This window comes from Coregonus lavaretus (genome assembly GCF_964263955.1).
Source record: "Coregonus lavaretus genome assembly, contig: HAP1_SCAFFOLD_251, whole genome shotgun sequence".
NCBI classification, from domain to species: Eukaryota; Metazoa; Chordata; class Actinopteri; order Salmoniformes; family Salmonidae; genus Coregonus; species Coregonus lavaretus.
The window spans coordinates 468999-541087 of NW_028166533.1; the positions used below are offsets into that span (position 1 = coordinate 468999).

A 72089-nucleotide genomic window follows, 5' to 3' on the forward strand; every position below is an offset into this window, starting at 1 on the left:
CCAAATTTCTCGAGGCTTAAAAACCCTTGAAGTGGATTTAACAAGTGACATAAATAAGGAATCATAGCTTTCACCTGGATTCACCTGGTCAGTCTATGTCATGGAAAGAGCAGGTGTTCTTAATGTTTTGTACACTCAGCGTATAGTAAAATACATTATACTGCCCAGCCCTAATACTTCTCAAAGGGTAGGAGACCCATCCTCGCAGGGATAACATTAGCTCCATGCTAGGTTATATGATTATGCGGTGCAGCATCCAATAGGATGTTTATGGTAATCAGACCCCCCAGGTGTCAGTGACTCACCCAGGTTGAGGCGTAGGACTCCCAGGATCCCATAGGCATCCATCATCTTGGTATATGTGTTCTTAATGGCCTCCTTCTCTGCTGCCGCTGGGGGAGGACAAGAGACAGGACTATCATTATCATGAAGGACAATATAATATAATAATAATATGCCATTTAGCAGACGCTTTTATCCAAAGCGCACTTACAGTCATGCGTGCATACATTTTTTTTGTGTATGGGTGGTCCCGGGGATCAAACCCACTACCTTGGCGTTACAAGCGCCGTGCTCTACCAGCTGAGCTACAGAGGACCACACACTCATAATGTATCGTAACATAGTTACTTTACAAGAACTGGGAAGCACTTACAGTGTCTTCAGAAAGTATTCCCACCCCTTGACTTTTTCCACATTTTGTTGTGTTACAAAGTGGGATTAAAATGGATTTAATTGACATTTTTGTCAACGATCTACACAAAATACTCTAATGTCAAACTGGAAGAAAGATTCTAACATTTGCTTAAAAGATTATGAAAAATAAAACACTACTATATCTTGATTAGATAAGTATTCAACTCCCTGAGTAAATACATTTTAGAAGCACCTTTTGGTAGCAATTACAGCTGTGAGTCTTTCTGGGTAAGTCTCTAAGAGCTTTCCACACCTGGATTGTGCAACATTTTCAAAATTATTCAAGCTCTGTCAAATTGGTTGTTGGTCATTGCTAGACAACCATTGTCAAGTCTTGCCATAGATTTTCAAGTAGATTTAAGTCAAAACTGTAACTCGGCAACAACATTTAATCTCTTCTTGGTGAGCAACTCCAGTGTAGATTTGGCCTTGTGTTTTACATTATTGTTCTGCTGAAAGGTGAATTCATCTCCCAGCGTCTGGTGGAAGGCAGACTGAACCAGGTTTTCTAGAATTTTGCCTGTGCTTAGCTCCATTCCGTTTCTTATTTATCCTGAAAAACTCCCCAGTCCTTAACGACTACAAGCATACCCATAACATGATGCAGCCACCACTATGCTTGAAAACATGGAGAGTGGTACCACAAGGGTGTGTCCTCAGTCCCCTCGTGTACTCCCTGTATACCCACGACTGCGTCGCCTCAAACAGTTCCAACTCCATCATGAAGTCCGCTGACGACACGACAGTAGTAGGCCTGATCACCAACAACGACGAGACGGCCTACAGAGAGGAGGTAGGCACTCTGACGGCGTGGTAAACAACCTCTCCCTCAACGTCAGCAAAACAAAGGAGCTATTGAGGACTTCAGGAGGAACCAGGCTGGGCACGCACCAATCCTAATCAACGGGGCCGCCGTGGAGATGTTTAAAAAAAAACACGTCCAAGTTCCTCGGCATACACATCTCCGAGGAGCTGAAATGGTCAAAACCACACGGAGTGTGAAGAAATGCGGCCTGTCGCCGAGGACCCTCACAGTGTTCTACAGGAGCACCATCGAGAGCATACTGTCGGGCTGCATCACAGCCTGGTACGGCAACTCCACCGCCTCGGACAGCAAGGCACTACAGAGGGTGGTACGTGGTACGCTCAGCTGAACGCACCATCGGGTGCACACTGCCTGCCCTACAGGACACCTACAACACCAGGTGTCGCAGGAAGGCCAAGAAGATCATCGGGGACCGCCGCCACCCGAGCCACGGCCTGTTCTCCTTTCATCACTCAGACGTGGGCAGTACAGGGTCATCATGGCTAAAAATAAGACCGGCCAATAGCGTGTACCCCCAGACCATCAGGCTGCTGAACAGCCACCAATAGTCAGCAACCTGCTCATGTCCTGTACATTTATTACAATATTACTTTAGTGCCTTGTTGCAAACAGGATGCATGTTTTGGAATATTTGTATTCTCTAAAGGCTTCCCTCATTTCACTCTGTCAATCAGGTTAGTATGGTGGAGTAACTACAATGTTGTTGATCCATCCTCCATTTTCTCCTATCACAGCCATTAAACTCTGTAACTGTTTTAATGTCACCATTGGCCTCATGGTGAAATCCCTGAAGGGTTTCCTTACTCTTCAGAAACTGAGTTAGGAAGGACGGCTGCATCTTTGTAGTGACTGGGTGTATTGATACACCATCCAAAGTGTAATTGATAACTTCACCTTGCTCAAAGGGTTATTCAATGTCTGCTTCATCTACCAATATATGCCTTTCTTTGCGAGGCATTGGAAAAACCTCCCAGGTCTTTGTGGTTGAATCTGTGTTTGAAATTCACTGCTCGACTGAGGGACCTTACTGATAATTGTATGTGTGGGGTGCAGAGATGAGGTAGTCATTCAAAAATCAGGTTAAACACTATTATTGTACACAGAGTGAGTCCATGCAACTTATTATGTGACTTGTTAAGCAAATCTTTACTCTTGAACTTATTTAGGCTTGCCATAACAAAGGGGTTGAATACCTATTGACTAAATACATTTTAGCTTTTCATTTTTAATTAATTTGTAAACATTTAGAAAAACATAATTCCACTTTGACATTATGGGGTATTGTCTGTAAGCCAATAACAAAACAAACAAAAAAAACAATTTTAAATTCAGGCTGTAACAACAAAATGTGGTAAAAAATCTAAGGGTGTGAATGTGAATCCTTTCTGTATAATGTAATATGACGTCACCTAAAACAGATACTAAGTAAGTATTTTCCAAGCCACAGGCCAATAGGGGCAGAGAGGGAACTCCATGTGTGGCGATGGATTGATACAGTATAAAGGATTGGATCTCCTGTTTATATGGCGTGAGGTACGAGTACACCCCCTGGACAGATACTGTACAAGAACAACGGTAACATGGTTCATATTAAAGCTGGGTGATACAGACAAAAATCCATATCACGATAAATAGACTGAATTATCAACATTTTCTGAAATACTTTATTAAAATATGCCAATTAGGCAATCTCATTAAATATGTGCATATCGCACAAATCAATGTTTCTGGACACTGGATGAAATCAGCCTAAATATGTTGATTTAATTTTGTTAAGTCACTGCAGGACCGGACTTGTTCAGAGCAGATTGTGGATAAATACTTTTTTTCCGTCTTCCTATTTGTAAAATATTAAAGACGTGTACGTAAAAATGCATTTTTTTTCCAAAGAAAATGTTATCTAGAATAGAAAATGTACAACATATCAACAATTCCCTCTGGCAAAGTCTGGAGAAACACACCAAATGTGGTGAAATGCAGATATTTCTGAAGCTTAGAAAAATGTGTTGGTGTGTGGGAAGAGTGTGACTTTCAGGAAATGGCAGTTCAAGACAAGTACACTGAAATATGAAAACAAAACGCCTATATGGACCCAATCACCATCTCTTCAAAGTAAGTTACTAAATATAGTCCAGTTTGTAACGTTCTCTATGAAATGTGCTTTTAAATTACGTGAAATGATTGGTGTCCATTTTAAAGTTGCCAAAGTTCAAATTACAATGTTGATGACGGTAGTGTGATACACTAAAGCAAATATACATTCATCAAGTTAACATTTTTATTTTTTTAATAAGAATATTAAATTGACCAAAATACCAACAAATCTCAAAATTGATATGTAAAAATGTCATTTCAGCCTTTGGTGCCTGGCCTTAAGATGCATAGATGTCTTTTCAGCACCACCCAGAAATGGACATTATTAATCCTAGTCAGGTGCATTGATAGTAAACAAAACTGGTTGAAGAGACATTTCAACCAGATTTCCTCACTGGGTTTTCCACTGCACTGCAGCAGGACTGTCTCTAGTGTATCTTATGATCTGCATGTTGATGAAATCTCCCTTATGATCAATAAATCAATCAACAAGTCAGTCTATCCAACACAGCACGGTTTAAGGTGGGGAACGTAACTTAAGCATTTTATTAATCTGTGATTGTTTTAAATGAAAGTATCTGTGATAACCAAATTAACCAATCAGGATGCGTCTTACATAGCACGGCGACAGCCCCCGACTCGAACATGAGGCATTCATCTCTGTTCCTGGTTTCCACGATGACGCTGTAAGGGGGCGGGTCCAACTTGTGGTAAATGCGATATCCTTTGCTGAAGGCCATGCTAGATCCAAGATGAGGCTGCCAATGATGTTAAACCTGGAACAAAGGACACAGGAGGAAAGTGTTGACTTGCACTGAATGTGGTTGTTTTATTTACCTTTGTTGAATGCACCGACTGAGTCGCTCTGGATAAGAGCGTCTGCTAAAACGACCAACATTTAAAACGCTAAACGTGTGACGGCTAGCCTATGGACGTGAGAGATACTGTACGTGTGAGCGAAGGAGTCAAGATTTGGACAAAAACGACATCTGCAAAACGCATATCTGCACGGTCTACACTCCTGAGTGTTCGTACTGCTTCGGCTCGGGGACTAACGGTCAGGAAGTCTCCAAGTGTTATAGATCTGAAAGACTTCACCTACAGTTCTGATCTGTGATCATCTCCTCTCAGCGTTACAGCCGGTGGAAAGGCCAAGGGACCACTATACTCTCTGCTGACAGATCCCCACCATCATCATCACCACCATCATCATCATAAAAATAAATAAATGTGTATTTCCAGAGAGGGAACTTCATGTGTAGAGATGGATTGATACAATACACATAACATGTGCAGTATAAAGGATTGGAAGCATTCTATGCATTCACAGGCTATATATATATATATATATATATATATATATATATATATATATATATATATATATATATATATATATATATATATATATATATATATATATATACACACACACATACACTACCGTTCAAAAGTTTGGGGTCACTTAGAAATGTCCTTGTTTTCGAAAGAAAAGCAAAAAAAATTGTCCATTAAAATAACATCAAATTGATCAGAAATACAGTGTAGACATTGTTAATGTTCTAAATGGCTATTGTAGCTGGAAATGGCTGATTTTTAATGGAATATCTACATAGGCATACAGAGGCCCATTATCAGCAACCATCAGTCCTGTGTTCCAATGGCACGTTGTGTTTGCTAATCCAAGTTTATCATTTTAAAAGGCTAATTGATCATTAGAAAACCCGTTTGCAATTATATTAGCACAGTTGAAATTGCCAAGAAACTGAAGATCTCGTACAACGCTGTGTACTACTCCCTTCACAGAACAGCGCAAACTGGCTCTAACCAGAATAGAAAGAGGAGTGGGAGGCCCCGGTGCACAACTGAGCAAGAGGACAAATACATTAGAGTAGTTTGAGAAACAGATGCCTCACAGGTCCTCAACTGGCAGCTTCATTAAATAGTACCCGCAAAACACCAGTCTCAACGTCAACTGTGAAGAGGCGACTCCGAGATGCTGACCTTCTAGGCAGAGTTGCAAAGAAAAAAGCCATATCTCAGACTGGCCAATAAAAAGAAAAGATTAAGATGGGCAAAAGAACACAGACACTGGACTTTTTCTTTGCAACTCTGCCTAGATACAGTGTAGAAAATCTTTAAATTTACCATCTGTAGAAACGATGAGAATAAAAAGGTTCAGAACTTTTGTGAAGCATCACAGCACAGTTGAAAAATATATGACAAATATAAATCAAAACTGGATGTGTTTCAGAGATAGATGGGACGGGTTGAGTGGAGCTGAAGGATGGGACTAAAAATAACAAGATAACTCATGTAAAATATACTGTGTCCGTAAAATGTATATAGTATGTATAAACTGGAAGTAGAAGCCTAAGTGTTGTTGTCCATTAGTTTACTCCAATTAGGGGAGGGGAGGTAGGGTTAGGGGAAAATAAAATGATATTTATTTTATTTTTTTAATTTAAAAATGATGCAGACAATTATATTGATGGATGCCACAATCTGCAATATTAAAGCTGATCTACCCCCTAAAAATTGTCTTGCCTACACTGCATTACACACTGCAATGGATAGGCCCTACACTGCATTACACACTGCAATGGATAGGCTATGCGCTGCTGGGATGGTGTATATTACCTAGGCTACACTGCAATGGATAGGCGTTCCCAATCATAAGCCCCGCCCGGCTCTTGCTGATGTAAACCCTTTTGTGCTGCCTAACCAATGGCTGTATGTGGCACTTCAAAGGCTTCTTCCAAAAATAATGTTTTATTTGACAAACAAATGCAATATCTGTGGGCGCGGATTAGACCTACTGATGTCCTGTTCAGTTAGAGGGAGAGCTTGAAGATGAGGAGGACTGCAGGTAAGCTTGCTACTGCTATAATGGATTTGAATAAAAACAATATGTTTAGTTGCCCATAATGAAGCTATTTATCAGCATTATTGACCTCACAATAAGCCATATTCGAGTAATTTACATAATTTACATGACTATGAAGCAGCAGCCGTGGAGATGGACAGCCCATTGGTGCTGAAAGTAGGCTAATTCGAAAAGGCCTAATTCATTTTAAACAGTCTTCATTTTAATTTGACTTTAGGTTACTAACAACAAGAGGGCTTTGTGTTTGAGCCTATTTCTTCCTATTCAAGATTCAAGAGGTAGGCCTACCTGTTCGACAGACTAAATTATAGTCTACTATCCATAGATTTTGTCCTTCAGTCACCATGCACCCCTTAAATAGCTCAGTGTCAGTGAAGGGCTTGGTGTGTTAAGTGAAAACCAGGGCTCAAATTGAGAGGGTATGCGAGGGTATGCGAGGGTATGCGAGGGTATGCGTTATGCGAGGGTATGCGAGGGTATGCGAGGGTATGCGAGGGTATGCGAGGGTATGCGAGGGTATGCGAGGGTATGCGAGGGTAAATGGCTAAAAGCATAGGCATACCCCTTGTTAGCTTAATATTTTGAAAATAATTAAAATGGACCTGATTATACAAAGTGATCTATAACGGTGCTTTATGCTAGAAACAAGCTGTAAAACGCCAGGAAAAGACGTGACTCGGATGCATATGGGATATCTTTGGTTTGTGTCCTATGACATTGAGGCTGCGCTACAACCTTCTATAGCCAAGGAGACAAAACATTTACTTTTTAGTCATTTAGCAGATGCTCTTATCCAGAGCGACTTACAGTTTAGTTTGTGAGTGCATACATTTTCATACTGGCTCCCCGTGGGAATCGAACCCACAACCCTGGCGTTGCAAACGCCATGCTCTACCCACTGAGCTACAGAGGGCCTATTGACATTGAACATTTCAACTGGCTATTAAACATTAACTCTAAAATCAGTCAGGAGCGAGCCAGGTAGCCTAAGAAGGGAGGAAGATGAATTATTTAGGCTATATTTTTATTAATATTTCAAGGTTATAAATAATAATAATAATATGCCATTTAGCAGACGCTTTTATCCAAAGCGACTTACAGTCATGCGTGCATAATTTTTTTTTGTGTATGGGTGGTCCCGGGGATCGAACCCACTACCTTGGCGTTACAAGCGCCGTGCTCTACCAGCTGAGCTACAGAGGACCACAATCAGACCTCTCTGAAATGTAATTATATATATATAGCCTGCCATTTAAGAAATAGATTGTGAAGCATGTGACAGCTACCGGCTTGTATTTCAACAACACATCAACGACAGCACTTCACCGAAATGCGTATACATTTTCCATTTAGGCTGTATAAAATTAAAATGTCAAAAAATATATATTTATTAGAATTAGATAATTAAAAGAAAAAAGCCTTATTAGGCTATACAATGCCTTTGAATTAACTTCTATAAGCCCAAGTTTGGCCAGTCTTTGCATTCCTAGTTAGTTAATTTAGCCTTGCAGATGCTCTTGTATTGCCAATCACAGTCAACACACATCTATTTTGTAACAACAAATTCATGGCATAAAAATGATAGTTTTCCAAATGAAGTTGCAAGGCGTAACTGATGATATGCGGCTGCTGTGTTTAAAAATAAAAAAATACAAAATAAAAAAGGCTTTTCCTCTAATTCATTTATGATCAGATACTTCTGGAGATGATTGTGGAGATGATTGTGGACTACAGGAAAAAAAAGAGGACTGAGCACGCCCCCATTCTCATCGACGGGGCTGTAGTGGAACAGGTTGAGAGCTTCAAGTTCCTTGGTGTCCACATCACCAACGAACTATCATGGTCCAAACACACCAAGACAGTCGTGAAGAGGGCACGACAAAGCCTATTCCCCCTCAGGAGACTAAAAAGATTTGGCATGGGTCCTCAGATCCTCAAAAAATTCTACAGCTGCACCATCGAGAGCATCCTGACTGGTTGCATCACCGCCTGGTATGGCAACTGCTTGGCCTCTGACCGCAAGGCACTACAGAGGGTAGTGCGTACGGCCCAGTACATCACTGGGGCAAAGCTCCCTGCCATCCAGGACCTCTATACCAGGCGGTGTCAGAGGAAGGCCCTCAAAATTGTCAAAGACTCCAGCCACCCTAGTCATAGACTGTTCTCTCTGCTACCGCACGGCAAGCGGTACCGGAGTGCCAAGTCTAGGTCCAAAAGACTTCTCAACAGCTTCTACCCCCAAGCCATAAGACTCCTGAACAGCTAATCATGGCTACCCGGACTATTTGCACTGCCCCCCCACCCCATCCTTTTTACGCTGCTGCTACTCTGTTAAGTATTTATGCATAGTCACTTTAACTCTACCCACATGTACATATTACCTCAACTACCTCAACTAGCCGGTGCCCCCGCACATTGACTATACTGTATATATAGCCTCCCTACTGTCACTTTATTTTACTGTATATATAGCCTCCCTACTGTCACTTTATTTTACTTCTGCTCTTTTTTTCTCAACACTTTTTTGTTGTTGTTTTATTCTTACTTTTTTGTTTAAAATAAATGCACTGTTGGTTAAGGGCTGTAAGTAAGCATTTCACTGTAATGTCTGCACCGGTTGTATTCGGCGCATGTGACCAATAAAATTTGATTTGATTTGATTTGATTCAGTTGTAACTGGTTCTGTTGCGCTCAATTTTTTTTTACGTTGTTAAGACAACTTTAGCACTGTTCCAAACTGTTCCCCTTTTCTTTTTTTTTAAACAACAGCCTGTATAGAAATCAAAACGTCTCTGGTGCTGCAGTATGCGCTCATTCCTTGTCATGCTCTGATGTGGAATTTTAAAAAAAAGTTTCTGCTATGTCTCTAGTCATGTAAAACAACGTAGAATTGCATGAAATGCGTATATAAAAAGCAATTTTTTTCTCGGACCGCAGATAAGAGGATAGATTGATGCAGTGCTAAGTGCACAATTTGCATACCGCCCCAACAGATCCACAGATGATGCAATCTCTATCGCACTCCACACTGCCCTTTCCCACCTGGACAAGAGGAACACCTACGTGAGAATGCTATTCATTGACTACAGCTCAGCATTCAACACCATAGTGCCCTCTAAGCTCATCACTAAGCTAAGGATCCTGGGACTAAACACCTCCCTCTGCAACTGGATCCTGGACTTCCTGACGGGCCGCCCCCAGGTGGTAAGGGTAGGTAACAACACATCTGCCACACTGATCCTCAACACGGGGGCCCCTCAGGGGTGCGTGCTCAGTCCCCTTCTGTACTCTCTGTTCACCCATGACTGCATGGCCAGGCACGACTCCAACACCATCATTAAGTTTGCCGACGACACAACAGTGGTAGGCCTGATCACCGACAACGATGAGACAGCCTATAGGGAGGAGGTCAGAGATCTGGCCGTGTGGTGCCAGGACAACAACCTCTCCCTCAACGTGACCAAGACAAAGGAGATGATTGTGGACTACAGGAAAAAAAAGAGGACTGAGCACGCCCCCATTCTCATCGACGGGGCTGTAGTGGAACAGGTTGAGAGCTTCAAGTTCCTTGGTGTCCACATCACCAACGAACTATCATGGTCCAAACACACCAAGACAGTCGTGAAGAGGGCACGACAAAGCCTATTCCCCCTCAGGAGACTAAAAAGATTTGGCATGGGTCCTCAGATCCTCAAAAAATTCTACAGCTGCACCATCGAGAGCATCCTGACTGGTTGCATCACCGCCTGGTATGGCAACTGCTTGGCCTCCGACCACAAGGCACTACAGAGGGTAGTGCGTACGGCCCAGTACATCACTGGAGCAAAGCTTCCTGCCATCCAGGACCTCTATACCAGGCGGTGTCAGAGGAAGGCCCTCAAAATTGTCAAAGACTCCAGCCACACTAGTCATAGACTGTTCTCTCTGCTACCGCACGGCAAGCGGTACCGGAGTGCCAAGTCTAGGTCCAAAAGACTTCTCAACAGCTTCTACCCCCAAGCCATAAGACTCCTGAACAGCTAATCATGGCTACCCGGACTATTTGCACTGCCCCCCCACCCCATCCTTTTTACGCTGCTGCTACTCTGTTAAGTATTTATGCATAGTCACTTTAACTCTACCCACATGTACATATTACCTCAACTACCTCAACTAGCCGGTGCCCCCGCACATTGACTCTGCAACGGTACCCCCCTGTATATATAGCCTCCCTACTGTCACTTTATTTTACTTCTGCTCTTTTTTTCTCAACACTTTTTTTGTTGTTGTTTTATTCTTACTTTTTTTGTTTAAAATAAATGCACTGTTGGTTAAGGGCTGTAAGTAAGCATTTCACTGTAATGTCTGCACCTGTTGTATTCGGCGCATGTGACCAATAAAATTTGATTTGATATCTAAGTCTCTGGTCTGTACTAGGAGTGAGGGTAAATGGTAGGCATGTTCTCTGCTGTGCACTTTGTTTTAATTATTGTTTTGGGTATAGGGGAGGGTTGCTTTTTTTTTTCAAACATTCAGGGAGGGTCAGGTAAAAATATTTCACTGAAGGGAGGGCCATCCATTTACATTTCAGAGAGGTCTGATTTTCTCCAGGTATCCCTAACTATAAATAACATAGTCCCTAAACATTCTGATCTGTTGCATCAGATTCATAGCTTTCATAAGTCATGAAAAGTAAATGTGGACAGTTTATTCTAACATCTTCAAAGTGTGCGGTAAGGACACACGTCGTTGCATCCTCGACTTGCATGTTCTGTTAAGATGAATTACCATAATCTAAATGTGATTTCTGTGGTTGGACGCCCCTAATCAGGTTACGCCCCCGATGCATACGGGGTCCGGTCAAATGTCCGGCGCCACATATTCATAATGGAAACCCTGATATATACACATATTTACAATACAAATAAAGACAAAAACTTCAAGAGTTGAGCAGTTTGATAGATGTTGGCACAAAACTAGAAGCTGCTCTCAGATTTGTATGGGAGTGCTCTGAACCTACGCCCAGAGGTCGTTCAGTGTGTGTGTTAAAAAAATAAAATAAAAAATAAATTAAGTCAAAGGTTATATCTTCTCCCTCCCTCCCTCACTCTTTTTTTTTTTTTTGTAGATGTCATTTATCCTCATCACCACACCTTGCTGTAAATACATTGACAGTGTGTGCATCTGCGATATATCCTGGTGGCGCAGGGACATACAGTGCGGCTGTCAGACATCACACAGCGATGCTGCCGCCTCGGACAGGTATCACAGCCCTACTAATAATAATAATAATAATAATAATATGCCATTTAGCAGACGCTTTTATCCAAAGCGACTTACAGTCGTGCGTGCATACATTTGTATGGGTGGTCCCGGGGATCGAACCCACTACCTTGGCGTTACAAGCGCCGTGCTCTACCAGCTGAGCTACAGAGGACCACAATAAACATGAGCTAACTGGCCATCGCTAGGTTGACTCCCAAAGTATAATACCAACATAAACAACCATTAGCTACACACCGGTAGTACAACATCTTATTACCAATGACTTCCATAACACTATCTGCAATAGCTGAGTGACACATTGCTACATACAGTGTAGGCCTGTTTAGCAGCAAGGTAGATTGATTGCCAAGGCTGCAGTCCGCAAGATACCTGGACGTTACCAGCGACTAGGCCGGGCAGTCCGCAAGATACCTGGACGTTACCAGCGACTAGGCCGGGAAGGAAAGACCAACAAAAAAAAAGAAAAACACAAAAAAAATGTCAGTCACGACTTGTGTCTCGCCTCACCAACTGTATGCCCAAGATGCGCAGCTTTTTGCTATTCCATTGCCCACCACAGATCGGTTTTTAGATCGATGCCTAGTGCTGCATTACGAAGATGACAGCCTCACCCCTAGATTTCAGTAGCTAACACCTCTTGTCACGAAAAAAATTTACGACTTGGCTTGGGGATGATTAGGTGAGCAGCTAGCTAACGTTAGCTAGACTAGCTAGTTAGCTAATGTTAGGCGCGGTGGGAATTCACGCCAGATGGATTTAGTTAGCTAGTAATCACATCAGCAGCTCACATTAATTGATTGAATTTAACAAATTGCTGCAAATAATATTCCAACGTTGTTCTTGCGCATGACAGCTTATGTAGCTAGCCAACATCACCAGCTAAGGAAGGCTAACGTTAGCTATTTCCTCGTATTCATCCCATCGCTTTGAATGGTCGGTGTCGTCGATTTCCTTGAGCAAAGGTTTAGCAACCTGACACGCTCCGAGCAACCAAACTGCAGACTGAATATTGTTGTTCACACCTCTTTTGAAATAATAACCGTTGTTTCATACACCGTAGGAAAATGCAATTTGCTAAACCTCTTACCGTATCTCCCCCCGCCGGGTTTTTCGTCTTACGGTCGCTTCTTCTTCTTAAAATGTGGTATTTGGCGGATCGCATCCAACTGAAAGGTGAAAACACCACCACCTACTGTACTGGAGTGTGAGGCCGGCGTTAATCTACTTCTCTTATCTAGCCTTGTGTTTCCGCCTACTGTTCTGGTGTGTGAATTCATTACACGTTGTGACAGAAAAGGGAAGAAAACTAGCCCTACCAACATTAAAACCTTACCACTATTCCACTACTTGGCCCTATCCAGGCTGCTGAGGGGAGGATGGCTAATAAATGGCTGGAACGGCGCTAACGGAATGGCATCAACACATGGAAACCATGTGTTACATATATTTGATACCATGCCACCGTCTCCGCTCCAGCTATTACCAGAAGCCCGTCCTCCCCAATTAAGGTGCCCCCAACCTACTGTGGCACCTATCTGATCTGACACCAGGTCAGCAGCCTGGGAGGAATGGGCCACCATCATTCAACAAAAACCTCGTAACTCCGCAGGAAAAATCTCGTACGCCTAAGTACTTCTCTGCAGCTGCCACCACAACGTATATTTTCTGTGATTTATGTTCAATTTCTGCGGAACGGTTGATCGCCGTGGCTATGAACGCTAAGAAACCAACTTTACTGAAGCACGTGATATTCCTGTCACTTTATAGGCCTGTAGCTCAGTCGGTAGAGCACAGCGCTTGCAACGCCAGGGTTGTGGGTTCGATTCGCACGGGGGGGGGGGCCAGTATGGAGAAAAAAATGTATGCACTCACTAACTGTAAGTCGCTCTGGATGAGAGTGTCTGCTAAATGACTTAAAATGTAATTGGCCTCGGCCTACTCACAAGTTGCCTCTTAATGGAAGGAACACGGTTACCGGGATTTACAGCCCGAAACCACTCCCTTTTCCAGGGATAAGTAACTACGAGAAACCGGTAAATTATTTATATGAACAGCATGACGTGAAATGGAACTGTTAAATTATGTGATGTCTAAATCTAAATCTTCTCTACGGCCTCTGCATCATGAGTCATCAACGCTCAGGGTGGAGACAGAGCCCATCTCAGTATGGAGCGCAGTTCACAATGCATATAGACCTATCATCTCACCATGGTAACAATGCATGTAGACCTATCATCTCATCATGGTAACAATGCATGTAGACCTATCATCTCAACATGGTAACAATGCATGTAGACCTATCATCTCATCATGGTAACAATACATGTAGACCTATCATCTCATCATGGTAACAATACATGTAGACCTATCATCTCATCATGGTAACAATACATGCAGACCTATCATCTCATCATGGTAACAATGCATGTAGACCTATCATCTCATCATGGTAACAATGCATGCAGACCTATCATCTCATCATGGTAACAATACATGTAGACCTATCATCTCATCATGGTAACAATACATGTAGACCTATCATCTCATCATGGTAACAATACATGTAGACCTATCATCTCATCATGGTAACAATACATGCAGACCTATCATCTCATCATGGTAACAATACATGCAGACCTATCATCTCATCATGGTAACAATGCATGTAGACCTATCATCTCATCATGGTAACAATACATGCAGACCTATCATCTCATCATGGTAACAATACATGCAGACCTATCATCTCATCATGGTAACAATGCATGTAGACCTATCATCTTATCATGGTAACAATACATGCAGACCTATCATCTCATCATGGTAACAATACATGCAGACCTATCATCTCATCATGGTAACAATGCATGTAGACCTATCATCTCGTCATGGTAACAATACATGCAGACCTATCATCTCGTCATGGTAACAATACATGCAGACCTATCATCTCGTCATGGTAACAATACATGTAGCCCTATCATCTCATCATGGTAACAATACATGTAGACCTATCATCTCATCATGGTAACAATGCATGTAGACCTATCATCTCATCATGGTAACAATACATGCAGACCTATCATCTCGTCATGGTAACAATACATGTAGCCCTATCATCTCATCATGGTAACAATACATGTAGACCTATCATCTCATCATGGTAACAATGCATGTAGACCTATCATCTCATCATGGTAACAATACATGTAGACCTATCATCTCATCATGGTAACAATACATGTAGACCTATCATCTCATCATGGTAACAATGCATGCAGACCTATCATCTCATCATGGTAACAATACATGCAGACCTATCATCTCATCATGGTAACAATACATGTAGACCTATCATCTCATCATGGTAACAATACATGTAGACCTATCATCTCATCATGGTAACAATGCATGCAGACCTATCATCTCATCATGGTAACAATACATGTAGACCTATCATCTCATCATGGTAACAATACATGTAGACCTATCATCTCATCATGGTAACAATACATGTAGACCTATCATCTCATCATGGTAACAATACATGCAGACCTATCATCTCATCATGGTAACAATACATGCAGACCTATCATCTCATCATGGTAACAATGCATGTAGACCTATCATCTCATCATGGTAACAATACATGCAGACCTATCATCTCATCATGGTAACAATACATGCAGACCTATCATCTCATCATGGTAACAATGCATGTAGACCTATCTTCTCATCATGGTAACAATACATGCAGACCTATCATCTCATCATGGTAACAATACATGCAGACCTATCATCTCATCATGGTAACAATGCATGCAGACCTATCATCTCGTCATGGTAACAATACATGCAGACCTATCATCTCGTCATGGTAACAATACATGCAGACCTATCATCTCATCATGGTAACAATACATGTAGACCTATCATCTCATCATGGTAACAATACATGTAGACCTATCATCTCATCATGGTAACAATGCATGTAGACCTATCATCTCATCATGGTAACAATACATGTAGACCTATCATCTCATCATGGTAACAATACATGTAGACCTATCATCTCATCATGGTAACAATGCATGTAGACCTATCATCTCGTCATGGTAACAATACATGCAGACCTATCATCTCGTCATGGTAACAATACATGCAGACCTATCATCTCATCATGGTAACAATACATGTAGACCTATCATCTCATCATGGTAACAATACATGTAGACCTATCATCTCATCATGGTAACAATACATGTAGACCTATCATCTCATCATGGTAACAATACATGTAGACCTATCATCTCATCATGGTAACAATACATGCAGACCTATCATCTCATCATGGTAACAATACATGTAGACCTATCATCTCATCATGGTAACAATACATGTAGACCTATCATCTCATCATGGTAACAATGCATGTAGACCTATCATCTCATCATGGTAACAATACATGTAGACCTATCATCTCATCATGGTAACAATACATGTAGACCTATCATCTCATCATGGTAACAATACATGCAGACCTATCATCTCATCATGGTCACTTTTTTTCTTGTGACAGGTAGGCCTACATTGGCTGCTGCATAGCCTATATTACAGTAATATAAATATATTACAGTCTAATTTACCCATCTCCATCTGGCTTTCGGGGGTCACCTTGTTTTTTAATTGTAAAGATTATAATTTTTAATTGCAGCTGCATAGTTTAAAAACAGTCTATCACTCGAATCTCGTTGTTTTAAAATCAGTGCAGGTGCAAGCACTCTCTCGCAGTCTTTCTCTCTCTCCATCAACTCCATTGAAATTGCATCCAAAATAGATCATCCTGTTCTAGATTGATATCTAGCCTTATATATATAGATGTCCTAACCTACCTCTTTCAGGTAATACATTGGATGCAGTATTCGCCTTATATTTAGCTCAATGATGGGTTATGCATAATGAGCATGATGGGAAATATTATGAAAGGTCAGCCTACTAATTATACAAATAGGCCCGATTTATATTTCAAAATCAAATTCGCTAGCCTATACTTGTAACTTTGTAGGTTACATGTGCTGCACCAGAATCACATGTTCTCTTCTGCTTTATCATGGTTTGAACTATGTGAGTAATTACAGCCCATATAATACAGTATAATACAGTACAGTACAGTAAAACTCTGTGGTCTAAGTGGTCTAAGGCACTGCATCGCAGTGCTAACTGAGCCACTAGAGATCCTGGTTCGAATCCAGGCTCTGTCGCAGCCGGCCGTGACCGGGAGACTCATGGGTGGCGCACAATTGGCCCAGGGTAGGGGAGGGAATGGCCGGCAGGGATGTAGCTCAGTTGATAGAGCATGGCGTTTGCAAATGCCAGGGTTGTGGGTTTGATTCCCACGGGGGGCCAGTATAAAAAAATATGTATTCACTAACTGTAAGTTGCTCTGGATAAGAGCGTCTGCTAAAATGTAAATGTAAAACAGTTCACACTCTAAAAGATTAGACTACTGGAGCTGGTTTCATTTATTTACCCAAAAGCGCATCTAGCTAGCTACATCTATGGCCTTTATATAGCTAGCTACATCTATGGGCTTTATATAGCTAGCTACATCTATGGGCTTTTATATAGCTAGCTACATCTATGGCCTTTATATAGCTAGCTACATCTATGGGCTTTATATAGCTAGCTACATATATGGGCTTTATATAGCTAGCTACATCTATGGGCTTTATATAGCTAGCTACATCTATGGGCTTTATATAGCTAGCTACATCTATGGGCTTTATATAGCTAGCTACATCTATGGGCTTTATATAGCTAGCTACATCTATGGGCTTTATATAGCTAGCTACATCTATGGGCTTTATATAGCTAGCTACATCTATGGGCTTTATATAGCTAGCTACATCTATAGCCTTTATATAGCTAGCTACATCTATGGCCTTTATATAGCTAGCTACATCTATGGGCTTTATATAGCTAGCTACATCTATGGGCTTTTATATAGCTAGCTACATCTATGGGCTTTATATAGCTAGCTACATATATGGGCTTTCTATAGCTAGCTACATATATGGGCTTTCTATAGCTAGCTACATCTATGGGCTTTATATAGCTAGCTACATCTATGGGCTTTATATAGCTAGCTACATCTGTGGGCTTTATATAGCTAGCTACATCTATGGGCTTTATATAGCTAGCTACATCTATGGGCTTTATATAGCTAGCTACATCTATGGGCTTTATATAGCTAGCTACATCTATGGGCTTTATATAGATAGCTACATCTATGGGCTTTCTATAGCTAGCTACATATATGGGCTTTTATATAGCTAGCTACATCTATGGGCTTTATATAGCTAGCTACATCTATGGGCTTTATATAGCTAGCTACATCTATGGGCTTTTATATAGCTAGCTACATCTATGGGCTTTATATAGCTAGCTACATCTATGGGCTTTTATATAGCTAGCTACATCTATGGGCTTTATATAGCTAGCTACATCTATGGCCTTTATATAGCTAGCTACATCTATGGGCTTTATATAGCTAGCTACATCTATGGGCTTTATATAGCTAGCTACATCTATGGGCTTTATATAGCTAGCTACATCTATGGGCTTTTATATAGCTAGCTACATCTATGGGCTTTTCTGTTTTTCTGTTGCGTGTAATGTGCAGTAGCCTATTTCATATATTTATTGGATAAAGGCACAGTCATTTGGGCTTTTTTGGGCTTGGGCTCATTAAATGTCGTTAATATATGGCTCATCAGGCTCAGGTAGTATCATGTTTGAATTTTCATGCTGATCAAATCCAGACATATGTATATGCTTTATGATGCTTTTGAATGACACTTCCGTTTTTGGCGGGAAATACCGGGTTACCCGGGAGAAAAGTGATTTATTCTCAAGATGGAAAATGTGTAAAATGGCGAGAAAATATTCAACCCTAGTGTGTAGATGGGTGAGATTTTTTATTTTATTTTTAAATCAATTTGGAATTCAAACTGTAACACAATAAACTGTTGAATAAGTCAAGGGGTATGAATACTTTCTGAAGGCACTGTATTGGGGGCTTCCTGGGATGTTATGGCTGTAAAAGCAAGTTAGCTAGAATGCTCTAATTGTAATGGTCGCATTAGCTCTCTGCTAATTCACAGTTATTTCCATGCTAACAGACGAATCATGAATCTACAGCCATCAACATACTGTTGTCCTGCACATCTAATGTGCTTCCTTGTGCCTATCGTCAGAATAAACACCAATCAACTGGGATCGCTGGCTAGACAGTCATTTCTTTAAAAACACAACCAAGAGTGTTACGAAGTACGATCACATCTGTTACACTGGTGTCGAGACCAGTCTTCTTGTCTTCGTGGGCCATCTGTTACACTGGTGTCGAGACCAGTCTTCTTGTCTTTGTGGGCCATCTGTTACACTGGTGTCGAGACCAGTCTTTCTTGTCTTCGTGGGACATCTGTTACACTGGTGTCGAGACCAGTCTTTCTTGTCTTCGTGGGACATCTTTTACACTGGTGTCGAGACCAGTCTTTCTTGTCTTCGTGGGACATCTGTTACACCTACAGTACATGTCATCAGCATGAACTTGACATAAATCATGTGATCAAAAGGTCATGACGTTTTGACTGCAGTCGACTGTACGTTTCTGCAGTTGGTCTTCACTAACTCCATCCCGGTCATGACGTTTTGACTGCAGTCGACTGTACGTTTCTGCAGTTGGTCTTCACTGACGTCATCCCGCAGCCATCGCTCCGCATTGTGGGAGGAGCTATTATCCTGTGAGAACCCTTACTTTGATTACCTTCTTCCACATTGATTCACTCCAACTAGTGCTACTCAGTGACAGCCACAGAACACAGCTGGGAAGAGTTCACACAAATATTAGCGTTGTAGCTCTTAATGCAGGATTTGGACTATTGGAAATCAACTCACCAGTCGGTCTATTGTGCGTATTGGAAATGTATATTTGTATTTTATTAGGGATCCCCATTAGCTGCTGTACTCTTCCAGGTGTCCAAACACATTAAGGCACTTACATCACAAAAAAAAAAAAAAAATAATAATTAAACAGTACATCATATAACATCATTACAATACAAAATGTATAATACCACCATACAACAATATTACAATGTACGTGTGTGTAGAGTGCATGTGCTAGTGTGTGTGCCTGTGTGTGTGTGTGTGTCTTCACATGCCGCTTTGTTCCATAAGGTGTAGTTTTATCTGTTTTAAAAAAAATCTGATTTAACTGCTTGCATGAGTTACTTCATGTGGAATAGAATTCCATGTAGTCATGGCTCTGTGTAGTACTGTGCGTTTCCCGGAGTGTGTTCTTGACTTGGGGACTGTGAAGAGACCCCTGGTGGCATGTCTTGTGGGGTATGCATGGGTGTCTGAGCTGTGTGCTAGTCGTTTGAACAGACAGCTCGGCGCTTTCAACATGTCAATACCGTTCACAAAGACAAGTAGTGATGCAGTCAATCTCTCTTCTACTTTGAGCCAGGAGAGATTGGCATGCATGTCATTGATGTTAGCTCTCCATGTCCATTTAAGGGCCAGACGTGCTGCTCTGTTCTGGGCCAACTGTAATTTGCCTATGTCTCTCTTTGTGGTACTAGACCATATGACTGGGCAGTAGTCCAGGTGCAACCAAACTAGGACTTAAGTTGATAGCGTTGTTAAGAAGGCAGAGCAGCGCTTTATTACGGACAGACCTCTCCCCATCTTAGCTACTGTTGCATCAATAAGTTTTGACCATGACAGTTTACAAGAATAATTTCCACATTATTCATTACAAGATTTAGATGAGGTTCAGGGTTTAGTAAATGATTTGTCCCAAATACAATGCTTTTAGTTTTTGAAATATTTAGGACTAGCTTATTAATTGCCACCCATTCTAAAACTGACTGCAGCTCTTTGCTAAGTGTTGCAGTGCTTTAACTTGCTGTGGTTAGCTGACGTGTATAATGTTGAGTCATCAGCATACATAGACACACAGGCTTTACTCAGCGCCAGTGGCAGGTCAATAGCAATGTTCCCTCAAAAATGTTTAGCCACTGAGCAAATTTCAGGTCTGCTGAGCCACACACTTGAAATGTTCTGTGCAACTTCTGGCGCACGTTTACTGTGAACACTGAGGCTGTACCCGCTTTAACTTACAGTTATAACAGCGGCCAAGTAGGCTACTGTGGCTATTTGATCATAATGTAGGCCTTTCAGAGTGGCCTACCATAAAAATCAATGGAGAAAATGCACCCCATAACATTTTAACATGGAAATAGCTGTTCTATTATCCAGCCTACAGTAGCAGCCAATGTGTGGTGTTCAATGTAAACCTACATTCCATGAGACTTTCGAAAAAAATAACATGTAGGGTACCAGAGTGCCAAGTCTAGGTCCAAAAGACTTCTCAACAGCTTCTACCCCCAAGCCATAAGACTCCTAAACAGCTAATCATGGCTACCTGGACTATTTGCACTGCCCCCCCCCACCCCATCCTTTTACGCTGCTGCTACTCTGTTAATTATTTATGCATAGTCACTTTAACTCTACCCACATGTACATATTACTTAAACTACCTCAACTAGCCGGTGCCCCCGCACATTGACTCTGCACCGGTACCCCCCTGTATATAAAGCCTCCCTACTGTTATTTTATTTTACTTCTGCTCTTTTTTTCTCAACACTTTTTTGTTTTATTCTACTTTTTTATTAAAAATAAATGCACTGTTAGTTAAGGGCTGTAAGTAAGCATTTCACTGTAATGTCTGCACCTGTTGTATTCGGCGCATGTGGCCAATAAAATTTGATTTGCTTTGATTTGATTTATCCACTTGTCCTTCAGACAAGGAGGTGCTGAAAATGTTGTGTTGTTTGATGCAAGAAACCACTTTACAAATGAAATTCATTATTATTCCCATACCATTATTACAGAGAATCAGACAAAATATGCTACCCTCTGCCTATTGGCTACTTATCTTATTCAAGCCTGTCTCAAAATACAACACTGCCCCTTTAAGACAGAAAATAAAGCTATTTCGCTGACTTGCTTTTCAATGACGGCTAGAAATGCACATGTTTTGTGCTCTTACAGGAAGCAACCACTCCCCGATTGCTGACTAGAAATTATATAGCTACAACTGGGCTAATAACTCACTTACTAGCAAACAATATGAAAAAATATGCACACTTGGCTACATGCCAAGTGCACTTTGATCTCAAAACAAGCACATCTACTCACGACCACTCATGCTGTAAACACAGTCCAGTTCAAAGTGAATGATACAACTCCAAATATGGCAATGGTCTATTTTCATATAAGGAAACTACAGCTCTGATTGGTTATGGTGCACCGGTCTGTGTAGAGAACGGGCCTGAGTCATGCCTGTCAATGCAATAGAATCCTACTCCAATGCGTACAAGAAAATCTCTTGCATAGTTCGTTTTGTTTTCGTTATTGTCAAGTATACTCCCTCTCCGGCGCTCGAGGTCGCCAGTCTGCTGATTATTACGCACACCTGTCACCATCGTTACGCACACCTGCGCCTCATCAGACTCACCTGGACTCCATCACCTTCCTGATTACCTCCCCTATATATGTCACTCCCTTTGGTTCCTTCCCCAGGCGTTATTGATTCTGTTCCTGTGCTTCATGTCTGGACGCTACTCTTGTTTTGTTCCATGTTTTATTTATCGTTAATATGCACTCCCTGTACTTGCTTCCCGACTCCCAGTGTACACGTTACAGCTATGTTGCATTGAAAGTGGCTAATATTGCATTGATTCGATCACAATTCCCATAGTAGAGGGAAACATTGATAGTGTTAACTAAAGGAGAAAACTAGAAGGTTGCGTGAAGTTCAATCTTGTGCTTCTCTGCGCGGGCTGATATTTCTTCTGCGTGGCAGTCCCAGGGGGAGCTACGCACCTGCGCGCAGCATAGAGGGAACATTAGTAAAAATTGAAAAAAGTAAGGGGCCAAGACAACTGCCCTGGGGAATGCCCGACTCTACCTAGATAATGTTGGAGAGGCTTCCATTAAAGAACACCCTCTGTATTATGTTACATTTTACATATTTAGCAGACGCTCTTATCCAGAGCGACTTACAGTTAGTGAGTGCATACATTTTCATACTGGCCCCCCGTGGGAAATGAACCCACAACCCTAGCGTTGCAAGCACCATGCTCTACCAACTGAGCTACAGGGGACTGTCAGACAGGTAACTCTCGATCCACGATATAACAGAAGTATTCCCGGCAGCAGATTGGGATCGATAATGTCAAAAGCTGCACTGAAGTCTAACGAAACAGCTCCCACAAGCTTCTTATTATGAATTTATTTCAGCCAATCATCAGTCATTTGTGTTAGTGCCGTACATGTTGGGTGCCCTTCCCTATAAGCGTGCTGAAAATCAGTTGGTAATTGGTTTACTTTGAAATAGCATTGTATCTGGTCAAACACAATTTTTCAGAAAAGTTTATTAAGGTTTGGTAGCAGGCTGATTGGTCGGCTGTTTGAGCCAGTAAAGGGTGCTTTGCTATTCTTGGGTAGCGGAATGACTTTTGCTTCCCTCCAGGCCTGAGGGCTTTCCTGTAGGCTTGAAGAGATGGCATATTACAGCCTTATGAATGGATCTTAGGTCCTTGAAATAGGCTATCAGCCTACTCAGTCACATGACACCCACAGAACACAGCTGTGAAGAGTTCACACAAATATTAGCATTGTAGCTCTTATTGCAGGATTTTGACACCAATGTGAAATGAGCCACATTAGCTCACCAGTCAACTTCACTCAGTACATCACTGGGGCAATGTTTACATTTAATTTAAAACAAAAAATTTAGTCCCTATTTCCAACCGGTTAAGAACTTTATTATGCAGGTCGGAACAGTGAAACGGAACAATAATTTTGGTTCCAGCCCCCGAAAAAAATTGTCAGACTTGTGACTAATAGGCCCTTTTCACGTGACGTCAGACAACTTCCGTTCTGCCGCGATGCAGGTTATGTTTACATCCGGTGTCGCTTAGGAACGCTTAGCTAGTAGCACATCATTATGGAGTTCACCCAGTCCCTTTCACATCTGCCACCAATACGACTTAACGACGTAGAACGACTTGCTGACAAGTGGTCCCTTACTTCAAGATCGAAGCTTGATAAAGGCTACAAGTTCTTCGTTGAAGGTTACCTGTTTGATTATGAAGGTACGTGTTTACGTGTTTGGATTACAGTAGTATTACGTTTAACGCTGTCTACCTATCCTTACCCCAATCATTCCAGTGGAATCTAGACGGCACTGATCCCTGTTTAATACGGATCCGTCCACTGGCCGATGTGTATCTATCCTCAGGGGGAAAGTGCTGACTGCAAACAAAGGTGCTCCCACGAAGAATCTTAAAACTTGGTCCCTCATCTCTCCTGATCGCCCTCACCCAACGGGCACGTATTTCTCCATCAACAGGGAAATCGTGAAAACTCAGATACGGGAATTTCTGTTTGTTGTTTGAACAAAATGGTACACTGCAATAGCATCTTCTCGAAGATTGTGCCATGCTTCGGTGTTGGATGGGATACTGTTGCGATACAGACACCGGGAGAAAATAAACAGCTAAATTAACATTCAGCTTTGACCAGGAATCAATATTTATCTAGCTATCATGCACAACAGTATTTGAATAGGTGAGTTACTATACATTCATGAATAAACTAACTGCCTAACAAAGGGTTAGATAGCTAGCTAAGTAAACTTGTTACATTACAGCCAGGCAGCAATGTAACGCTACCTTTTAACGTTATCGGTATCTGGTACTAAGTTGTTGTTAGCTAACGTTAGCCCACTTTTAAGTAACTAAGGCAGTGAACAATTATGAATTAACAATAACGTTAGCAAGTTACAAACCATTGCATATACGTAAACATTATTACTCTTAACTTTACTAATTTAACTTAAACGTACCTTTTGGAATTTCTTCAAGTAGCTAGCTTGCTAGTTAGTGGTCAACAGTTGTATTTTCGTTGAGAAGTCTCAGGTTACGGCGAACGGAAGTGAAGTTAACCTGCTACGCGGAAAGGCGGAAGTTAGATGACGTCATCGTGAAAAGGGCCTATTGTTTACTGCATGAACATGACAAAAAACACGTGATCAAAGGTCATGCAGTTTTTTGATTCCTTCAAGTGGCTGCAGTTGCTTTTCACCGCCATAGTGGGAGGCACTATTTGTAAACCAATCGTTAGGGCGTTTTTGTTTGACCCACACAAATGTGGCCAAAGACATGACTGAAACAGACCAACTTTTCCACGATTCTAAAGCTACAGGGGATACAAATTAAAGTGATATTTGAGAACTCTCTCTAACCAATTAGGCTAATTTTCACGTTATGTTTTCAGTTAGTGAATGTGTGATATTGGGGTATATAATTTCAATTCAGCATTTTTACAGAAATAGTTAAAAGAACAGTAGCAACTATGTTGACACTGGCATGTTGATCTGAGCCTTGCTGTAGGAAAACCACTACTGTGTCGGACTTTCGGTTATCGATAGATGCATCTACCACGAATTCACTCGCCGACTTTCGTCTACAGTCGGCTTCATTGATCGACACCATCAGTGGTATCCTTGGGAAATCCATACCCTAAACCCTAACCTTAACCCATACCCTAACCATTACCCTTTCCTAACCCTAACCGTAACCTTTTAAACGTCAACTTCAATGGAGTAGGGACGTCCCAAGGATCCCGGATAGCACGAACCCTGTTTGTTGATTCCATTGAGTAGGGTACGTTCAAACGTAATGTCGCAAAGACACGCTCTCTCTTACCGTACCGTAAATTGCTTACAAATGGGATATTTAAAATTGCAATTACATAAAGTTATGGATATGTTTTGATAAATGCAAATTAAATTAACTGAAGGAGAAAAATGTAATACAGCAACACCAAGAGACACGGAAGAGGTGATTTCACACAGGTGAATTCGTTCCCTTTTAAAGTGATATTTTTGTTAAATAATTACGATTTAATACTAATACAACAACACATGCCTGAGGGAACCTATGTAGAGGCAAATAGAAAAGCGAAAAAGACAGACTGTCACAAAATGTTTTGCTATATTCAAAACAACCCTCATACTGTACCTTTTATATGTAGGCCGTCATTGTAAATAAGAATTTGTTCTTAACTGACTTGCCTAGTTAAATAAAGGTTAAATAAAATAAAAAATATGACTGACAGAAGCTCTGGCCATAGCGAAGGATGCTCTACTGAGAACCATCCAATCATAGGACAAGAGGGGCGGAACAAGCTTTCATAAGCGGTTGGATTTGGGTTGTACCACAGCCACAAAGTCAAAATGGTCTATATCGTAAAAATTCATGAAAACAAAAATGTTATTTTGGTCTTAATTTAAGGTTAGGGTTAGGCATAAGGTTATCGGTGTGGTTAAGTTTAGTGTTAGGTTCAAAATCGGATTTTAAGAAGATAAATTGTAGAAATAGGCGGGGTTTAGCCATGATTATGACTTTGTCCCTGTGGTAACTAGTGACGACCGTGGATCCGGCATTACAGCGCCATAAACACTGAACAGATGTCCGCAGAAATGGTCTAAACATCCAGGAAGAGCGAACTGGTATTTTTGTGAGTTCACCATATGACGAACTAAAAGGTGAGAAATTGTTTCTCTTTTAGACACTGATGTTATGCATTTTCCTTGTCCTATGAACTTGGTCAGTCAGGTGAAGTGTATTGTCTGTGTGTCAGATAATACAGACACGATCATCATCATGTAACTTGAACCAGGATCTGAGCAGAAGGACAAATGCATAGTCTCCCCATCTGCCCAGATACTGGTTCACATGTAACTGAACTAGCTATAGACAGGGAAGGGAAGTCTTGTTTGACATATTTGTATTTTAATTTTATTTTTTACATTGTTTACAATAAGTCATTGTTTTCATTCTACACTTGTTGGCCAGAATGCTCTATCTATTATAGCTGATATTCCAATCTCTAAACACATCCCAATGTATTAATTCAGACAGTAGCCTACAGTATTTATTTTTAATTTTTTATTTTTTTTATTTCACCTTTATTTAACCAGGTAAACCAGTTGAGAACAAGTTCTCATTTACAACTGCGACCTGGCCAAGATAAAGCATAGCAGTGCGATAAAAACAAACACAGAGTTACATATGGGGTAAAACAAAACAAAGTCAAAAATACAACAGAAATACATATAATATACAGTGTGCAAATTTAGCAAGTTATGGAGGTAGGCAATAAAATAGGCTATAGTGCAAAATAATTACAATTAGTATTAGTATGCTAGGAACTTCTTAATAATATAATAATAATATGCCATTTAGCAGACGCTTTTATCCAAAGCGACTTACAGTCATGCGTGCATACATTTTTGTGTACAGGCGTTCTCTTAATTGCATATGCAGTGTATATACAGGCTGGGTCTACCCATGTACATCCTCCTTCGATAGCGAGCCATAACCTCATTAGACTGGGTCTGACTTCTTGAAGAGGAGTGTAGGTTTCTACATATCCCAGCTGGTGTGACTTGACATTCTTTGTCAGTCTGTCTGTCCCATTCCCCAGGCCTACTGTAATGGTTCCCAGCCAAGAAGAGTGTATTAACTGTGTTTTGAAGAGACAATTGTGAGAACAGCAGCATAAATACAAGTGGGCTCTTCTGACTCAACTTGTTTAGAATCCGTCTCCAGGTTGCCCCTGTATGAAACCCAATACATTCAAAAAACAAGTGTTTTTAAAGGCCCAGTACAGTCAAAAACAGATTTTCCTGTGTTTTGTATTTATTTCCACACAATGAGGTTGAAATAATACTGTGAAAGTGATGATAATGCCTTTTAGTGTAAGAGCTGTTTGAAAACACTGCCTGAAATTTCAGCCTGTTTATATATACAGTTGAAGTTGGAAGTTTACATACACCTTAGCCTAATACATTTAAACTTAGTTAGGGAGGGGGGGGGGGGGGGGTGTTGCGCAACTAAATATTAGTTAGGTGTCCTTAATGTTTTGTACACTCAGCGTATGTTGTTTTAAGTAACATTAATGAAAGCAACAGGATAAATATGTAGGGTAAACGGACCCATTAACCCTGCCTTAGTTAGGAGGGGGGGGGGGGGGGGGGGGGGGGTAAACGGACCCATTAACCCTGCCTTAGTTAGGGGGGGGGGGGTAAACGGACCCATTAACCCTGCCTTGTTTTCTTGGTGACTTGTCTAGGATCTATTCTGTTGCCCGGTTGGCTCTGTATTAACCTCCTAACCTTGTCTTCTAGGGGTCTGTCTGTCTGTCTGTCTGTCTGTCTGTCCACTGAACTCTCCTACCTTGTCTTCCAGGGGTCTGTGTGTCCACTCCCCCCTGAGGAGAATGAAGGGATTATTCCTGGTGGAGCCTCTGGTAGCCGTATATGCCTTTGCCAGTTTCCTGATCTACCCTCTGGTACAGCAGTATGTCTACAGGAGGCTATGGCAGGAGCTGACCAACACAACCTACCCTGTCTCTGACAACAGCTCACGCTGCGATCCCTCCAACACCAGCAGCCACCATGAGGTTAGTTACCGTAGAACCTAACCAACACAACCTACCCTGTCTCTGACAACAACCAACAGGTTAGTTACCGTAGAACCTAACCTATCCAGTGTTGCAGTCATTTCAGTTGCTGTAGTAGCTGACGTGTATAGTGTTTGAGTCATCCGCATACATAGACACACTGTCTTTACTCAAAGCCAGTGGCATGTCGTTAGTAAAGATTTTAAAAAGTAGGGGCCTAGACAGCTGCCCTGGGGAATTACAGATTCTACCTGGATTATGTTGGAGAGGCTTCCATTAAAGAACACTCTCTGTGTTCTGTTAGACAGGTAACTCTTTATCCACAATATAGCAGGGGGTGTAAAGCACATACGTTTTTTCAGCAGCAGACTATGATCGATAATGTCAAAAGCCGCACTGAAATCTAACAAAACAGCCCCCACAATTTTTTTATCATCAATTTCTCTCAGCCAATCATTAGTAATTTGTGTAAGTGCTGTGCTTGTTGAACGTCCTTCCCTATAAGCGTGCTGAAAGTCTGTTGTCAATTTGTTTACTGAAAAATAGCATTGTATCTGGTCAAACACCATTTTTCCCCAAACTTTACTAAGGGTTGGTAACAGGCTGATCAGTCGGCTATTTGAGCCAGTAAAGGGGGCTTTACTATTCTTAGGTAGTGGAATGACTTTTGCTTCCCTCCAGACCTGAGGGCACACACATTCTAGTAGGCTTAAATTGACAATATGGCAAATAGGAGTGGCAATATCATCCGCTATTATCCTCAGTAATTTGCCATTGAAGTTGTCAGACCCCGGTGCCTTGTCATTGTTGATAGACAACTATCATTGTTTCACCTCTTCCACACTCACTTTACGGAATTCAAAATTACAATTCATGTCTTACGTAATTTGGTCAGATACTTGGATGTGTAGTGTCAGCGTTTGTTGCTGGCATGTCATGCCTAAGTTTGCTAATCTTGCCAATTAAAAAATCATTAAAGTAGTTGGCAATATCAGTCGATTTTGTAATGAATGAGCCATCTGATTCAATGAATGATGGAGCTGAGTTTGCCTTTTTCCCCAAACCTTCATTGAAGGTGCTCCAAAGCTTTTTACTATCATTCTTTATGTCATTTGTCTTTGTTTCAAAGTATAGTTTCTTCTTCTTTTTATTCAGAGTAGTCACATGATTTCTCAATTTGCAACAATCGGTTGTGAAGCCAGACTTATTTGCCATTCCTTTTGCCTCATCCCTCTTAACCATACAATTTTTCAATTCCTCATCAATCCACGGGGATTTAACAGTTTTTAGGGTTATATAGGCCAGAAAAACTAGGTATAGGGTTATATACAGTGCCTTCGGAAAGTATTCAGACCCCTTTACTTTTTTCACATTTTGTTAGGTTACAGCCTTATTCTAAAATTGATTAAATTGTTGTTTTTTCCCCCTAATCAATCCACACACAATACCCCATAATGACAAAGCAAAAACAGGTTTTTATAAATTTACATAATTATTCAGACCCTTTACTTAGTACTTGGTTGAAGCACCTTTGACAGCGATTACAGCCTCGAGTCTTCTTGGGTATGACGCTACAAGCTTGGCACACCTGTATTTGGGGAGTTTCTCCCATTCTTCTCTGCAGATCCTCTCAAGCTCTGTCAGGTTGGATGGGGAGCGTTGCTGCACAACTATTTTCAGGTGACAGGTCTCTTCAGAGATGTTAGATCGGGTTCAAGTCCGGGCTCTGGCTGGGCCACTCAAGGACATTCAAAGACTTGTCCCGAAGCCACTCCTGCGTTGTCTTGGCTGTGTGCTTAGGGTTGTTGTCCTGTTGGAAGGTGAACCTTCGCCCCAGTCTGAGGTCCTGAGTGCTCTGGAGCAGGTTTTCATCAAGGATCTCTCTGTGCTCCGTTCATCTTTCCCTCGATCCTGACTAGTCTCCCTGTCCCTGCCGCTGAAAAACATCCCCACAGCATGATGCTGACACCACCATGCTTCACCGTAGGGATGGTGCCAGGTTTCCTCCAGATGTGGCATTCAGGCCAAGGAGTTCAATCTTGGTTTCATCATACCAGAGAATCTTGTTTCTCATGGTATGAGAGTCTATAGGTGCCTTTTGGCAAACTCCAAGCGGGCTGTCATGTGCCTTTTACTGAGGAGTGGCTTCCGTCTGGCCACGCTACCATAAAGGCCTGATTGGTGGAGTGCTGCAGAGAAGGTTGTCCTTCTGAAAGGTTCTCCCATCTCCACAGAAGAACTCTAGAGCTCTGTCAGAGTGACCATCAGGTCTTTGGTAACCTCCCTGATCAAGGCCCTTCTCCCCCGATTGCTCAGTTTGGCCGGGCGGCCAGCTCTAGGAAGAGTCTTGGAGGTTCCAAACTTCTTCAATTTAAAGAATGATGAAGGCCACTGTGTTCTTGGGAACCTTCAATGCTGCAGAAATTTTTTGGTACCCTTCCCCAGATCTGTGACTCGACAATATCCTATCTCGGAGCTCTACGGACGATTCCTTCGATCTCATGGCTTGGTTTTTGCTCTGACATGCACTGTCAACTGCGGGACCTTATATAGACGGGTGTGTGCCTTCCCAAATCATGTCCAATCGATTGAATTTACCACAGGTGGGCTCCAATGAAGTTGTAGAAACATCTCAAGGATGATCAATGGAACAGGATGCACCTGAGCTCAATTTCGAGTCTCATAGCAAAGGGTCTGAATACTTATGTAAATGAGGTATTCGTTTTTTATTTGTAATACATTTGCAGAAAATTCTAAAAACCTGTTTTCGCTTTTTCATTATGGGGTATTGTGTGTACATTACTGACGATTTTTATTTATTTAATCAATTTTAGAATAAGGCTGTAACGTAACAAAATAGTTGAGGGGTCTGAATACTTTCCTAATGCACTGTATGCCAGAAAAACTATATATAGAGTTCTATAGGCCCAAAAAACTATATAGGGTTATATAGTCCAGAAAAACTATTTATTGGGTTATATAGGCCTGCCCAAAAAAACTACACTCTGCTTCTCTCTCTCTCTCTCTCTCTCTCTCTCTCTCTCTCTCTCTCTCTCTCTCTCTCTCTCTCTCTCTCTCTCTCTCTCTCTCTCTCTCTCTCTCTCTCTCTCTCTCTGTGTCTCTCTCTCTCTGTGTCTGCCCCTCTCTCTCTCTCTGCCCCTCTCTCTCTCTCTCTCTCTCTGTCCCTCTCTGCCTCTCTCTCTCTCTCTCTCTCTCTCTCTGCCCCTCTCTCTCTCTCTGCCCCTCTCTCTCTCGGTGTCTGCATCTCTCTCTGTCCCTCTCTGCCTCTCTCTCTGTCCCTCTCTGCCTCTCTCTCTGTCCCTCTCTGCCTCTCTCTCTCTCTCTCTCTCTCTCTCTCTCTCTCTCTCTCTCTCTCTCTCTCTCTCTCTCTCTCTCTCTCTCTCTCTCTCTCTGTGTCTGCCCTCTCTCTCTCGCTCTCTGCCCCTCTCTCTCTCTCTCTGCCCCTCTCTGCCTCTCTCTCTCTCTCTCTCTCTCTCTCTCCATCTCTCTCTCTCTCTCTCTGCCCCTCTCTCTCTCTCTCTGTCCCTCTCTGCCTCTCTCTCTCTCTCTCTCTCTCTCTCTCTCCATCTCTCTCTCTCTCTCTCTCTCTCTGTGTCTGCCCCTCTCTCTCTCTCTCTCTGCCTCTCTCTCTCTCTCTCTCTCTCTCCTCTCTCTCTCTCTGCACCAAGCTTTTCTTCATGTTGTTTGTTATAGGAGGTCCAGAACGCGGCATCTCTTCTCTCTCTCCACCAAGCTCTTGTTCATGTTGTTGTTGTTTATGTTGTTGTTTACACCAGGAGGTCCAGAAGGCGGCGTCTCTCTTCTCCCTCTACACCGATCTCTTCTCCATGATCCCCTCCCTGGCCGCCACCCTCATCCTCGTCGCCTATAGCGACCAGCGCGGACGCAAGATCACCATCATCCTGCCTCTGATTGGCTCTCTGTTCTACACACTGTCCTTCCTGTCCGTCTCCTTCTTCGAGCTGGACCTCTACCTCCTCATCGTCGCCTCCTTCGTCAGCGCCCTGTTCGGGGGCTTGGGGACGTTCCTGGGGGGTTGTTTCTCCTACATCGCTGACCTGTGCGAGGACGGACAGGAGAAGACCCTGCGGATGGCCGTAGTGGACATGGTGATCGGCCTGTTGTCTGGAGTGGCCTCTCTCTCTACGGGCTACTTCCTCCGAGCAGCAGGCTTCAACTGGCCCTTCTTCACCTCGGCTCTGTTCCAGTGTGTCAACCTGGTCTACGCCGTCTTCATCCTGGAGGAGACGGTCCAACGACCTCCAGACGACCCCCTGGACGGCTCCCCGCGCCGCACCGCCATGCGTCAGCTGGCCTACGGGGTCTACCAGCTGTTTGCAGGGGCCAGCAGGAGGCGCAACGTCCTCCTGGTTCTCCTCCTGCTCCTCTTCTCCTCCTTCTCCTTCGCCAACATGGGCGGGCTCTCCTTGATCACGTTGTACGAGCTCAACCAGCCGCTGTGCTGGACCGAGATCCTGATTGGCTACGGCTCGGCGCTGTCCACCACGGTGTTCCTGACCAGCTTCGTGGGCGTGACGGTGTTCTCTCGCTGTGGCGTGCCCAACCTCATCATCATCCTCATAGGGATACTAAGTGTCATGGCGGGTATGACCATGGTGGCCTTCGCCAAGACCACGCTCATGATGTTCCTGGGTAAGGAATAAGGATGATTTTCAATGGTAACATGGTCCTGGGTAAGGAATAAGGATGATTTTCAATGGTAACATGGTCCTGGGTAAGGAATAAGGATGATTTTCAATGGTAACATGGTCCTGGGTAAGGAATAAGGATGATTTTCAATGGTAACATGGTCCTGGGTAAGGAATAAGGATGCTTTTCAATGGTAACATGGTCCTGGGTAAGGAATAAGGATGATTTTCAATGGTAACATGGTCCTGGGTAAGGAATAAGGATGATTTTCAATGGTAACATGGTCCTGGGTGGAGAAGGAGAACTTAGGTCTAGACCATGTGAGCCAGGGTTGGGGTCAATTCCATTTCAATTCAGGAAGTAAACTGAAATTCTGATTTTTGTCAATGCCAATACTTTTCAATGAGAAATATTAGGAATTGGAATTTCATTTGACATTTTACTGGAATTGACCCCAACCCTGATGTGAGCCAAGTATTGGCTAACTTATGCCTCGGGCCTGGAGTTATTCCTGAGCAGGATAACCTCTGGTGGTCAGGAACACCTCTGGGCCCCAGTTAGTCAGGTGGTCAGGAACACCTCAGGGCCCCAGTTAGTCAGGAACACCTCAGGGCCCCAGTTAGTCAGGTGGTCAGGAACACCTCAGGGCCCCAGTTAGTCAGGTGGTCAGGAACACCTCTGGGCCCCAGTTAGTCAGGTGGTCAGGAACACCTCAGGGCCCCAGTTAGTCAGGTGATCAGGAACACCTCAGGGCCCCAGTTAGTCAGGTGGTCAGGAACACCTCAGGGCCCCAGTTAATCTGGTCAGGTGGTCAGGAACACCTCAGGGCCCCAGTTAATCTGGTCAGGTGGTCAGGAACACCTCAGGGCCCCAGTTAGTCAGGTGGTCAGGAACACTTCTGGGTCTTAAGCTACTTCGTGTAGATCTGAAAGGATAAGTGTGAGCATAAAGGGCAAGTTGAATTTTTTACTAAAAGGCCATAAACAAACTATAACGTTTTATATGGTAGTATAAATGTAACCATATAGTTTTACTGTTGATGATGGCAAATTGCTGGTTTTACTGCAGTGAAGTCTATTCCAGTGACATGACTGGCGGGTCGTTCCATGTCATGACACCCACCATCTGTGATTGTTCTGAAATAGTTTCTGTATTTAGAAATTAGCATTCATACAACATTATTTTGTTGAAATATAATTTGAAGCTAATTTATTGCTCCCAAATTTGGCAAGTTTCATTTATAGAATTCATATAATATTCAATATATATAGTACCTAACATCCATTTTGGACCCAACTTTTTTCTAATAATGAGTAAGACATGAGGAATAAAAATGTTTTGTCACAAGCTACCCACAAACTGAGTATACAGTATCAGTTCTCTATTTCTGAGAAGTAGTATGGAGCTGCGGCTCGGAGTATTGTTTCTTCATGCTATGTAATGTATTCTCAGTGGGGTTTTTTTCCGCTGTTCAGAAAAATTAGTCATTGAAGTTGTTAGGTTTGTGTCCCTTCCTTCACCCTAATATTACCAGGTTCTGACTAGGGCTGTTACGGTGACCGTATTACCGCCACACCGTGACCGAAAGTCACGAGTCATGAAGGCAGTCAAATTCCATGTGACCGTTTAGTCATGGTAATTAGGCTTCTCCAAGCTCTGATGCTGCTGATGGTCATTAGTAGCCTACCAAACTTGCTAACTTCCTGGTACTCAGCACTCTATTGTCCCTCTAATCACTCTGACATCAATGCAAATGTTATCGAAAATCTAATCAAACACTTCATGAGAGCCCATGACCTCATGTTGCGCAACATTTCTATAGGCTATGCAATTGTGTAAGAAAACAGAGTGATGGCCTCTATTAAAAAGAGAAGGTTCCCATCAGCCTTCTATAGGCTAGGCCTACTATATTTATTTCTCAACTTTCCTAATATTAAGCACATTGCTTCTCTTTACAACAGGAGTGTAGCCTACCTGGCTGGCATGAAAATGAACCACGGGGAAAAGCGTCCTCCATCCGCTATTTAAGTGCATAGACGACATGTATTTTTTTCCCCGTTTCGAGACAGGTGCATTATAATGGTCCATTCTAAATCAAAACAAATTTCACACATTATTTAGTATATGTAAAGACAAGATTAAATCAAGAATAGTCTGATGGGTGACAATATTAGCCTATCACTTGTGAATGATGTATTATCACTTGTGAATGATGGTCAGCGTAAGGCAAGAAGCAATGCATACCTTTTTTTTGCGACTTTTTCTAATCATAGTCCCACACCTCATGTAGCCTGGCCCGTAGGCCTATATGTTTTGATAACGTTTGTATCACAACTAAAGTTGCCAAATAACTTCTTAAAATTAAGCACATTAATCCGCTTTACAACCGGTGTAGAGTCTATCTGGCATACATAGGCGGCGCCCGAGTTTCAAGTTTGGGGAAGATAATCTTCACCATAAAAATGCACCTTTATAATAATAATAATATGCCATTTAGCAGACGCTTTTATCCAAAGCGACTTACAGTCATCCAAATCGGATGTTAGGTACTATATTTATTGAACATTACATGAATCCTCTAAATTAAAGTGGCCAATTTCGATGCAATCAATTAGCTTGGAGACAAAATTATATTTCAACAAAATAATGTTGCAGGAATGCTAATCTTTTCAGTTTTTTAACAACAACAGAAACGATTTCAGAACAATCTGAGATGGTGGGTGTCAAAACCCTCTTTCTTGTGCTTTTTGAGGTGGAATGACCCTTGCTGTGTTCCGTACTGCTTTATTTGATTATGGCTGTAACCAGATAAAATGACAACAGACCATAATATTCAGGTCTTTATCTTGGCTCTTTTCCAAAAGGTGATAAACTAAAAAGGCAACTTAAAGTATTCAGACCCTTTAACTTTTTCCACATTTTGTTACATTTTAAAAATGATTAAATTGTTTTTTTCCCCCTCATCAATCTACACACAATACCCCATAATGACAAAGCAAAAACAGGTTTTTAGAAATGTTTGCAAATGGATAAAAAATAAAAAACAGAAATATCACATTTACATAAGTATTCAGACCCTTTACTCAGTACTTTGTTGAAGCACCTTTGGCAGCGATTACAGCCTCGAGTCTTCTTGGGTATAACACAACAAGCTTGGCACACGTGTATTTGGGGAGTTTCTCCCATTCTTCTCTGCAGATCCTCTCAAGCTCTGTCAGGTTGGATGGGGAGCGTCTCTGAACAGCTATTTTCAGGTCTCTCCAGAGATGTTAGATCGGGTTCAAGTCCGGGCTCTGGCTGGGCCACTCAAGGACATTCAGAGACTTGTCCTGAAGCCACTCCTGCGTTTTCTTGGCTGTGTGCTTAGAGTCATTGTCCTGTTGAAGGTGAATCTTCGCCCCAGTCTGAGGTCCTGAGCGCTCTGGAGCAGGTTTTCATCAAGGATCTCTCTGTACTTTGCTCTGTTCATCGTTCCCTCGATCCTGACTAGTCTCCCAGTCCCTGCCGCTGAAAAACATCCCCACGGCATGATCCATGCTTCACCGTAGGGATGGTGCCAGGTTTCCTCCAGACGTGACACTTGGCATTCAGGCCAAAGAGTTCAATCTTGGTTTCATCAGACCAGAGAAGCTCCTTTAGGTGCCTTTTGGAAAACTCCAAGTGGGCTGTCATGTGCCTTTTACTGAGGAGTGGCTTCCGTCTGGCCACTCTACCATAAAGGCCTGATTGGTGGAGTGCTGCAGAGATGGTTGTCCTTCTGGAAGGTTCTCCAATCTCCACAGAAGAACTCTGAAGCCATGTCAAAGTGACCATCAGGTTCTTGATCACCTCCCTGACCAAGGCCCTTCTCCCCCGATTGCTCAGTTTGGCCGGACGACCAGCTCTAGAAAGAATCTTGGTGGTTCCAAACTTCTTCCATTTAAGAATGATGGAGGCCACTGTGTTCTTGGGGACCTTCAATGCTGCAGACATTTTTTGGTACCCTTCCCCAGATCTGTGCCTCGACACAATCCTGTCTCGGAGCTCTACGGACAATTCCTTCGACCTCATGGCTTGGTTTTTGCTCTGACATGCACTGTCAACTGTGGGACCTTATATAGACAGGTGTGTGCCTTTCCAAATCATGTCCAATCAATTGAATTTACCACAGGTGGACTCCAATCAAGTTGTAGAAACATCTCAAGGATGATCAATGGAAACAGGATGCACCTGAGCTCAATTTTGAGTCTCATAGCAAAGGGTCAGAGTACTTATGTAAATAAGGTATTTCTGTTTTTAATTTTGTATAAATTTGCAAAACTTTCTAAAAACCTGTTTTCGAGTCGTCATTATGGGGTATTGTGTGTAGATTGATGAGGAAATGTCTTTATTTAATCCATTTTAGAATAAGGCTGTAACGTAACAAAATGTGGAAAAGTCAAGGGGTCTGAATACTTTCCGAATGCACTGTAACCTCTGTTCAGTTCAGTCTGCATGTCGATTGAGAACCCAGTCAATAATGTGATGTTCTCTCTCTCTCTCTCTCTCTCTCTCTCTCTCTCTCTCTCTCTCTCTCTCTCTCTCTCTCGTTCTCTCTCTCTCTCTTGCTCTCTCTCTCTCTTGCTCTCTCTCTCTCTCTCTCTCTCTCTCTCTCTCTCTCTCTCTCTCTCTCTCTCTCTCTGCCTCTCTCGCTGCCTCTCTCTCTTTCTCTCTCTGCCTCTCTCTCTCTCTGCCTCTCTCGCTGCCTCTCTCTCTCTGCCTCTCTCTCTCTGTCTCTCTGCCTCTCTGTCTCTCTGCCGCTGTCTCTCTCTCTGCCTCTCTGTCTCTCTGTCTCTCTCTCTTTCTCTCTCTCTTTCTCTCTCTCTCTGCCTCTCTCTCTGTTTATATTGTCTGTTTGTTCTTCTCAGTGAGGCTTCCAATGCTGCTGGCTATCATGCCGTTCCCCGTGCTGAGATCCATGATGTCAAAGATCGTATCAAAGACCGAGCAGGGTGAGGGTTTTGGACATCAAATAAAACACCATGTTATTTGTCACATGCGCCGAATACAATGAATACCGTGAAATGCTTACTTACAAGCCCTTAACCAACAATGCAGTTCAAGAAAGAGTTAAGAAAATATTTACTAAATAAACTAAAGTAAAAAATAAAAAGTAACACAAAACTTCATAACAATAACGAGGCTGTATACAGGGGGTACCGGTACAGAGTCAATGTGCGGGGGCACAGGTTATTTGAGGTAATTTGTACATGTAGGTAGGGTTAAAGTGACTATACATAGATAATAAACAGCGAGTAGGGGGGGGGGGGGGGTAGAAGCTGTTATTAATTGTTCAGCAGTCTTATCGCTTGGGGGTAGAAGCTGTTAAGGAGCCTTTTGGACCTAGACTTGCATGATAAGCTTAACTAGTAAACTTAATAACTAATGAGATCGGATCAAAGACCGAGCAGGGTGAGTGTTTAGTTTAACTAGTAAACTTAATAACTAATGTGTTTAAAAACACATAACAAAGCACATCATTAATATAATTATTGAGAATGACCCCATTAACATATTTATTTGGACTTCCATTGGGGTCCTCGTTGTAAGTGCTAGTATGGATATACTGGACCTGTAAGCGGGGCGTCAAACTCATCGCACGGAGGGCCCAATGTCTGTGGGTTTGTGGTTTTTCCCTTTCAGTTAAGACCTAGACAACCAGGTGAGGGGAGTTCCTTACTAATTAGTGACCTTAATTCATCAATCAAGTACAAGGGTGGAGCGAAAACCCGCTGACACTCGGCCCTCCGTGGAATGAGTTTGACGCATGTAAGCCATCCTAGCATTCCCAAGCAATGGTTTGTTTAAACAGAGGTTGTTAGACCAGAGAGGAGGGCCCTTGTCTGGTCAGAGGGCCCTTGTCTGGTCAGAGGGCCCTTGTCTGGTCAGAGGGCCCTTGTCTGGTCAGAGGGCCCTTGTCTGGTCAGAGGGCCCGTGTCTGGTCAGAGGGCCCTTGTCTGGTCAGAGGGCCCTTGTCTGGTCAGAGGGCCCTTGTCTGGTCAGAGGGCCCTTGTCTGGTCAGAGGGCCCGTGTCTGGTCAGAGGGCCCTTGTCTGGTCAGAGGGCCCGTGTCTGGTCAGAGGGCCCTTGTCTGGTCAGAGGGCCCTTGTCTGGTCAGAGGGCCCTTGTCTGGTCAGAGAGCCCGTGTCTGGTCAGAGGGCCCTTGTCTGGTCAGAGAGCCATGTCTGAAGGGCTCTTTTTCAAGCCTCCCTCTCCCACACGGACAAATAATAATAATATTTTATTTAACCTTTATTTAACTAGGCAAGTCAGTTAAGAAAACATTCTTATTTACAATGACGGCCTACCAAAAGACAAAAGGCCTCCTGCGGGGACGGGGGCTGGGATTAAAAAATAAATAAATACAGTGAGGGAAAAAAGTATTTGATCCCCTGCTGATTTTGTATGTTTGCCCACTGACAAAGACATGATCAGTCTATAATTTTAATGGTAGGTTTATTTGAACAGTGAGAGACAGAATAAAAAAAAAAATATCCAGAAAAACGCATGTCAAAAATGTTATAAATTGATTTGCATTTTAATGAGGGAAATAAGTATTTGACCCCCTCTCAATCAGAAAGATTTCTGGCTCCCAGGTGTCTTTTATACAGGTAACGAGCTGAGATTAGGAGCACACTCTTAAAGGGAGTGCTCCTAATCTCAGCTTGTTACCTGTATAAAAGACACCGTTCCACAGAAGCAATCAATCAATCAGATTCCAAACTCTCCACCATGGCCAAGACCAAAGAGCTCTCCAAGGATGTCAGGGACAAGATTGTAGACCTACACAAGGCAGGAATGGGCTACAAGACCATCGCCAAGCACCTTGGTGAGAAGGTGACAACAGTTGGTGCGATTATTCGCAAATGGAAGAAACACAAAATAACTGTCAATCTCCCTCGGCCTGGGGCTCCATGCAAGATCTCACCTCGTGGAGTTGCAATGATCATGAGAACGGTGAGGAATCAGCCCAGAACTTCACGGGAGGATCTTGTCAATGATCTCAAGGCAGCTGGGACCATTGTCACCAAGAAAACAATTGGTAACACACTACGCCGTGAAGGACTGAAATCCTGCAGCGCCCGCAAGGTCCCCCTGCTCAAGAAAGCACATATACAGGCCCGTCTGAAGTTTGCCAATGAACATCTGAATGATTCAGAGGAGAACTGGGTGAAAGTGTTGTGGTCAGATGAGACCAAAATCGAGCTCTTTGGCATCAACTCAACTCGCCGTGTTTGGAGGAGGAGGAATGCTGCCTATGATCCCAAGAACACCATCCCCACCGTCAAACATGGAGGTGGAAACATTATGCTTTGGGGGTGTTTTTCTGCTAAGGGGACAGGACAACTTCACTGCATCAAAGGGACGATGGACGGGGCCATGTACCGTCAAATCTTGGGTGAGAACCTCCTTCCCTCAGCCAGGGCATTGAAAATGGGTCGTGGATGGGTATTCCAGCATGACAATGACCCAAAACACACGGCCAAGGCAACAAAGGAGTGGCTCAAGAAGAGGCACATTAAGGTCCTGGAGTGGCCTAGCCAGTCTCCAGACCTTAATCCCATAGGAAATCTGTGGAGGGAGCTGAAGGTTTGAGTTGCCAAACGTCAGCCTCAAAACCTTAATGACTTGGAGAAGATCTGCAAAGAGTAGTGGGACAAAATCCCTCCTGAGATGTGTGCAAACCTGGTGGCCAACTACAATAAACGTCTGACCTCTGTGATTGCCAACAAGGGTTTTGCCATCAAGTACTAAGTCATGTTTTGCAGAGGGGTCAAATACTTATTTCCCTCATTAAAATGCAAATCAATTTATAACATTTTTGACATGCGTTTTTCTGGATTTTTTGTTGTTGTTATTCTGTCTCTCACAGTTCAAATAAACCTACCATTAAAATTATAGACTGATTATGTCTTTGTCAGTGGGCAAACGTACAAAATCAGCAGGGGATCAAATACTTTTTTCCCTCACTGTATAGGACCAAACACACATCACGACAAGAGAGACAACACAACACTACATAAAGAGAAATCTAAGACGACAACATAGCATGGCAGCAACACACAACAACACAACAACACAGCAAGGTAGCAACCCAACATGAAAACAACATGGCAGCAGCACAACATGGTAGCAACACAAGACATGGTACAAACATTATTGGGCACAGACAACAGCACAAAGGGCAAGAAGGTAGAGACAACAATACATCACGCGAAAGCAGCCACAACTGTCAGTAAGAGTGTCCATGATTGAGTCTTTGAATGAAGAGATGGAGATAAAACTGTCCAGTTTGAGGGTTCTTTGCAGCTCGTTCCTGTCGCTAGCTGCCGCGAACTGGAAAGAGGAGCGCCCCAGGGATGTGTGTGCTTTGGGGACCTTTAACAGAATGTGACTGGCAGAACGGGTGTTGTATGTGGAGGATGAGGTGACCAGTTTACAGAGGAGTATAGAGTGCAGTGATGTGTCCTATAAGGAGCATTGGTGGCAAATCTGATGGCCGAATGGTTTGCAAAAATCTCTGAAGCTGGAGACTCTTATCTCCCTCAATAACTTTAAGCATCAGTTGTCAGAGCACCTTACCGATCACTGCACCTGTACACAGCCCATCTGAAATTAGCCCACCCAACTACCTCATCCCTATATTGTTATTTATTTTGCTCTTTTGCACCCCAGTATCTCTATTTGCACATAATCTCTTGCACATCTAGCATTCCAGTGTTAATACTATTGTAATTATTCTGCACTATAGCCTATTTATTGCCTTACCTCCATAACTTGCTACATTTGCACACACTGTATATATATTTTCTGTTGTATTTTTGACTTTATGTTTTTTTACCCCATATGTAACTCTGTGTTGTTTTTATTGCACTGCTTTGCTTTATCTTGGCCAGGTCGCAGTTGTAAATGAGAACCTGTTCTCAACTGGTTTACCTGGTTAAATAAAGGTTAAATAAAAAAATAAAAATAAATGGTAAAGAACATCTAGCCGCTCGAGAGCACCCTTACCTGCCACTCTATGAATTTACATCTTCGTAATCTAGCATGGGTAATAATAATAATAATAATAATCCTCAGTGTATTTTATATTGTGCTTTTCATTACAAGTAGAATCTCAAAGTCGCTTTAAAAACAAACAAAAATTCAATTTTAACAAAACAAATGTAGGGATCTTGGGCGATGGTCTTCCACAGCTTTAGAGTGATAGGCAGTTCAGAAAGGTAGTACTGTAATATTGACAGAAGGGATCATACATGGTGCAGCCAGACAGGGAGGTAGACTTCTGAGAGACAGGACACGGAGCTCCTCATCCTCCTCTTCCTCCGTAGGTAGACTGGATCGTCCACTACTGAAGTGTGGCACCCACCTCCTCCTCCTCTTCCTCCGTAGGTAGACTGGATCGTCCACTACTGAAGTGTGGCACCCACCTGGGTGACGTTTTGGCGACTGTAAATGCATCAGTAATACCACCACACCTCAGCAGTGGTTCAGAAAAGCCTCCTACGAAGCAAGACTCTGCATCCCCTCACACCGCAGTCCACTTCCCTCTAGGAACTGGGCCAGAGGGCCAAAACCGATGCTGTTGATCTGGTGTTGCTGCGTCATTCAAATCATATTAGCAAGCAAGCTAGCTAGCTAGCCAAGCCAAATACAAACTGACGTGTCATAATCAGTCCTACAGTTTCGTAGGTCACCACCAGATATTACAGTTCATCTATCAACAAGTTATCAAAAACAAAGAAAGTTTATTCAAATATACAATTTAAAAAAAACAACACTTAAAAACAATAAAATATGTACAATATTTACAGAGCTCTCTGCCTAGGCTACCTCACGGCGCTATGGCAACCATGGAACTTGTGGCAATAATGTGGAAAGCAAGGCAACCATTATGACATGGTCCCAGACAACAGAGGAGATGTGCTCTGCTCCTTCTGTCTCACAACGTTAGGCTGAAGTATTTAAATGTAGGCCCATGTAGGGGTGATTTACCGATGTGGCAACGTTAGGCTGAAGTATTTAAATGTAGGGTGATATACCGATGTGGCAACGTTAGGCTGAAGTATTTAAATGTAGGGTGATATACCGATGTGGCTTTGAACTCATCTATCTGACAGTGCATTGTCTTCCTCTCTCTCTGTGTCTCTCTCTCGTGTGTGTGTGTGTTTGTGTTTGTGTGTGTGTGTGTGTGTGTGTGTGTGTGTGTGTGTGTAGGAGCGTTGTTTGCGTGCTTGGCTTGCCTGGACAGTGTGAGCAACAGTGTGGCAGTGGTTTTGTTCAGTAGTCTCTACGCTGCCACTGTAACCTGGTACCCTGGATTCTGCTTCCTGTTGTCTGCTGGACTCTGTGTCATCCCATTGGCCCTGCTAGGGTGAGTATTATATACTACTACTACCACTATACTAATATACCACCACTATACTGCTATACTACTACTATACTACCGCTATACTACCACTATACTACCATACTACCACTATACTACCGATATACTACCACTATACTACTATACTACCACTATACTGCTATACTACTACTATACTACCACTATACTACCGATATACTACCACTATACTACCACTATACTACCACTATACTACAACTATACTGCTATACTACGACTATACTACTGCTATACTACCACTATACTACTATACTACCACTATACTGCTATACTACTACTATACTATCGCTATACTACCACTATACTACTATACTACTACTATACTACCGATATGCTACCACTATACTACCACTATACTACTACTATACTACTACTATACTACTATTATGCTGTACTACCACTATACCACCACTATAATAATATACTACCACTATACTACTATAGTACTACTATTCTACCGCTATACTACCACTATACTACCACTATACTACCACTATACTACCACTATACTACCACTATACTACCACTATACTGCTAATGTGCTATACTACCACTATACTACAACTATACCACCACTATACTAATATACTACCACTATACTACTAGTATACTACTGTTATACTACCACTATAATACCACTATAATACCGCTATACTACCACTATACTACCACTATATCACCACTATAATAATATACTACCACTATACTACTAGTATACTACTGTTATACTACCACTATAATACCGCTATACTACCACTATACTACCACTATACCACCACTATAATAATATACTACCACTATACTACTAGTATACTACTGTTATACTACCATTATAATACCGCTATACTACCACTATACTACCACTATACCACCACTATACCACCACTATAATAATATACTAACACTATACTACTAGTATACTACTGTTATACTACTACTATACTACCACTATACTACCGCTATACTACTAATATGCTGCATCTATACTACCTCTATACTACCACTATACGACCACTGCTAATATGCTATACTACCGCTATACTAACACTATACTGCTAATATGCTATACTACCACTGTACTACCACTATACTACTAATATACTATACTACCGCTATACTACCGCTTCTACACAGTGTCATCCCCATGGCCCTGCCAGCGTGAGTATAAGTTGTGTGAAAATAAAATGAATATCAGGGTCGGGTTCAATTCCTCTTCAAGGGGATGGATTTTGAATTCAATATTGTCCATTTCTTATGAGGATTATTAAGTTGTTGGAATTTTAATTCACTTCATATGAACTTAAATAAAATGTGCCCCAACCCTTCTTAGTTGCTTTCTTAGTTTACCAACTGAGATACCTCTCCTATTGTCCAACTCCAGACTCCCTGTTAACTCTGTTCAGTAGGGTAAACTTCCATGATAAAATGTTACTCCCAGTCACTAGTCATGTGACTGAACAGTACCTTATCAGGTTCCAGCAACATTAGTGAACATACAGGTTTTGAGTTGACATGTGACCGATGAGTCACATGAATGAGGTGTTTTGATTTTCATCCAGACATGATATCTTACCTGACCCAGATATGGCTCTAATGTTATCTACTATTTACGGTTTGCATGCAGGCAGGAGGGGAGGTGTTCTGGTCCAGTTTGAACCTAGTGGGCTAATAATGGGAGTCTCAAGGAAAATAAATAATGGTCCGCTGTGTTAGAAAAATGCCAGAGCTCTTCTGTGTGGATTTACACTACCGGTCAATAGGTTTAGAACACCTAGACATTCAAGGGTTGTAGAATACATTGTAGAATAATAGTGAAGACATCAAAACTATGAAATAACACATATGGAATCATGTACTAACTAAAAATGTGTTAAACAAATCAAAATATATTTTATATTTGAGATTCTTCAAATAGCCACCCTTTGCCTTGATGACAGCTTTGCACACTCTTGGTATTCTCTCAACCAGCTTCATGAGGTAGTCACCTGGAATGCGTTTCAATTAAAAGGTGTGCCTTCTTAAAAGTTAATTTGTGGAATTTCTTTCCTTCTTAATGCGTTTGAGCCTATCAGTTGTGTTGTGACAAGGTAGGGGTGGTATACAGAAGATAGCCCTATTTGGTAAAAGACCAAGTCCATATTATGGCAAGAACAGCTCAAATAAGCAAAGAGAAACGACAGTCCATCATTACTTTAAGACATGAAGATCAGTCAATACGGAACATTTCAAGAACTTTGAAAGTTTCCTCAAGTGCAGTCGCAAAAACCGTCTCTGCTTGTCGCTCAGCATTACGGAGATTGATCGGGGGTAAGGACCTGCGATAGACTAGTGCTCTGTCAAAAGGGGTACATCAAGCTGCCTCAAGCTACAGAATCAGGGGATAGACTCCCTGCTCCTATTAGCTATTCCGGCTCACACAAGCCAAGGCAGTGGAGGCTGCTGATGGGAGGAAACCATGTGTTTTGATATCATTCCACTCCAGCCATCACCACGTTCCCGTCCTCCCCAATTAAGGTGCCAACAACCTCCATGTGGTGCAAGGCTACTTACTTCCTACTTACTCAAGGCTGAAAGCAGTTCCTGGTAGCTACTACCCTATGTTTAGCAGAGTTCCTGGTAGCTACTACCCTATGTTTAGCAGAGTTCCTGGTAGCTACTACCCTATGTTTAGCAGAGTTCCCGGTGGCTACTACCCTATGTTTAGCAGAGTTCCCAGTGGCTACTACCCTATGTTTAGCAGAGTTCCTGGTAGCTACTACCCTATGTTTAGCAGAGTTCCTGGTAGCTACTACCCTATGTTTAGCAGAGTTCCTGGTAGCTACTACCCTATGTTTAGCAGAGTTCCCGGTGGCTACTACCCTATGTTTAGCAGAGTTCCTGGTAGCTACTACCCTATGTTTAGCAGAGTTCCTGGTAGCTACTACCCTATGTTTAGCAGAGTTCCTGGTAGCTACTACCCTATGTTTAGCAGAGTTCCTGGTAGCTACTACCCTATGTTTAGCAGAGTTCCCGGTGGCTACTACCCTATGTTTAGCAGAGTTCCCGGTAGCTACTACCCTATGTTTAGCAGAGTTCCCGGTGGCTACTACCCTATGTTTAGCAGAGTTCCTGGTAGCTACTACCCTATGTTTAGCAGAGTTCCCGGTAGCTACTACCCTATGTTTAGCAGAGTTCCCGGTGGCTACTACCCTATGTTTAGCAGAGTTCCTGGTAGCTACTACCCTATGTTTAGCAGAGTTCCTGGTAGCTACTACCCTATGTTTAGCAGAGTTCCTGGTAGCTACTACCCTATGTTTAGCAGAGTTCCTGGTAGCTACTACCCTATGTTTAGCAGAGTTCCTGGTAGCTACTACCCTATGTTTAGCAGAGTTCCCGGTGGCTACTACCCTATGTTTAGCAGAGTTCCTGGTAGCTACTACCCTATGTTTAGCAGAGTTCCCGGTGGCTACTACCCTATGTTTAGCAGAGTTCCTGGTAGCTACTACCCTATGTTTAGCAGAGTTCCCGGTAGCTACTACCCTATGTTTAGCAGAGTTCCTGGTAGCTACTACCCTATGTTTAGCAGAGTTCCCGGTGGCTACTACCCTATGTTTAGCAGAGTTCCTGGTAGCTACTACCCTATGTTTAGCAGAGTTCCTGGTAGCTACTACCCTATGTTTAGCAGAGTTCCCGGTGGCTACTACCCTATGTTTAGCAGAGTTCCTGGTAGCTACTACCCTATGTTTAGCAGAGTTCCTGGTAGCTACTACCCTATGTTTAGCAGAGTTCCCGGTGGCTACTACCCTATGTTTAGCAGAGTTCCTGGTAGCTACTACCCTATGTTTAGCAGAGTTCCTGGTAGCTACTACCCTATGTTTAGCAGAGTTCCTGGTAGCTACTACCCTATGTTTAGCAGAGTTCCTGGTAGCTACTACCCTATGTTTAGCAGAGTTCCTGGTAGCTACTACCCTATGTTTAGCAGAGTTCCTGGTAGCTACTACCCTATGTTTAGCAGAGTTCCCGGTAGCTACTACCCTATGTTTAGCAGAGTTCCTGGTAGCTACTACCCTATGTTTAGCAGAGTTCCTGGTAGCTACTACCCTATGTTTAGCAGAGTTCCCGGTAGCTACTACCCTATGTTTAGCAGAGTTCCCGGTAGCTACTACCCTATGTTTAGCAGAGTTCCTGGTAGCTACTACCCTATGTTTAGCAGAGTTCCCGGTGGCTACTACCCTATGTTTAGCAGAGTTCCTGGTAGCTACTACCCTATGTTTAGCAGAGTTCCTGGTAGCTACTACCCTATGTTTAGCAGAGTTCCCGGTGGCTACTACCCTATGTTTAGCAGAGTTCCTGGTAGCTACTACCCTATGTTTAGCAGAGTTCCCGGTAGCTACTACCCTATGTTTAGCAGAGTTCCCGGTAGCTACTACCCTATGTTTAGCAGAGTTCCTGGTAGCTACTACCCTATGTTTAGCAGAGTTCCCGGTAGCTACTACCCTATGTTTAGCAGAGTTCCTGGTAGCTACTACCCTATGTTTAGCAGAGTTCCTGGTAGCTACTATCCTATGTTTAGCAGAGTTCCTGGTAGCTACTACCCTATGTTTAGCAGAGTTCCCGGTAGCTACTACCCTATGTTTAGCAGAGTTCCCGGTAGCTACTACCCTATGTTTAGCAGAGTTCCTGGTAGCTACTACCCTATGTTTAGCAGAGTTCCCGGTGGCTACTACCCTATGTTTAGCAGAGTTCCTGGTAGCTACTACCCTATGTTTAGCAGAGTTCCCGGTGGCTACTACCCTATGTTTAGCAGAGTTCCTGGTAGCTACTACCCTATGTTTAGCAGAGTTCCCGGTGGCTACTACCCTATGTTTAGCAGAGTTCCCGGTGGCTACTACCCTATGTTCCCGGTAGCTACTACCCTATGTTTAGCAGAGTTCCCGGTAGCTACTACCCTATGTTTAGCAGAGTTCCTGGTAGCTACTACCCTATGTTTAGCAGAGTTCCCGGTGGCTACTACCCTATGTTTAGCAGAGTTCCTGGTAGCTACTACCCTATGTTTAGCAGAGTTCCCGGTGGCTACTACCCTATGTTTAGCAGAGTTCCCGGTGGCTACTACCCTATGTTTAGCAGAGTTCCTGGTAGCTACTACCCTATGTTTAGCAGAGTTCCCGGTGGCTACTACCCTATGTTTAGCAGAGTTCCCGGTGGCTACTACCCTATGTTCCCGGTAGCTACTACCCTATGTTTAGCAGAGTTCCCGGTAGCTACTACCCTATGTTTAGCAGAGTTCCTGGTAGCTACTACCCTATGTTTAGCAGAGTTCCCGGTGGCTACTACCCTATGTTTAGCAGAGTTCCTGGTAGCTACTACCCTATGTTTAGCAGAGTTCCCGGTGGCTACTACCCTATGTTTAGCAGAGTTCCCGGTGGCTACTACCCTATGTTTAGCAGAGTTCCTGGTAGCTACTACCCTATGTTTAGCAGAGTTCCCGGTGGCTACTACCCTATGTTTAGCAGAGTTCCTGGTAGCTACTACCCTATGTTTAGCAGTAGAATCAGTCCAAATGAAGGAGGGAGGAAACGGGACGAGGGAGCTACTTGAGATGAGTCAGGCTAGATGAGGCGTAACACATGATCACTCCCTGGATGATGTGACCCAGTCAATCACATCAATACACAGACTCACTGACTCATCAGCTTTCGTTTACTTGTCAAGGACTGGCTCTGGTTGTTGTGAGTCTCCTTCCACAGGTGTTCCATTACACAGGTGTTCCACTATCCCCTCACTCTCCCCTAACTATCCTCTCACTACCCCTTCACTACCCCCTCACTATCCACTCACTACTCTTTCACTATGCCTTCACTATGCCCTCACTATCCCCTCACTACTCCTTCACTATGCCCTCACTATCCCCTCACTACTCCTTCACTATGCCCTCACTATCCCCTCACTATCCCCTCACTACTCCTTCACTATGCCCTCACTATCCCCTCACTACTCCTTCACTATGCCCTCACTATCCCCTCACTATCCCCTCACTACTCCTTCACTATGCCCTCACTATCCCCTCACTACTCCTTCACTATGTCCTCACTATCCCCTCACTACTCCTTCACTATCCCCTCACTATCCCCTCACTCTCCCTTCACTATCCCCTCACTATCCCCTCACTACTCCTTCACTATCCCCTCACTCTCCCCTTAATATGCCCTAGCTATCCCCTCACTATCCCCTCACTATGCCCTCACTATCCCCTCACTACTCCTTCACTATCCCCTCACTACTCCTTCACTACTCCTTCACTATGCCCTCACTATCCCCTCACTATGTCCTCACTATCCCCTCACTACTCCCTCACTCTCCCCTCACTACTCCCTCACTATCCCCTCACTATACCCTCACTATCCCCTCACTCTCCCCTCACTACTCCTTCACTATCCCCTCACTATCCCCTCACTATCCCCTCACTCTCCCCTCACTACTCCTTCACTATCCCCTCACTATCCCCTCACTATCCCCTCACTATCCCCTCACTCTCCCTTCACTATCCCCTCACTATCCCCTCACTATCCCCTCACTCTCCCTTCACTATCCCCTCACTATCCCCTCACTACTCCTTCACTATCCCCTCACTATCCCCTCACTATCCCCTCACTACTCCTTCACTACCCCCTCACTCTCCCCTCACTATGCCCTCACTATCCCCTCACTCTCCCTTCACTATCCCCTCACTCTCCCTTCACTATGCCCTCACTATCCCCTCACTACTCCTTCACTATCCCCTCACTACTCCTTCACTACCCCCTCACTATGCCCTCACTATCCCCTCACTACTCCTTCACTATCCCCTCACTACTCCTTCACTATGCCCTCACTATCCCCTCACTATGTCCTCACTATCCCCTCACTACTCCCTCACTCTCCCCTCACTATCCCCTCACTACTCCCTCACTATCCCCTCACTATCCCCTCACTACTCCCTCACTCTCCCCTCACTATCCCCTCACTACTCCCTCACTATCCCCTCACTATCCCCTCACTATTCCTTCACTATCCCCTCACTACTCCTTCTCTACCCCCTCACTATGCCCTCACTATCCCCTCACTACTCCTTCACTATCCCCTCACTACTCCTTCACTACTCCTTCACTATGCCCTCACTATTCCCTCACTATGTCCTCACTATCCCCTCACTACTCCCTCACTCTCCCCTCACTATCCCCTCACTACTCCCTCACTATCCCCTCACTATACCCTCACTATCCCCTCACTCTCCCCTCACTACTCCTTCACTATCCCCTCACTACCCCCCCACTATCCCCTCACTCTCCCCTCACTACTCCTCACTATCCCCTCACTACTCCTTCACTATCCCCTCACTCTCCCCTCACTACTCCTTCACTCTCCCCTCACTATCCCCTCACTATCCCCTCACTATCCCCTCACTATCCCCTCACTATCCCCTCACTATCCCCTCACTACTCCTTCACTACCCCCTCACTATCCCCTCACTCTCCCCTCACTATCCCCTCACTATCCCCTCACTACTCCTTCACTAGCCCCTCACTATCCCCTCACCATCCCCTCACTATCCCCTCACTACTCCTTCACTACCCCCTCACTATCCCCTCACTCTCCCCTCACTATCCCCTCACTATCCCCTCACTATCCCCTCACTACTCCTTCACTACCCCCTCACTATCCCCTCACCATCCCCTCACTATCCCCTCACTATCCCCTCACTACTCCTTCACTACCCCCTCACTATCCCCTCACCATCCCCTCACTATCCCCTCACTATCCCCTCACTATCCCCTCACTATCCCCTCACTCTCATCTCACTATGCCCTCACTACTCCTTCACTCTCCCCTCACTCTCCCCTCACTATCCCCTCACTACTCTCTCACTATCCCCTCACTATACCCTCACTATCCCCTCACTCTCCCCTCACTACTCCTTCACTATCCCCTCACTATCCTCTCACTATGCCCTCACTATGCCCTCACTACTCCTTCACTCTCCCCTCACTATCCCCTCACTATCCCTTCACTATCCCCTCACCATCCCCTCACTATCCCCTCACTATCCCCTCACTCTCCCCTCACTACTCCTCACTATCCCCTCACTACTCCTTCACTATCCCCTCACTATCCCCTCACTCTCCCCTCACTACTCCTTCACTATCCCCTCACTATCCCCTCACTCTCCCCTCACTATCCCCTCACTATCCCCTCACACTCCTTCACTACCACCCCTCACTATCCCACTCACCAACCCCACACTATCCCCTCACTACCCCTCACTACACAACCCTACACCCCCTCACTATCCCCACCACACCCACTACCCCTCACTATCCCCTCACACCCCTCACTATCCCCTCACTACTCATCACTATCCCCTCACCATCCCCCACTACCCTCACTATCCCCTCACTACCTCACTACCCCCTCACTATCCCCTCACCATCCCCTCACTATCCCCTCACATCCCCCTCACTATCCCTCACAACCCCACCCTCACCTCATCCACAATCCCTCACCATCCCCTCACTATCCCCCTCACTATCCCCACACTACCCCCTCACTATCCCCTCACAACCCCACACATCCCCTCACTATCCCCTCACTACTCATTCACTATCCCCTCACCATCCCCTCACTACTCCTTCACTACCCCCTCACTATCCCCTCACCACCCCTCACTATCCCCACACTATCCCTCACTATCACCCTCACTATCCCCTCACTATCCCTCACTCACATCACACTATGCCTCACCTACTCCTCACTCTCCCCTCACTCTCCCCACACAACCCCCTCACTACTCACTCACTATCCCCTCACTATACCCACTCACTATCCCCTCACCTCTCCCCTCACTACTCCTTCACTATCCCCTCACTATCCTCTCACTATGCCTCACTATCCCTCACTACTCCTCACACTCCCACCACACATCCCCTCACTATCCCATCACTATCCCCCTCACCATCACCCTCACTATCCCCACACAATCCCCTCACACTCCCCCTCACAACTCCACACATCCCCTCACTACACCTTCACTAACCCCACACAATCCCCACACTCACCCCACACTACTCCTTCACAATCCCACTCACTATCCCCTCACTCTCCCCACACTATCCCCTCACTATCCCCTCACTACTCCCTCACTACCCCCACACTATCCCCTCACCATCCCACACTATCCCCACACATCCCCTCACCAACTCCTTCACTACCCCACACTACCCCACACTATCCCCTCACTATCCCCCTCACTAACCCCTCACTAACCCCTCACCTACTCATTCACAATCCCCACACCATCCCCACACTATCCCTTCACTATCCCCTCACTACTCCTTCACAACCCCCCCTCACTATCCCCTCACCATCCCCCACACTATCCCCACACATCCCCTCCTATCCCCACACTATCACCCACACTCACAACTCACTATCCCTCACTACTCCTTCACACTCCCCTCACTCACCCCCTCACTATCCCCTCACTACTCCCTCAAATCCCCACACTATACCCTCACTATCCCTCCACTCTCACCCTCACTACCCTTCACTATCCCCTCACTATCCCCTCACACTCCTCATCACTATGCCCTCACTACCCTACACTCTCCCCTCACTATCCCCTCACTATCCCCTCCACTATCCCTCACAATCCCCTCACCATCCCCTCACTATCCCCTCACTATCCCCTCACTCACCCTCACTACTCCTCACTATCCCCTCACTACTCCTTCACTATCCCCTCACTATCCCCTCACTCTCCCCTCACTACTCCTTCACTATCCCCTCACTATCCCCTCACTCTCCCCTCACTATCCCCTCACTATCCCCTCACTATCCCCTCACTCTCCCCTGACTATCCCCTCACTATCCCCTCACTATCCCCTCACTCTCCTCTCACTATGCCCTCACTATGCCCTCACTACTCCTTCACTCTCCCCTCACTATCCCCTCATTATCCCTTCACTATCCCCTCACCATCCCCTCACTATGCCCTCACTATCCCCTCACTACTCTTTCACTACCCCCTCACTATCCCCTCACTCTCCCCTCACTATCCCCTCACTATCCCCTCACTATCCCCTCACTACTCCTTCACTACCCCCTCACTATCCCCTCACCATCCCCTCACTATCCCCTCACTATCCCCTCACCATCCCCTCACTCTCCCCTCACTATCCCCTCACTATCCCCTCACTATCCCCTCACTATCCCCTCACTCTCCTCTCACTATGCCCTCACTATGCCCTCACTACTCCTTCACTCTCCCCTCACTATCCCCTCACTATCCCCTCACTATCCCTTCACTATCCCCTCACCATCCCCTCACTATGCCCTCACTATCCCCTCACTACTCCTTCACTACCCCCTCACTATCCCCTCACTATCCCCTCACTATCCCCTCACTACTCCTTTACTACCCCCTCACTATCCCCTCACCATCCCCTCACTATCCCCTCACTATCCCCTCACTCTCCCCTCACTACTCCTTCACTATCCCCTCACTATCCCCTCACTACTCCTTCACTATCCCCTCACTATCCCCTCACTATGTCCTCACTCTCCCCTCACTACTCCTTCACTATCCCCTCACCATCCCCTCACTATCCCCTCACTCTCCCCTCACTATCCCCTCACTATCCCCTCACTATCCCCTCACTACTCCTTCACTCTCCCCTCACTATCCCCTCACTCTCCCCTCACTATCCCCTCACTATCCCCTCACTACTCCTTCACTACCCCCTCACTATCCCCTCACCATCCCCTCACTATCCCCTCACTATCCCCTCACTACTCCTTCACTACCCCCTCACTATCCCCTCACCATCCCCTCACTATCCCCTCACTCTCCCCTCACTATCCCCTCACTATCCCCTCACTATCCCCTCACTATCCCCTCACTCTCCTCTCACTATGCCCTCACTACTCCTTCACTCTCCCCTCACTATCCCCTCACTATCCCCTCACTACTCCTTCACTACCCCCTCACTATCCCCTCACTCTCCCCTCACTCTCCCCTCACTATCCCCTCACCATCCCCTCACTCTCCCCTCACTATCCCCTCCATATCCCCTCCATATCCCCTCACTATCCCCTCACTATCCCCTCATTTCCTTATTAATTTTCTATTCTTGTCTTACTTTTTAACTCTGCATTGTTGGTTAAGGGCTTGTCAGGAAGCATTTCATGGTAAGGTCTACACCTGTTGTATTTGGCGCATGTGACAAATAAAATGTGATTTGATTTGTCTCTCTCTCTCTCTCTCTCTCTCTCTCTCTCTCTCTCTCTCTCTCTCTCTCTCTCTCTCTCTCTCTCTCTGTCTCTCTCTCTGTCTGTCTGTCTGTCTGTCTGTCTGTCTCTCTGTGTCCGTCCGTCCGTCCGTCCTCCAGGGGTGTGAGGCTGCTGGGAGTGGAAGAAGGTAAAGAGGCCAAGGAGGTGGAGGCCCTCATCCCAGGAGAGGAAGGTCTCGCTGGGGACGAGAACGACAATCCTCCCCTCACCTGAGACTGGAGGCTGGAGGCCGGATAGGGAAGACTGGAAACCCTGGTGCACTTTGTATTGTAGTCTCTTTTCTCTCTCTGTGTCAGGGTCTAAAGCCCTCGGAGAGATAGATTCCCTCAGGTGAACTGCTCTGCTATAAAGCCCTTTAGGAAATGTCCAATTCAGCACTTACGTCATCTACTCACCACCTTGGAAGCACTTTATCCTGTGTGGCTGCGCTGGGGTGGCTATAGTCTTAATTAATGCATTTCTAGGTCAAGAAAGAGTATACCGTTTTAGCAAAGGAAATTAAAGTTATGTTTCTAAAATGTCTTCAGTAGTATAATATAATAAGAGAAACAGGTTTCAAACATCCTCGACGATCAGAGCTCAGAACTGTTCCCTTCAAAAGGAAACTCTAAATGTGTGACAGGTAGCGGGCTCACCTTTTTAGTATGAAGCGGAAACATTTGAAAGGAAATACAATGTGTGAATATGTGCCATGTGTAACTATGTTTAAAAAAAAGTCTATGTTTTCAGGGCTATTCAACTCTTACACTACGAGGTCCTGATTCCTGCTGGTTTTCTGTTCTACCTGATAATTATTGCACCCACCTGGTGTCCCAGGTCTAAATCAGTCCCTGATTAGAGGGGGGGCTATGGGAGAAAAGCAGAGGAACTGGCTTCCAGGTCCAGAGTTGAGTTTGAGGGCCCTACTGTATATAGTGCACTACTTTTGACCTGAACCCTGTGGGCTCTGGTCAAAAGTAGTGCACTATATAGGGAATATGGTACCATTTAGGGCACACAAATATGTTTTGGTTTGGTTTGATTTTCCTAGCTCCTGTACTCGGGGTCATTTCTCCATAAACTTTTTTTGAATCACTGGTATGACCTCTAAAGGTTTTGTGTGAAATATGAAACATTGCTTCCATATGCACCTCACACAGCAATAACTATAGAACATGTGTCCAGAATTATATAGAGGATACATGAATAACTGATCATCCAATCACTCACTCATCATGGTGGAATAATAAGATCATCCTATCACTCATCATGGTGGAATAATAAGATCATCCTATCACTCATTATGGTGGAATAATAAGATCATCCTATCACTCATCATGGTGGAATAATAAGATCATCCTATCACTCATCATGGTGGAATAATAAGATCATCCTATCACTCATCATGGTGGAATAATAAGATCATCCTATCACTCATCATGGTGTAATAGTAAGATCATCCTATCACTCATCATGGTGGAATAATAAGATCATCCTATCACTCATCATGGTGGAATAATAAGATCATCCTATCACTCATCATGGTGGAATAATAAGATCATCCTATCACTCATCATGGTGGAATAATAAGACCATCCTATCACTCATTATGGTGGAATAATAAGATCATCCTATCACTCATCATGGTGGAATAATAATACCATCCTATCACTCATCATGGTGGAATAATAAGATCATCCTATCACTCATCATGGTGGAATAATAAGATCATCCTATCACTCATCATGGTGGAATAATAAGACCATCCTATCACTCATTATGGTGGAATAATAAGATCATCCTATCACTCATCATGGTGGAATAATAAGATCATCCTATCACTCATCATGGTGGAATAATAAGACCATCCTATCACTCATTATGGTGGAATAATAAGATCATCCTATCACTCATCATGGTGGAATAATAAGATCATCCTATCACTCATTATGGTGGAATAATAAGATCATCCTATCACTGATCATGGTGGAATAATAAGATCATCCTATCACTCATCATGGTGGAATAATAAGATCATCCTATCACTCATCATGGTGGAATAATAAGACCATCCTATCACTCATCATGGTGGAATAATAAGACCATCCTATCACTCATCATGGTGGAATAATAAGATCATCCAATCACTCACTCATCATGGTGGAATAATAAGATCATCCTATCACTCATTATGGTGGAATAATAAGATCATCCTATCACTCATCATGGTGGAATAATAAGATCATCCTATCACTCATTATGGTGGAATAATAAGATCATCCTATCACTCATCATGGTGGAATAATAAGATCATCCTATCACTCATCATGGTGGAATAATAAGATCATCCTATCACTCATCATGGTGGAATAATAAGATCATCCTATCACTCATCATGGTGGAATAATAAGATCATCCTATCACTCATCATGGTGGAATAATAAGATCATCCTATCACTCATCATGGTGGAATAATAAGATCATCCTATCACTCATCATGGTGGAATAATAAGATCATCCTATCACTCATCATGGTGGAATAATAAGATCATCCTATCACTCATCATGGTGGAATAATAAGATCATCCTATCACTCATCATGGTGGAATAATAAGATCATCCTATCACTCATCATGGTGGAATAATAAGATCATCCTATCACTCATCATGGTGGAATAATAAGATCATCCTATCACTGATCATGGTGGAATAATAAGATCATCCTATCACTGATCATGGTGGAATAATAAGATCATCCTATCACTCATCATGGTGGAATAATAAGATCATCCTATCACTCATCATGGTGGAATAATAAGATCATCCTATCACTCATCATGGTGGAATAATAAGATCATCCTATCACTGATCATGGTGGAATAATAAGACCATCCTATCACGCATCATGGTGGAATAATAAGATCATCCTATCACTGATCATGGTGGAATAATAAGACCATCCTATCACGCATCATGGTGTAATAGTACGTTTTGTTGTGATGTACAGGTTAAATAGTGCAGGCTAACCCATCCATATCAATGCAGAAGGGAAATTAGCTAATTGATTGTTGCATTTTAAGTACATGCAATTACTCAGATTCCTAGAACTCCTTGTGAAGTAAAAGTCAAATTGGTGAAAGGAATATTGGTCAGATATCTAACAAAGTGAAAGGAGTATTGGTCAGATATCTTAACAGAATATTGGTCAGATATCTAACAAAGTGAAAGGAGTATTGGTCAGATATCTTAACTGAATATTGGTCAGATATCTAACAAAGTGAAAGGAGTATTGGTCAGATATCTAACTAACAGAAAGTAATAGCAAACAGCAGTAGTCTGTGTACTAGGGAGTTTCAAGTGTCTATGCACTACTGTTAGCAGGTTTACGGTAGGCTAGTGTCTATGCACTACTGTTAGCAGGTTTACGGTAGGCTAGTGTCTATGCACTACTGTTAGCAGGTTTACGGTAGGCTAGCCTCCTCCTGCACAGATGGGTACTGTATGGGTATGCACTACTGTTAGCAGGTTTACGGTAGGCTAGCCTCCTTCTGCACAGATGGGTACTGTATGGGTATGCACTACTGTTAGCAGGTTTACGGTAGGCTAGCCTCCTTCTGCACAGATGGGTACTGTATGGGTCATACCGTGCGTTCCACCTACCCCCTTGTAACAACTTGGTACAAGCACTTTCTCAATGTTGCCTCACAGAAACACAACATGATAGACTTGTATAGGCGTTCAAGGAAACACACGTTCTGTCTGGCCTATGTAATGCATTCTGTCTGGACTATGTAATGACTTGTTAGCCTCCCCAGTGAGCCAAATTGGTTGAAAATACCAGTTTTGCTCACCATGCGGGTCCCAGATCTGTTTGTGCTCTTTCCAACTCCATTGCTGTCATTGTCAAGCCAAATAATGGCTTCGGCGTGACAGTGACTGACAAGGAGTTGGCATGATGGTACAAACAGATCTGTCTCTCAGGCTTATGACTCGATGTTGTTGAGTTAAACTGAACAGATCTGTCTCTCAGGCTTATGACTCGATGTTGTTGAGTTAAACTGAACAGATCTGTCTCTCAGGCTTTATGACTCGATGTTGTTGAGTTAAACTGAACAGATCTGTCTCTCAGGCTTTATGACTCGATGTTGTTGAGTTAAACTGAACAGATCTGTCTCTCAGGGCTTATGACTCGATGTTGTTGAGTTAAACTGAACAGATCTGTCTCTCAGGCTTATGACTCGATGTTGTTGAGTTAAACTGAACAGATCTGTCTCTCAGGCTTATGACTCGATGTTGTTGAGTTAAACTGAACAGATCTGTCTCTCAGGCTTTATGACTCGATGTTGTTGAGTTAAACTGAACAGATCTGTCTCTCAGGGCTTATGACTCGATGTTGTTGAGTTAAACTGAACAGATCTGTCTCTCAGGCTCATGACTCGATGTTGTTGAGTTAAACTTCACTGTTACACAGTAGTTTACCTCCATTTAAAGATTGATTAACCACAACGATCAATAACTGAGAAATGATCAACTGATCATGTGAAAACCAGCATAGTCAAATGGATACAAAGGACAGTATTGGGAAATACTTCTTTATGTACAAAATGTTAATTTGAGCCATTGCATGTGTGCTGTTTTTTTTTTAACAGTAACTTAAGAACGCCCCAAATGTTTTGTGTAACTGGAAGAAAGAATAAATAAATAAAAGTTTGATTAAACAATAAAGATGTGTCTACAACGTCTGACGGACTTTATGAAAGTGTACGTCTGTCATTTCTCTTCAGTTGTTTTCTGACAACTAAACATTGATGTGGCTGGATTGCAATATTTGCTTTCATGGGTTTTGCTTTTCTAGAAACCAGCGTGTAATGTCTATAGTACCACCAGGTGTCACTCTTGGTTTAGGATGTAGCCCCCACACAGCCAATACATTTTTACATTTACATTTTAGCCATTTAGCAGACGCTCTTATCCAGAGCGACTTACAGTTAGTGAGTGCATACATTTTCATACTGCCCCCCCCCCGTGGGAATCGAACCCACAACCCTGGCGTTGCAAACGCCATGCTCTACCAACTGAGCTACATCCCTGCCGGCCCTTCCCTCCCCTACCCTGGACGACGCTGGGCCAATTGTGCGCCGCCACATGGGTCTCCCGGTCGTGGCCGGCTACGACAGAGCCTGGATTACTGCCCAGTACCCACCTGATATAAGCCCTGGCCATATTTAGTCAGAGATACTCTATGTAATGACGAGATGGTCTTGTCTCTGCCTTAACAATGTGGATCGTTGTCCACAAACTCGGAAACGGCGAGCTCTCAAGTTCTTCCTTATTCCTCTTTTTGGATTGGTAGATACCCTTATTTGAATACTTCTTTGAATATTCGATTAGGGGTGTTGTCGTCAACCGCCTGAATTCTATAGCGAAGGTATTTCAAATTCATCGAGAAGGGAAGTGAGAACCAACTACAACTTCTTGGAGAGATTAAGTCAGTCGTTTTAATTAGAAGTCATTTAACAGCAAAGTCAGCTAAATATAGGTTGTCATTTTTTTTGTTGTCAATGTTATTTTTTCCAGAGGAAGTAGCTATTGTCGCTTGGTAACTGTCTGTTGTCAGAGAGGAAGAGTTGTTGACGAAAAATAACAATGTTAGCTAACTATATAGCTTATTCCCCAATGCACAATAAATAGTTGCTACTAGCAGTCAGTACAGCTGCTGTATGTCGGTGGGGTTGGACACGTTTTACACTAGCTACAAGTAAAAACATTAGGTCAGAAAGTTTCCATCCACCGGTTGATGGCTGTTGCTGTTTAGAGAGAACTCATGAATATGCACCGACCTTCTCGAATTTCAACAGGGACAACGCCGATATAACGTATTTTTTTTTTCCTTCTCAAAGTTACCAGGATGTCACATGCATCACACTTATTCAATCAAAAAAAAGTCTCATGTATCAAAATACCAATGCATTTTTTTTATCTTGATTAAATTCGACACTCTCATTGCCCCATATACAAAAACTCCTCACCTATTTCGTGTGGACAGATTTTGGGTGGAGTAAACCCTCTTGCTTCGCCTCTTCCTCTCTGATTTAGCCAAGAAATATACCAACAAACGGTGATGTCACTTCAAAAGTGTTAAGACTATATTTATTTGATTGAATTGGAGTTTTGATTTAATTTATGCTATCTAACTTAATAAAGAGAAACTCTATTACTTTATCAACTAAATAACATATCCTCACTCAGCCTAATTCCCTCAGTTTTAAAACATATTCTAACACTCCTGTCTACCCTCTCTGTGTTTATGGGTATGAAAGAGTTTCCGTGGTGCCTCTTATCTGACAGAGAGGGTTCCTGTTACCGTGGGAGAATCTCAAGACAGGATCGTGAGGAGTGTCTTTCCCTGACAGAACAGAGTATTGTCCAGTCAGAGGTCACAGAGGTCACAGAGGTCACAGAGGTCAATCTCCTTAACATTATTAGACACTCTTATGTTGTTACTACTGTGCAATCATGCAGTCCTCTTATACACACACACACACACACACCACACACCACACACACACCCTCATATCTGTACAACATAAATGTATGGTGTGGATTGACGACCTGATATCTTGGGGCTCCCGAGTGGCGCAGCGGTCTAAGGCACTGCATCTCAGTGCTTGAGGCGTCACTACAGACCCCCTGGTTCGATTCCAGGCTGTATCACAATCCGGCCGTGATTGGCCCGGGTTTGGCCGGGGTAGGCCGTCATTGTAAATAAGAATTTGTTCTTAACTGACTTGCCTAGTTAAATGTAGGGTCTATCTACTGTGGATTCCACTCTCTGACATCCAGGACCTCTATACCAGGTGGTGTCAGAGGAAGGCCTGAAAAATAGCCAAAGACTCCAGCCACCCAAGCCATAAACTGTTCACTCTCCTACCAAACGGTACCGGAGCATCGGCTAGTGGACCAACAGGCACCGAGACAGCTTCTACCCCCCAAGCCATATCACTGCTAAATAGCCATAAGACTTCTAAATATACTGAACAAAAATATAAACGCAACATTTTTACTGAGTTACAGTCCATATAAGGAAATCAGTCAATTGAAATAAATAAATTAGGCCCTAATCTATGGATTTCACATGACTGGGCAGGGGTGCAGCTATGGGTGGGCCTGGGAGGGCATAGGCCTCTTGGGAGCCAGGCCCAGCCAATCAGAATGAGTTTTTCCCCACAATAGGGCTTTATTACAGACAGAAATGCTCTTCAGTTTCATCAGCTGGCCAGGTGGCTGGTGTCAGACGATCCCGCAGGTGTAGAAGCCGGATGTGGAGGATCTGGACTGGCGTGGTTACACGTCTGTGGTTGTGAGGCCGGTTGGAAGAACTGCCAAATTCTCTAAAACGACATGGAGGTGGCTTATGGTAAAGAAATGAACAATACATTATCTGGCAACAGCTCTGATGGACATTCCTGCAGTCAACATGCCAATTGCACGCTCCTTCACATCTTGAGACATCTGTGGCATTGGGTTGTGTGACAAAACTACACATTTTAGACTGGCCTCTTATTGTCCCCAGCACAAGGTGCACCTGTGTAATGATCATGCTGTTTAATCAGCTTCTTGATATGCCACACCTGTCAGGTGGATGGATTATTTTGGCAAAGGAGAAATGCTCACTAACAGGAATGTAAACAAATGTGTGCACAAAATGTATCATATTGAAATGGACACTGTTTAAGCAGTGGTTTACCATCACCAAATGGACAGGCTGAACTCAACACCAACTATTGAGGGAGAGGAACCTAACAATGTGGTCCTCTGTAGCTCAGCTGGTAGAGCACGGCGCTTGTAACGCCAAGGTAGTGGGTTCGATCCCCGGGACCACCCATACACAAAAAAAATGTATGCACGCATGACTGTAAGTCGCTTTGGATAAAAGCGTCTGCTAAATGGCATATTATTATATACTGATACAGTGGGGGAAAAAAGTATTTAGTCAGCCACCAATTGTGCAAGTTCTCCCACTTAAAAAGATGAGAGAGGCCTGTAATTTTCATCATAGGTACACGTCAACTATGACAGACAAATTGAGGAAAAAAAATCCAGAAAATCACATTGTAGGATTTTTTATGAATTTATTTGCAAATTATGGTGGAAAATAAGTATTTGGTCACCTACAAACAAGCAAGATTTCTGGCTCTCACAGACCTGTAACTTCTTCTTTAAGAGGCTCCTCTGTCCTCCACTCGTTACCTGTATTAATGGCACCTGTTTGAACTTGTTATCAGTATAAAAGACACCTGTCCACAACCTCAAACAGTCACACTCCAAACTCCAGTATGGCCAAGACCAAAGAGCTGTCAAAGGACACCAGAAACAAAATTGTAGACCTGCACCAGGCTGGGAAGACTGAATCTGCAATAGGTAAGCAGCTTGGTTTGAAGAAATCAACTGTGGGAGCAATTATTAGGAAATGGAAGACATACAAGACCACTGATAATCTCCCTCGCAAGAACTCACCCCGTGGGGTCAAAATGATCACAAGAACAGTGAGCAAAAATCCCAGAACCACACGGGGGGACCTAGTGAATGACCTGCAGAGAGCTGGGACCAAAGTAACAAAGCCTACCATCAGTAACACACTACGCCGCCAGGGACTCAAATCCTGCAGTGCCAGACGTGTCCCCCTGCTTAAGCTAGTACATGTCCAGGCCCGTCTGAAGTTTGCTAGAGTGCATTTGGATGATCCAGAAGAGGATTGGGAGAATGTCATATGGTCAGATGAAACCAAAATAGAACGTTTTGGTAAAAACTCAACTTGTCGTGTTTGGAGGACAAAGAATGCTGAGTTGCATCCAAAGAACACCATACCTACTGTGAAGCATGGGGGTGGAAACATCATGCTTTGGGGCTGTTTTTCTGCAAAGGGACCAGGACGACTGATCCGTGTAAAGGAAAGAATGAATGGGACCATGTATCGTGAGATTTTGAGTGAAAACCTCCTTCCATCAGCAAGGGCATTGAAGATGAAACGTGGCTGGGTCTTTCAGCATGACAATGATCCCAAACACACCGCCCGGGCAACGAAGGAGTGGCTTCGTAAGAAGCATTTCAAGGTCCTGGAGTGGCCTAGCCAGTCTCCAGATCTCAACCCCATAGAAAATATTTGGAGGGAGTTGAAAGTCCGTGTTGCCCAGTGACAGCCCCAAAACATCACTGCTCTAGAGATCTGCATGGAGGAATGGGCCAAAATACCAGCAAAAGTGTGTGAAAACCTTGTGAAGACCTACAGAAAATGTTTGACCTGTGTCATTGCCAACAAAGGGTATATAACAAAGTATTGAGAAACTTTTGTTATTGACCAAATACTTATTTTCCACCATAATTTGCAAATAAATTCATTAAAAATCCTACAATGTGATTTTCTGGAGAAAAAAAATCTAATTTTGTCTGTCATAGTTGACGTGTACCTATGATGAAAATTACAGGCCTCTCTCATCTTTTTAAGTGGGAGAACTTGCACAATTGGTGGCTGACTAAATACTTTTTTTCCCCACTGTATATACAACGTCGTCATTATACAGGCCATTTGGACATGGTTCACTTACTTTGGCTTTGGAACTGACTTTCTATGATCATATCTGGCAAATGGACATAACATACTGATTTGGTACTTTCAAAACTTACATATGCCATTTGGACATTTCATATGACGTTTCATACGACATTTGGACATTATAGATATCATTTGTATATTTCATATGCCATTTGGACATTTCATATGACATTTGGACATGATGTATATCATTTGCATAAATCATATGCCATTTGGACATTTCATGTGCCATTTGGACATGGTTCTGTGACTTTTGGGTTCGGAACCCGACTTCCTATGATGTGGACACTTTGTCCATTTGCAGTATAATGTGTAACAAATGCAGTGTTATGGACATTCCATAGGCCTAATGGACAAACTCACATAAAATAAATCTATATCCATATGGTTCTTTAGTAATGTATAATTGTGACAAAATCGAAAAAAAATCGAAAAAGGGTCCAAATCGCACTTTTGACAAAGTTTATATAGTTGGTAATTTCACCCTCGAGATTTGACTTGGGTGTACATTTGCAATATGCTTTGTTACGGTTAAATGAGCTCTACACTTGGCATTTGCTGTATGCCATTTGCAATATGTTTTACACGATTTGCCGTCCATTTGAGTAAACATTTCATTTGGGTGTATGTTTCGCCCAATGCCAATATGTTGCCATAAATTTTTGTCCAAAAAAGGGGTAATTTCCCTTCCCAGAGACACCATGTCTAGACCAGCCATGGCATGACTGGAGACACATTTTTACATTTACATTTTAGTCATTTAGCAGATGCTCTTATCCAGAGCGACTTACAGTTAGTGAGTGCATACATTTTCATACTGGCCCCCCGTGGGAAACGAACCCACAAACCTGGCATTGCAAGCGCCATGCTCTACCAACTGAGCTACAGGGGACTACAAGACACCATGTCTAGACCGGCCAGGGCATGACCAGAGACACCATGTCTAGACCGGCCAGGGCATGACCAGAGACACCATGTCTAGACCGGCCAGGGCATGACCAGAGACACCGTGTCTAGACCGGCCAGGGCATGACCAGAGACACCATGTCTAGACCGGCCAGGGCATGACCAGAGACACCGTGTCTAGACCGGCCAGGGCATGACCAGAGACACCATGTCTAGACCGGCCAGGGCATGACCAGAGACACCATGTCTAGACCGGCCAGGGCATGACCTGAGACACCATGTCTAGACCGGCCAGGGCATGACCTGAGACACCATGTCTAGACCGGGCATGACCAGAGACACCATGTCTAGACCGGCCAGGGCATGACCAGAGACACCATGTCTAGACCGACCAGGGCATGACCAGAGACACCATGTCTAGACCGACCAGGGCATGACCAGAGACACCATGTCTAGACCGGCCACGGCATGACCAGAGATGACCAGAGACACCATGCATTGTGGTTTGGTTTGATGTCTGAACTGAACTGGGATGTGCAGGAGAGGCAGCTCCCATCAGAACAATGTTTATTTTACATGCAGTCCCTCTCTCCTCTCCTCTCCTCTCCTCTCCTCTCCTCTCCTCTCCTCTCCTCTCCTCTCCTCTCCTCTCCTCTCCTCTCCTCTCCTCTCCTCTCCTCTCCTCTCCTCTCCTCTCCTCTCATCTCCTCCCTCTCTCCCCTCTCCTCTTTTCCTCCTCTCCTCCCTCTCTCCCATCCCCTTCTCTCCTCTCCTCTCTCCTCTCCTCCGTCTCTCCTCTCCTCCCTCTCTCCTCCTTTCCTGTCGCCTCTCCCCTTCTCTCCTCTCCTCCCTCTCTCCTCTCCTCTCTCCACTCCTCTCCTCTCCTCATCTCTCCTCCCTCTCCTCTCCTCTTCCCTCTTCTCCTCCCTCTCTCCTCTCCCCTCCCCTTCTCTCCTCCCTCTGTCCTCTCCTCCCTTTCTCTCTCCTCTCCCCTCCTCTCCTCCCTCTCTCCTCTCCTCTCCTCCCTCTCTCCTCTCCCCTCCCCTCCTCTCCTCCCTCTCTCCTCTCCTCTCCTCCCTCTCTCCTCTCCCCTCCCCTCCCCTCTCCTCCCTCTCTCCTCTCCCCTCCCCTCCTCTCCTCCCTCTCTCCTCTCATTCCGCTCTCCTCTCCTCCCTCTCTCCTCTCCTCCCTCTCTCCTCTCCCCTCCCCTCCCCTCCTCTCCTCCCTCTCTCCTCTCATTCCTCTCTCCTCTCCCCTCCCCTCCTCTCCTCCCTCTCTCCTCTCCTCCCTCTCTCCTCTCATTCCTCTCTCCTCTCCCCTCCCCTCCTCTCCTCCCCTCTCCTCTCCTTCAGTGTTGGTTTTGAGTGCTATAGAAAGGCCATGGGTATGGATAAACATTGACTTATTGTGTGCTTGTTTTCTTTTCCCTAGACATGGATGCCATGCCAGTTTTGGATTGGCAAGATGTATGGGAAACCAACCAACTGTGTGCAGATCTTTCTCTATGGAAAGCTATCCGTTAGTCTGCTCTTTCTACCGTGTGTAAAACCAGCCATAGACCCACGTCTCTTCTCTTCTCTCATCACTATAAAGACTCTCAGGCTCCAGTCAATCTGATCAACACTGAGGTTACAGGAGGTTACACTGAGGTTACAGGAGGTTACACTGAGGTTACACTGAGGTTACAGGAGGTTACACTGAGGTTACAGGAGGTTACACTGAGGTTACAGGAGATGACGCTATGGTTACAGGAGGTTACACTGAGGTTACAGGAGGTTACACTGAGGTTACAGGAGGTTACACTGAGGTCACATGAGGTTACACTGAGGTTACAGGAGGTTACACTGAGGTTACAGGAGATGATACTATGGTTACAGAACACTAGATGGCGACGAGAGACAAGGTATACATCCAAACTGGCCACCTATTCCCTATGTAGTGCACTACCAGAACCATTGCATTACATCAAGGAAATCAACATGATGGTGATGAGATCAGTATTCATAGCTGAGTTACTGAGTTAGATTATGGTTATGGGGATGAGATCAGGATTAATTCATAGCTGAGTTACTGAGTAAGATGGTGTTATGGTGATGAGATTAGGATTCATTCATAGCTGAGTTACTGAGTTAGATGATTGATACATTTTATTTGTCAGTTAAAAAGAAAATACATATATACACAGTACAAAGATTTGTTAAATTGTTAAAGTCAGGGACTTATTTCCATTGTGGTCCGTGATGTAAGGTCACTACTAGGGTTGGGCGATATTACGATAGCATCGTCGATGACGACGACATCGTGACGTGACAGACGATGATTTCGCGTATTTGAACTTGACTGGCGCCGCACAGGAAAAAAACAGAGTCTCGCAGTGCACAGCAGGGCAGCATGCAAGTGACATTCCGAGTAATTAGCCTATTTCTATTTGCTATAGCCTATTTCAATAAATATGTTATATAGTCTACGGAACGCAAGAGGGTAATGTAGGCCAGACAGAGCGGAGAATTCCACCAAAGCAGCTCAAAATGTCCAGTCAGAATATATTGTTTCTCTCTCTGTGGGATACATTAGGCTATATAGCTAAACCTTTTATTACATGTTTTATAACAGACGCTATCATGTGTCTAGCTGTTTAATAAAGGTAGCCAATGTTCCCTTGTCCCTCCAGTCGACAGCCTATGGATACGACTGAAGGCTACGCTTCATCGTTTTATGCATGGCTTTCTCCAGATCAAGCAATGAATGTAACAGAGTTCCATCTCAAAAAGCCTAAAAACGTAAGGTAGCCAGAATGACAAGTATAAGCTTAATAAATAAATGAATTATCCATGCGGGCTGGGAAAATCCCTCCATGCGAGGTTTAAAACCAAATGGCCAATAACCTATCCTCCTACTTGGCCTATCATAAAAGCTTTTTAGACAAGCTAAAGTTATGAATGGTGGCTTATTTCCCGAATATTCTAGCCTACGAAGAAGGTGTTGTCCTAAAGTTGTGGCTTTCAAAAGTAACAAGAATGGAAGTCTATAGCCTAAGACTAGGCATGGGCTATTCTCAATTACAGCTTTCTGAGAGATGGAACAAGCAATATTATTTATTTTTCTATTATTTTATGAGGCAAATAAAGCAATTATTATCCAGTTGTGAAGACAGTAGACTGCTTCTATCCAGCAGGGATGCTAAAAACGCTTCGGCTCACTCTTGCCAGTCGGGACAGGGATGAGGAGTTGTCTTTCCAAAAGGTGATCATGTCCTCCTCTGCGTTTCTTCTCATGGCCATCGGGTACTCTTCTAGAAAGAACCGCTGCTGCTGAATGAGGTAGGAGCTGAACATGCGAGGACTTTTATTTTTAAAATATATTTTTTGTACTTTTTACCCCCTTTTTCTCCCCAATTTCATGGTATCCAATTGGTAGTTACTGTCTTGTCTCATCGCTGCAACTCCCGTACAGACTCAAGAGAGGCGAAGGTCGAGAGCCATGCATCCTCCGAAACACGACCCTGCCAAGCCGCACTGCTTCTTGACACACACTGCTCGCTTAACCTGGAAGCCAGCCGCACCAACGTGTCGGAGGAAACACCGTGCAACTGGCGACATGAGTCAGCGTGCATGCGCCCGGCCCGCCACAAGGAGTCGCTAGAGCGCGACATGGGACATGGACATCCCGGCCGGCCAAACCCTCCCCTAACCTGGACGACGCTGAGCCAATTGTACGCCGCCTCATGGGTCTCCCGGTCGCGGCCGGCTGCGACACAGCCCGGGACTGAACCCGGGTGTGTAGTGATGCCTCTAGCACCGCGATGCAGTGCCTTAGACCGCTGCGCCGCTCGGGAGGCCACATGCGAGGTCTTTTGGGCACTTCGTTCTGCTCAGGGGCAGGGTTAGGTGCGTTGATAGCCTCGGTTTCCTTCACGAGGAGGTAGCGTATCTCTCCAAAGCTGATTACGCACCAGCTCATCCCTTATCGCCCACTCAGTTTTAAACCTGGGGTTCAGGCCGGCGGCTAGGACAAGATGTTCATCATTATAGGACCGCCTGTACCGAGTGGAGACCTTATCTGATAGTGTTTCTGCAAATGCAGCAAAAACGACGACGGGCTGAGACACTGTAGTCAACAGTTTCTTTATTTCTGACACGGCAGGGAGAACCATGCCCAGGTTGAGGTCAGTTAGTCGTGTCAGCACCTCCACCAGGACCTGTAGCCGACTCACTTCTCTTAGGGTGAGTTTTGCATCATTGGAGGTAGACTTTCAGTTTGTTTTGCCACAATGGGTCTCTTTCGAACATCTTCAACACAGACTCAATGATGCGCAATTGGCTGTTCCATCTTGTCATGCAGTCTGTTGTGGGGTGCACTCCCATTCTGTCACTTTCCTCTGTGTTCAATGTACTCTTCCTAACACTTTTCACAAGTTTCCCCACTTTCTGAATCAGTCCACTAACCCCATCATGCATGTTAATGGCAGCCTTTATTGCGAGCTGGAGCATGTGAATTGGGTACTGTAAATGGAGATTTGACTCTGAAGTACTGGTTTACCATCATGTCCACGTTGTTGGCTATATGGTCAGTTTGAAACTGTGAGAGTGCAGGTGGTCAGTTTTAAACTGTGAGACTGCAGGTGATCAGTTTGAAACTGTGAGATCGCAGGTGGTCAGTTTTGAACTGTGAGATCGCAGGTGGTCAGTTTTGAACTGTGAGATCGCAGGTGGTCAGTTTTGAACTGTGAGATCGCAGGTGGTCAGTTTTGAACTGTGAGATCGCAGGTGGTCAGTTTTGAACTGTGAGAGCTTAGGTGGTCAGTTTTGAAATGGTGAGAGCTTAGGTGGTCAGTTTTGAACTGTGAGATCGCAGGTGGTCAGTTTTGAACTGTGAGAGCTTAGGTGGTCAGTTTGAAACTGTGAGAGTGCAGGTGGTCAGTTTTGAACTGTGAGCTCGCAGGTGGTCAGTTTGAAACTGTGAGAGAGCAGGTGGTCAGTTTTGAACTGTGAGATTGCAGGTGGTCAGTTTTGAACTGTGAGATTGCAGGTGGTCAGTTTTGAACTGTGAGATTGCAGGTGGTCAGTTTTGAACTGTGAGAGCTTAGGTGGTCAGTTTGAAACTGTGAGAGTACAGGTGGTCAGTTTGGAACTGTGAGATCACAGGTGGTCAGTTTTGAACTGTGAGAGCGCAGGTGGTCATTTTTGAACTGTGAGATTGCAGGTGGTCAGTTTTGAACGGTGAGAGCGCAGGTGGTCAGTTTTGAACTATGAGATGGCAGGTGGTCATTTTTTAACTGTGAGATCGCAGGTGGTCAGTTTGAAACTGTGAGAGCGCAGGTGGGGCGCCCTCCTCCTCCATGTCGGTTGCCTCATCTTCCTCATCATTGGTCTCCTCAAAACCAGTTAGGTTGAAGGCCATGACAATGTTGCTGTCAGTCACCACTTGTGTTACGTTGATATTTCTGCTAAATGGCCTCTGCTGTGTAGTGTCCTTGTATGTGCTCGCAGCTCAACAACACCATGTGGCCTTTATATTTTCCGTCAATGAAACTGGCGACAATCCCCCTTAGGAAACTGTGTCCCCTTCTGCTGGTCCAAATGTCAGTTGACACAACGAAAACATCACCTAGTAGCAATAGGTATCTCAGCTTGGCTTCCATTTCTTGGAGGGCATGAGGCGCGAGGGTGTCTCGGACCCGTACTAGAGCAGTTCTCCCTTAGTTAGGGGCTCATAGTCCAGGTAAACCATTTTTAAAGAAAGCTTCATCCAATTGCTTATTTCTCTCCCACTGCTGGGGCTTTATGTGATCTTGGAATGTGTTGCTGCTGCGTCTCCTTCTCTATAAATACAACATGTAAAGCTCAATTAGCCTAACGATAGCCTACCTTAAATTAGCACCAAATTAATCCTAGACAAAGTCAAGGATATAAGGGCTAACCAGACATGTAACCTGTTTAATATAGGTCTAACCAGACATGTAACCTGTTTAATATAGGTCTAACCAGACATGTAACCTGTTTAATATAGGTCTAACCAGACATGTAACCTGTTTAATATAGGTCTAACCAGACATGTAACCTGTTTAATACAGGTCTAACCAGACCTGTAACCTGTTTAATATAGAAATACCTTATTTACATAAGTATTCAGACCCTTTGCTATGAGACTCGAAATTGAGATCAGGTGCATCCTGTTTCCATCGATCATCCTTGAGATGTTTCTACAACTTGATTGGAGTCCACCTGTGGTAAATTCAATTGATTGGACAAGATTTGGAAAGGCACACACCTGTCTATATAAGGTCCCACAGTTGATAGTGCATGTCAGAGCAAAAACCAAGCCATGTGGTTGAAGGAATTGTCCGTAGAGCTCCGAGACAGGATTGTGTTGAGGCACAGATCTGGGGAAGGATACCAAAACATTTCTGCAGCATTGAAGGTCCTCAAGAACACAGTGGCCTCCATTATTCTTAAATGGAAGAAGTTTGGAACCACCAAGACTCTTCCTAGAGCTGTCCGCCCGTCCAAACTGAACAATTGGGGGAGAAGGGCCTTGGTCAGGGAGGTGACCAATAACCTGATGGTCACTCTGACAGAGCTCCAGAGTTCCTCTGTGGAGATGGGAGAACCTTCCAGAAGGACAACCATCTCTGCAGCACTCCACCAATCAGGCCTTTATGGTAGAGTGGCCAGACGCAAGCCAATCCTCAGTAAAAGGCACATGACAGCCCGCTTGGAGTTTGGGTAAAGGGTCTGAATAGTTATGTAAATGTGATATTTCCGTTTTTTATTTTTGATAAATGTGCAAAAATTGATAAAAACCTGTTTTTGCCACTGTGT

The 72089-nt window shown here is 43.8% G+C and overlaps 2 protein-coding genes across 4 annotated transcripts in view; one reads left to right on the forward strand and one right to left on the reverse strand.

The window, feature by feature from the left end:
- The window catches only part of LOC311114584 (synaptojanin-1-like), a 99164-nt gene extending 86253 nt beyond the window's left edge, over positions 1-12911 (reverse strand). Inside the window, exons 1-3 of the mRNA XM_084189825.1 lie at positions 12856-12911; positions 4233-4392; positions 306-392 (exon numbers count right to left, since the gene is read on the reverse strand). Coding sequence (XP_084045951.1) covers positions 306-392; positions 4233-4356 — 211 coding nt within the window. The 5' untranslated portion in view covers positions 4357-4392; positions 12856-12911. The remainder of the gene's footprint in view (positions 1-305; positions 393-4232; positions 4393-12855) is intronic.
- Positions 12912-24946: 12035 nt separating this feature from the next.
- LOC311114581 (lysosomal proton-coupled steroid conjugate and bile acid symporter SLC46A3-like) lies at positions 24947-58812 on the forward strand. 3 transcript variants are annotated; one of them, XR_014611132.1, is made up of 8 exons: positions 25088-25758; positions 26329-26451; positions 28157-28370; positions 32168-33044; positions 37928-38011; positions 43277-43433; positions 54869-58169; positions 58275-58812. XR_014611132.1 is itself a non-coding variant. In XM_084189822.1 (7 exons), exons 3-7 carry the CDS (start codon positions 28188-28190, stop codon positions 54981-54983), a joined length of 1416 nt encoding a protein of 471 aa, XP_084045948.1. In that variant the 5' UTR covers positions 24947-25121; positions 26329-26451; positions 28157-28187; the 3' UTR covers positions 54984-58812. The 3 variants fall into 3 exon arrangements, 2 of the variants coding, with proteins under 2 accessions (XP_084045948.1, XP_084045947.1); XM_084189822.1 differs by having other exon boundaries at positions 24947-25121; positions 54869-58812; XM_084189821.1 differs by having other exon boundaries at positions 54869-58812.
- The last annotated feature ends 13277 nt before the right edge of the window (positions 58813-72089 follow it).

Excerpts from the sequence above, each read along its gene's own strand:
- LOC311114581 (XM_084189822.1), top strand. The coding sequence starts at position 28,188 with ATGAAGGGATTATTCCTGGTGGAGCCTCTGGTAGCCGTATATGCCTTT. Across the intron at positions 28,371-32,167 it reads ACACCAGCAGCCACCATGAG|GAGGTCCAGAAGGCGGCGTC; the intron begins GTTAGTTACCGT and ends TGTTTACACCAG. Across the intron at positions 38,012-43,276 it reads CGTATCAAAGACCGAGCAGG|GAGCGTTGTTTGCGTGCTTG; the intron begins GTGAGGGTTTTG and ends GTGTGTGTGTAG.